Source organism: Pituophis catenifer, unplaced genomic scaffold (genome assembly GCF_029215685.1).
Source record: "Pituophis catenifer annectens isolate HBS135680 unplaced genomic scaffold, rPitCat1.0.hap2 SCAF_3, whole genome shotgun sequence".
Lineage (NCBI taxonomy): Eukaryota > Metazoa > Chordata > Lepidosauria > Squamata > Colubridae > Pituophis > Pituophis catenifer.
The window spans coordinates 107,753,383-107,825,471 of NW_027256883.1; positions in this window are offsets into that span (position 1 = coordinate 107,753,383).

The following is a 72,089-nucleotide window of genomic DNA, read 5'->3' on the forward strand; positions in this document are numbered from 1 at the left end:
TCATAGTAAATTCTGAGTTCAGTACAAACTTGCTGCCAAAAGACAGCCCCTTGAGAGTACCTCCCCCTCAGTAGTGAAGCCAGCAGAAAGTGGCTGTTTGATCAAGGCTTTTGAGAGAAACGTAAATTCATCCATAAAGGTGAATCATGAAAGCAGAAAATCAGATTGTAAGTGTGAGTCATATTCTCCGCTTGCTGTTGGAGCAACTAGAAAAGAAAAAGAATCCCACCCACAAAAAGTTTTGGCAAGTTGGCCAAGAAAGAAAACCCCATCCAGAAAATATCCAAGACGTTTTCCAACTCAAAATGTGGCGTTATTATTCTTTAAGACAAAAGGCAAATTTACAATTCAAATCAAGAATCTAAGGAATTATTGGCAAAAGATTTGAAAAGGAAAGCATTCTAGTTTCAATTTCATTGACAGTTTTGGATTGTATAATCCTTCTTTTGGGGATGTGATTGCTCAGCAGTTAAAGACGCTGAACTTGTCATCTGGAAAGCTGATAGTCCGGGTTCAAGAACTGAACACCATGCAATGGGTTGAGCTCCCATTACATGCCCCACCTTCTGCCCACTTAGCAGTTCAAAAGCATGCAAATGCAAGTAGATATATAGGTACCACTTCAGTGGGAAGGTAAGAGCATTCAGTGCATCTTGGTCAGTGGTGGGTTGCTCCCAGTTCTGTCCGGTTCTTGTGAATCGGTAGTAAAAGCAGTGGGAGGCTCTGCCCACCCGCCCGAATGTCATAAGGTACAATCTGTGCATGCACAGAAGCGTGCATGCTCCTATTGTGAACTGGTAGTAAAGGTAAGTAGAACCCTCCCAACCTTGGTGTATAGTCATGTTGGCCATATAACCATGGAAATATCTTCAGACAACACTGGCTCCTTTGGCTAAGAAACTGAAATAAGCACCACCCTCTAGAGTCGGACTCAACCAGATGGGGGAAACCTTTACCTTTACCTTTAATCCTTGTTTTAATACAAAATACAATTCATATTTGATTATATACATCTGATAAGCACAAACTAGGTTACCAAAGGGAGATCTAGAGCCTGGTTCTCCCGATTAATGTAGTATCTTAACCATTGTTAAGGCTACCATACAGGCTTTGAATATTTATTCCTAAGGTTCAATCATGTATATTGCCCAATACATTTTCATCATGGAAGTAGAATATTTTGCATGCAATGAAGCAGTACAGTACCATTGAGAATAGGTCTCTGTTCCATCTCCATCCATCTCCATGAGATAGTTCACCTTTGCAGCAGGATAGAGTTCCCATTGATAATATGTATAATGACTGGTTTCAGATGAGGGTGATGCTAAACATTTATCACTGAGTTAAATCCTGTCTTCCACCTGCTATAGCCTTGGGTCTTTTGAGTAAATACAAACTATATTTCAATAGATTGTGTTATACAAGATGGCCCCTGCAGCCACTGGAGGAGATACATACATTTCTCTACCTCCTAAATCCCTTTATCCCATCATCATCCAATCATGGCTGGTGGGAGGACTGATTACAAAGATCCAAATTCAGCAACAGATGTGGTTTGGTAGTTGCAAGTGTGCAGAGCTAAAGGAGGAGGCAATTGTTCTGCATTCCATGCATGAATATGACTCCATTTGAAATGGTCAAATGGATCAATCCTTTTCATTAAAGAAAGATAATAAAGGAACTCATTAAAATATAATGTGACATTTTTTCAACATTTCAATGTTCTGACATCTCTGGCAATTGGGTTCTAACTTCAGTGGACAAAAACAGTGGAGATATTCCTAAATGCCAATACTGAGAGACATGGCCTGCTTGGAGTGAAACAGATTGAGAGCTAGACACCCAGCCATCTCTATTGCTAAAGCACTTGTAAAAGATGATTTCAACACTCCTAACAAGGGGCAACAACACTGGATAAAACATTGCCCCCCACAATATCAAAGCTTTCCCTGCATCTTGGAAAAACCACCTGGATTTTACTAGCCCCATGCAATATGAACAACATTGAACCACATTTGCGTTCCTCATGGTAGATGCACAGGTGCCGTCTATAAGTGAGGCAAAATATCATCACCGAATTGTGACTTAGGGGCCGAAAAACAAACTATCCAACACATAGTGACAGAGTGTCAAAACAGAGCCTATCCGTGATGGCGAACCTATGGCACGCGTGCCACAGGTGGCACACGGAGCCATATTGGTGGGCACGCTAGCGTTGCCCTAGCTCAGCTCCAGCACACATGCACGCGCTGGCCAGCTGATTTTTGGGCCTTTTGGGCCCAATGGAAGTCAGCAAATGGGCTGTTTCCGGCCTCCGGAGGACCTCCGGGGAGGTGGGGAAGGCTGTTTTTGCCCTCCCCAGGCTCCTAGAAAGCCTCTGGAGCCTGGGGAGGGCAAAAACAGGCCTACTGGGCCCACCGTGCCATCACATGCCAAAAGTGGGGGGAACATGGTGGGGTCGCGCATGCATGTGTGGGGGGTGCAGGGTGCATAGAATTATGGGTATGGGCGCACACACACACGACCACCCCGCACTCCCCCAGCTTTTGGCATGCGATGGCAAAAAGGTTAGCCATCACTGGAGCCTATAATGGATATTTCACCAATTTCCTGTTTGCAACAAATGAAGTATAAAATTATATTTGCAATTTAGTTATACGTTTGTAATCTTCCTATTAAGATTTCAGATTTTATATTCTATGTTTTGTATTTTACCTTTGTTCCTTTTTACTGAAATATAATGTAAATGTGCCATATGATAAAACAACAAACAAACGGTGGAGATATTTCCAAATGAACTACTTTAGCATGGTAGAGGCTGAGAAATTATTTTTTGCACAGGTTTGTAATTCACTATGGGGATTAGAGGGCTACATGCTTTAGGGCTCTATGAATTAGGGTTAGAGTTACAATTTCATTGTATGACTTTTACCTAACTTAAACAAATTTTATTGCTTTCTACAACATCCAAAATTTCCAGTCAGCAGGGTAGCACCCTTTACCTAGTGCCATGGGGGGATATTGGATTACAAAAGCCATGTTGGATGAAAATTCTGGGAACTGGAGTCTCAACATATCCGGAAAGGAAAGTTGTGTGTTTCCTCTTCCCTATCAAAACTATTTAGGTATATTTGTCCTGGCATTTTGCTGCTGCAATTATTTCTATATGTACTTAAGTGTTATGCAGGATCTTTATTTCCCTTTGTAGAAATTCCATAATAGAAATGATAATGCCTTCTGGGAAATCCATTAGTAATTATAAGCATCTAAAGGGAAACTGCATTAAAAAGGATTACCTGCATCTGCAAGATAGCAGAATTTCAAATATAGCACAGCAGAAAAGAAAAAAAAATGCATATACATTCAGATGGCCTCAAACCTGCTGACCTTTTGGAAGGTCTTAAAACCTGGCTCCTCCCTCAGGCTTTAGGGCCAGGAGATTAGTGGAGCCCAGTTTATGTTTTTGCCCAGTGCTGATTGAGGAGTTGAATATTTTTAGCTTTTATTGTTCTTTCATATGTATGTTTTGTTTTTATGTCTTGTTAATTGCCCTGAGTTATTTGACTAAGTAGAACAGCCATGTAAGTTTTCAGAACAAATAAATGAAATGAGGAGCCTGCCTTTCTGGAGAACTCTCTTATGCTGAGAAAAGTGGAAGAAAAGAGACAATGAGGATGGCCAGCAGCAAGTTGGAGGGACTCAGTTACAGTGGTGATGGGGAACTCTGGAAAGATTAGGTTAGAGACAGATTGTCATAGAGAAAATCTATCTATATGGTTACTAAATATTGAAACCAACTTGATGGCACTCTATCTATCTATCTATCTATCTATCTATCTATCTATCTATCTATCTATCTATCAGAAAGTAGATCAGAAGCATATGCTGAGATTCCATATTATACTACTACTGCTCTGTTTGAAACCTATGGATTATTATTATTATTACATTTTTGTGTGTATAATAATAGCAATAATAACTTGAACACCATTGGCATGGACAAATTCACCATCAGTCAATTGCAAAAGATAGCTTAACTTGGAACAACTTACACCCTGTGATGATACCTCTAACACCATAAAACATCAACATTTGCCTAAACCTGGTCTTTGAGAAGGACTCAATAGGTGGAGAAAAATGCCAAATCCAGTCTGAACATCTGGCTGTGTGATGAACCATAACAATAATCCATAGGGAGCAAATGATGAAATCTCACAATGCAAAAAATGTGTCAAGAATGATTTGGTCCTGCACCTAGTTGCTTCTTCGCTCTCAGCTTGATAACAATTGAGAGAGGGAGTGGATGGAATGTCGGGCTGGGAATGGAATGCCAAGACTCTGTCTGCAGATAATGAGACCACTCCCAAGATCACATTGCACAGGTGTTTGAAGAATCCAAACTGTTCCCATAACAGAAGAAGTGGATGTAATTGGATAACTCAATGAAGTGAGGGGGATGGCCAAAGGGAAAAGGCAAGTTTAACTATGTGGGCTTGTGTGTGGGAAACCCAGAACTGGTTTCACTTCTTCTGTGCCAATGTAATGTATTCAATAAAATTTTACTTTTGGGAAGCACAATGTCCCAGGTGTTGTCTTTTTGGATTCTCTAGCTGGACAGCTGACATTAAACCAGGTCTCCATCTATTACAACCTACCTGAACTCTTCCAGGAGAGCTGCGATATTGAGATGTTGGCAGCCAACAAGAAGATGGATGGGGGGGGGGCAAAGTTGGGAGGAGCCCCCCTCCGGGAGGTGCCAATAGTCCAAGCAGAACTTGGGGGTCAGCCAATTGGTGCATGCCCTAAGCAGGAGGCCAAGAAGTTGGATTAGCCACCCATACATGGACGAGAGGCAATGTCAGAAGCCCCTTGCCCTAGGAAAAAGAGGCAGTGGGTAGGTGGTGTGGAGAAGGCAGCGAAAGCTCTTGAAGTTACTGTGATCTGAGGAAGGAAGTAGAAAGCCAGAAGAGCAGCTGAGTGGGAAGAGCTGATTAAATAGAGGCTTCTGATCGCGACCCGTAGCCCCTTGATGGAACATCTAAGAGAGATGTTTGGTGGGCTGGAAGTCTGGGCTCTACCTCATCAAAGTCAGCAGCGATGGGAGCTGGAATGGGGACTGCCAAGCTACTGGCTACCCTGCCTCCCTCTACTGCAGCCAACTGGAGCAATGGGACTGTGCAGCAAGGGACAGTACCTATCTCCATCCAGCAGGTCTGGGGCAAGCACCACAACTCCCCACAGTGGCGGGAAGCCCTGCATAGCCCCCCCCCCAGGTGGTGAGGTGCCACCAGGTTATGTGCTGATATGGCAGGACCAAGAGCCTCCCCCCCCCCCGAAGGCAACATTTGATGGCCAGCCGAAAAGCTAGCTTATTTCCTGACACAGGTTGAAAGGGAAGGGAAGCGGCCAGTCATGGAATACATCTGAGAATTTCGCAGCTTGGTGGCCTGCCTGAGAGGATGCCCTGAGCCCCTATTGATCTACCAGTTCTGGGATGCCTGAACTGGGAACTGTACCACAACTGCTTACCCCGAGGGGTGCCTAATGACCTTTGGGCATGGTACCAGCTGGCCACTAACATGGAGCAAGACTTGATAGACTTCTGACAGCACACTGTGCATGATGGTTGCCCCAGCCAAACAACCAAGAGACACCCCACAACCTGGGGGAGAAGGGAGGTGCTCCCCTGGTCCCTAATGAGAAGCCCTACTGAATTCTGGGAGTCTGTTTCCAATGCAGGAAGGAAGGCCACTGAGCGGCCAACTACCCTGCCCCGCATCCAGCATCTGCGTCTTGAGCCCTGGCCCAGCCGAAGGCAAAGAAGCCACCAACCTCCAATAAGCCTGTCGTGGTCTTCTATGCAAGCCACAGCGAGGGGGAAGATGACCTGATGGTAAGTGGCACCATCATCCCAATGACTTCTAGAGTAGAGATCCTGGTGCCTTACCAGGAAGAATTTGTTAGAAGAATTGTTGGTCTATATTTCAGGTATAGATTTTAAGATATAGATCATTGGGTCTCATGGTGGGGAGTATATAATACAATTTGCTGTCTGGGTTACCTTTTCACACTTGGCTCTGAGTAATTGACTATAAGAGTCACACAGATGAGATCCTAAAAGCCTGAAGTTTGTCCTTATTTATACTTGCAGTGACTATCACATTAGTATCATCTTAAATATAATGCCATTGTGCAGCATTCTTAAAATTACCACAGTAGAGTTCATTCATTCATTCATTCAATTTATATGCCAACGATCTTGCCTGAAAGCAACTAGTTTAACTCCCATCATCCTTAGTAAAAGCATCATCATAGGCATCCTGGCTGGAAATGATGTGGCTGTAATCCAACACATCCAGAGGACACCAATTTGGGTGGGAAAGGCTACTTTAATTGAATGTATATATCATGCCTATAATCTCTTAGAGCAAAACTTGGGAAAACCCTTCTGATTTGGCTAGCAAAACTGTGGGCTAAGTTTTTTAGATTTGTTATGGCTTCAGCAGTGTCATAACAACAGCATAAGAAAACTTGGTGACTTCTGAAGTCAGTTCCAACTTATTCTATGATTTTAGGGATCCTACTTTGGTCCCCTTAACATCAATTGCCTTCGCTTTTTCAAAGGAAGATTCTGAGAATGCTGAAGGGTTAAGCAGTGTTGATCCTTGTCACATGACTCTGGGAATGTGAGCTGACTAAGAACCTCAGGAGCCAACAGCCGCTGCTGGAGAGGCACATCTTGCCTGCACATGTGGTTCAGACCACAAACACTTCAAAGTGCTTCTCTCAGACTGACAGAACATTCTGACGCCAACTGTAAAGGCCCTTGACTCTCTGAGGGGAAAATATCAAACACTGAAGCAGCCCCCCAAATGTAGCCTGCTTTTCCTGGGGGAAAAAAAAACCCTTTAATGAACCTGTGGTGCGGAAAAGGGAAGAGGTGAGGTGCAGGTCCTGATTGGTCCTTTTGTGTTAACCAGACTGGCAAAGGCCTTTGACCAGCATTTCAGTGCCACTGGAGTTTCTCAAAACCGTAAGAATACTTGGGACATGGGATTCCAAATATTGACATGTTGGGATCGAGTAGCAAACTCTTTCGATTACCTTTTCTGTTTTCTTCCATCTTTTTGTGTATTTGGTGAATTATTTTTTCCTCCTCAGGATGGGTCTTAGTTTTTAAAACGTTGCTGAACTTAGTGATCAAATACCAGGAATCAAATAGCCAGAGATTTTTGATGTGGAATTGAAAAAGGAGAGGGAAGAGAACCTGAGAATATTCCTGCTTTTTAGAAGATTTGATTAGATCAATGCTTTTTAAGCTAAAAATTATCAGGACCTCAAATGAATTTTTATTTATACAGGTTTTATTTATCAATATTTACCATATTGAGAGCTGGTTTGATGTAGTGGTGAAGGTGCTGGCCTAGAAACCAGGAAATTGTGAATTCAAGTCCTGCCTGAGGCATGAAAGCCAGCTGGATGATTTTAGGCCCATCATTCTCTCTCAGCCCAAGCTACATCATAAGGTTGTTGTTTCTCGGAAAATAGGAGGAGGAAGGAGTATTAGGTATTTTACTGGCTTGAGTTACTTATAAAGTAATAAATAACAGAATAAATAAGTAAATAATTTAAAAATTAAAATGGACACATTTGCTACTGCTACCACTTTTATTATTCTTCAATATAGGTTAGCAAATAATTTGGATTTCACAGACCCTTAGTTCTGGGGGAATCCCATGAGTCCTAGGATTACATTTAAAATATATTGGAATAGAGGAATGCCAAATTTGGTAATGAATTCTTTTACAATTTAACTGTAAGAGCATCTGCATCTGTGAAATGAAACATTAGCTTCCCTGTGAAAGGTGGGAAGTAAATAAGTAATTATTGAAGATATGAGGTATGAGAAAGAATCAGCTGTGTCAGAGCTTCATACTTTGCATTGATAAACTGTAACACAAACTTATTTTTAATGGTCCTTATACCTACTTTCCTCAGCACATTTCTCTGTTTGGGTTGCAGCTCTCTTGCTATCCTCTCTTGCAATGTCTTTGATACCAGGAAAGGCTTATACCTATAAAAAGCAGTGGTCCTTTTCTAGTTTGTGCAAATCTGCCCCAGTTCAATTTGGATTCCACAACTGAAGAATGCCTGATTAAATTCAAGTTTGTGACTCAAGATCTACTTGAAGGATTTGAGTAAGGTGACCAGATTTTAACATTGGTAAAGCGGGACACCATTGTGGGCGTGGCTTATTTTGTGGGCACGGCTTGGAGGTCATGTGACTGCGTGGGTGTGGCTAGCTGGTCATGTGACCAGGTGGCCATGGCTATGTGTATAGGGACTACTCAGAGGGCTGAAAAAAGTCATTTCTGACAGGTCCTCGCACTTTTGACTGGTCCTCACACTTATAATCATCCTCACATTTATGCCCGTGCAGCATTCTTAACAACCAAGTCACTCATTTCACAACTGCTTCTCTTCACCATGGTGATAAGATAGGGCAAAAACATAAAATGTGAGGACAGTCGTAAGTTCGAGGACTGGTCAAAAGTGCGAGGACCAGTCAAAAATAACTTTTTCAGCCCTCTGAGTAGTCCATATGCACAAAAGGACTAACCAGAGGGCTGAAAAAAGTCATTTCTGACAGGTCCTCGCACTTTTGACTGGTCCTCACACTTATGACCATCCTCATATTTATGCCTGTGCAGCATGTCACTCATTTCACAACTGCTTCTCTTCACCATGGTGATAAGATAGGGCAAAAACATAAAATGTGAGGACAGTCGTAAGTTCAAGGACTGGTCAAAAGTGCGAGGACCAGTCAAAAATAACTTTTACAGCCCTCTGAGTAGTCCATAGGCATAAAAGGATACAGCAATAGAGAGGGATGAAGGAAGGGAAGGGAAATTAGAGTAGGAGTGAGGGTAAGAGAGGGAGGAAGAGAGGAGGAGAAGGAGAAAGGAAGAGGAAGTAGGGAGGAGAAGAAGAGGGGGGAAAGAGAAAGTAAGAAGAAAAGAAAAGAGAGAGGTGGTAGGTTTGAGGAGAAAGATTGCTGTACAAAAAAAAAGATGAAAGGGAAGAAAACCAACCCCAAACAAATATAAAGATATTAAGATAAAGAATGAATTGTTAAACTTTAAAAAATAAAAGAGAACAAATATGAATAAATAGCAATAATTAGAAACACACATACAAACATACAATGTATTTTCTTTGAACAGAATATTTGGCTGGTTCACAAATTTAAACAGTGTTTAGTCATTTCAATTAAATTTACAATTTCTATATTTCCTTTTTGCCACATTTATTCCTCATCTATTTTTTTAAAAAACCAATATTACCCTTCATCCTCATCTCTAATCTTAATCAAGTTCAATTTTTCCCTTCTATTCTATATTATACCCCTTCCCATTGTCATCTATTTTTATATCCATCCTCACATTGGTTAATTATGTAATTATGTAATACAGTTGTTTAATACAAATTCAACATTTTAATATAAATCAATTATTTATTTTATTTATTTATTTATTTATTAATTAAATTTCTATACCGCCCTTCTCCAAATAGGACTCAGGGCGGTGCACAGCCAAGATAAAAACAAAGCATACAAAATTTAAGAACAGTATTAAAATAATTAAATATTTTGGCCGAAATTAAGATAACCCAATTTAAAATCAATTTAAAATTTAACTCAGGCCAGCCCAGCTTGTTGAAATAAATAGGTTTTCAGGGCCCGACGAAAAATCCGGAGGTCTGTTATTATACGTAACTCTGGGGGAAGGTTGTTCCAGAGGGTGGCGCCGTCACAGAGAAGGCTCTCCCCCTGGGGGTCGCCAGCCGACATTGTCTGGCGGACGGCACCCTGAGGAGGCCCACTCTGTGCGAGCGTACTGGCCGGTGGGAGGCTATTGGTGGCAGAAGGTGGTCTCGTAAATACCCCGGCCCTAAGCCATGGAGCGCTTTAAAGGTGGTCACCAACACCTTGAAGCGCACCCGGAAGACCACTGGGAGCCAGTGCAGCTCGCGCAGGAGAGGTGTCACATGGGAGCGCCTCGTCGCCCCCATAATCCCCCGCGCGGCCGCGTTCTGGACCAGCTGGAGCCTCCGGGTGCACCCCAGGGGGAGCCCCATGTAGAGAGCGTTGCAGTAGTCCAGGCGGGAAATGACTAGTGCCTGAGTGACTGTGCGTAGAGAGTCCCGATCTAGAAAGGGGCGCAGCTGGCGTATCAGGCAAACCTGATAAAAAGCCCCCCTGGCCACGGCCGTCAAATGATCTTCTAGAGACAGCCGTGCGTCCAGGAGGACGCCCAAGTTGCGAGCCCTCTCCGTGGGGGCGAGTGATTCGCCCCCAATAGCCAGCGATGGCGTCAGCTGGCTATATCGGGACGCTGGAAGCCACAGCCACTCGGTCTTGGAGGGGTTGAGTCGGAGCCTGTTTCTCCCCATCCAGGCCCGCACGGCCTCCAGGCACTGGGACATCACTTCAAGGGCATCGTTGGGGTGGCCTGGGGTGGAGATGTACAGCTGGGTGTCATCAGCGTACTGATGGAACTCCACCCCAAAGCCACGGATGATCTCACCCAGCGGCTTTACATAAATGTTGAACAGAAGGGGCGAGAGGACCGACCCTTGTGGCACCCCACAAGCAAGGTGCCTCGGGGTCGACTGCTGCCCCCCCGTCAACACAGATTGCGACCGGTCAGAGAGATAGGAGGAGAACCACCGCAGAACGGTGCCCCCCACCCCCAACCCCAACCCCCAAAGATAGTTATATAACTATCTTTTTTGTATATTAATCAATATGAACATGAATATTCCAATTATTTCCATGCAATCCAATTTCTTACAAATCAATTAATTATATTTACCAATAATAATAAACCAAATAATTTCCCCCATATATTCCTCCAAACCACAACTTAACCATTTCTGCTTTCAACACAATATACAATTAATAGTATCTCAATTATTACAATTCCCTAGTTAAATAGAGCTTTTTTTCTTTTGTGTTTTAAAATCTTGAACTCTCCTCTTTTGCCCTAAATTTCCCATTGTTTGCAGTTTTGCACCTACCTTTTTTGGTGAGGAAAAAGAAAAAGAAATCCCTCTCTGCCTCATTTTGTCACGTTGCAGCAAAGACCCTGCTTTACTTTCGCTTTCGCTTTTTCAGCATAGCTAGGGGGAAAAAAATCTGCTCCAGGAACTCTTTGCAGCTAGCAACAGAACAGAGCCCTGTGCAAAACAGCTGAGAGCAAATCAGCTGAGAGTGGGGAAGCCGAGCTAATCAACTTGTGCTAATTAACCTATGCGGAAGCTGTAAGGGGCTGTTTTTTCTATTTTTGCAGGCATCGGTCTACTCATTTGTTTTCTTTTAACACTGATCAGCTGTTGGGCGGCCCTTTGAAGCCCTGCGGCAAGAGTTTAAACAGTTTTTTTCCCTCTAGCCATCAGCTGGGACTCAGGAGGCAGTCAGGACTCAGGAGGCAGAATGAAAAATTGGGACTTTTTTAAAACGTTGCGGGACGCGGGACAAATTGCTAAAAATCGGGACTGTCCCACCAAAAGCGGGATGTTTGGTCACCTTAGATTTGAGCCACTTCAAGGTTTGATTTAAAAAAAGATTTGCCCATAAGATAGGAGAATTTTGCTTATGTTTAAAATAACCAGCAGAAACCAATTGCTGAATACTGCTTTGAAGTTATTTTGTTGAAGCTGTGAATTCAACCTTTAGGAGAAGATAAATGTTGTAAGCCAGGGGTGTCAAACTGGCGGCCCATAGGCTGGATGCATCACATGTAGGCCAGCACTGTGAATGGGGAAAAGTCACGAAACGTCACATGATGGCAACGTGACTCAGTGAGTTTGACACCCATGTTGTAAGCAAACAAGTATTTTTATCAACTTGGTTATAGACATCATCTTCCTATGCACTTTATTAGGAATAAATAATGGGTCTCAAATGGGAATTAGTTGATTTGTGAAATGAAGGAAAGAACTAACCTCACAATTGGCAATGTATAATTATCACAGATTTGTTCCTTTCTCTAGGAATTGTCCAAACTACAACTTGTTTCCATTCCTGTAGAATTTCTTTTTCGTTATTTTCACCCTGAATTACATTTTTTATGGACCTTATCTGCTTTCAAAATGACTTCTTGACAAATTATTTCTATTGAAGGTTCTCTAAATGGCTTCTAGCTTGTTCTACATGTGCTTCTAATTTAGGTCCAGCTATGTCTGCTAATATTTGCTGATTTGGGATTTCTGCAGGTATAATCAAAATCTTTAAAACATCTGAAGCTGCATCATTTTTTAGCAAATTAGAATGAAAATAGCAGCAAAGATGGAGTGACTGAAAATGTTAGCCTGATACCCATTCATTCACTGCCAGAATAATGTAAGATGTATAATTAAAAACTAAAGCTATCCTTGAGTCCATAATTAAAATGATGAAAACTAAGTTGAGTTCTCATCTACATTGGTAGGATTGAAGTGTAACATACCATTAACACAAGTAAGAGCAGAGTTAGGGCTTTAAAGCTAAAAGCTGAAAAAATGAATGGAGGCCACAATAATGGTATCTTGTTGTCTCTAAAAAAAAACTCTGATAGGCAGACAGTTGACTGAAGTGATAAATCTCCTTGGCTGGCTACTTATGTCCATGTAGAAGGCCCATTACCCTACTTGTTACCCTTATCAGTTTCTGCAAATACAGACTTATTTACAACTCTATACATTATGTTGTTATTAAGAATCAGAAAAGCTAATGAATCACCAATTTACTCTGAAAGGCTTTAAAATGCTTTAGAACTATTTGATCTGATTTAGTGTTTTGAAATTAATTCCCACTTTAATTTGGAAATCAGTTTCAGTAGGTTTACTTCACCAAACTTTTGTTGAATCAATTTTCCCATTTAAAGTTTGACATAATCTTAATGCTTTTAGCCACTTTGTGCACTTTGGAAGAATCATGGAAATATGATCTGTGATGATGCATAAACAAAACATTAAGATTACTTTGTTAAATATGTATTGTGCCTGACGTTTTGCATGAGTCAGTTTGATCTGGTAGTTAAGGCACCATGCTAGAAACCAGGAAACTGAGTTCTAGTTCTGCTGTAGCCAAGATAGCCAGCTGGATGACCTTGGGCCAGTCACTCTTTCTCAGCCCAACTCCCCTCACATGGATGTTGTGGGGGAAATAGGAGGAAAAAGGAGGTAAATTGAGTACTCTCAATTTTTTTCTTATATATTCGTTCCCAACCACATTCAAAGTGTTTTCCTAATTTTCTTTCATCTAAACTGTTTTCTTTTTCACAGACTCATGTATTTGATAGCCAACAATTTGAAGATGAATTCTGAGCTTCTTACTAAGAAAACAATCACAGTGTAAATTCCTAGGAATATTTTCACCCAAACTGACCTCTCCAAGATAGTGACACCTTGCCATCTGGGTTATGGATGCCATAACCTTGAAATTCTTTCCAAGAGAAAGAAGTCAGTTTCAAGAACACATAAGGAAAAATTTGGTTGGTTCCTTGTTCTGCCAATTGAAATCTGAAATACAAACCAGAGGGATGCACATTTCTGCCCTAACTTTGATTTTTTCATGTCTATACTATTTGTACTACAGTAGAAGTCAGAAAGAGAGAGGGAGGGAGGGAGGGAGAGAGGATTTGGGTACACATATCAATGCTTCCATTCAGCCTATACTCCTTTCTAAATATAAACCCGAAGAACAATGGTAAAGTATTTCCTCCTCTTATGCCTGAGGGCTGAATGCTAAGCATTTTAACTCTAGTTAGAACACCTTGCTAAGGATCATCACAAAGAAGAAACTGAACAGAACAAGAAGAAAGTCAGACAACTGTTTCAAAAGCAAAGAGTATTGAAGAGGTGTGGGGTACAAAACAAAACACCAACAAAACTTAGGGGACAGCCCTTTTCTTATTTTTTTTTAATTCTTTTAACAGTTTTATGGCAAGCTGAAAAGGTTCAAGCACAGTATTTCTTATCTCGGGATCTCCATACTAAGGAAAAAAGATATGTCTGTTGAATTTTTATCTGTCATGAAGCTCTAAAGGACCACAATCTTTTCAAATAAAACTGCAGCAAGCAATCCTCTTCTTTAAATTTCCAGGCACTTGTAGTTTCTCTGCCTTATACAGATGTGAATGTGCATAGGCTGGTGACTCAGATGGCTTCAAGAATGTGTGTGTCTGAGCTGCTTCCCTTTAACCATCTGGGGAACATCTCTCCCCCTACCTCCTCTAACTATAACTGTGCTTTCTCAGAGCAAATAATTTTCATTCTGTGATAAAAAGGGAAGGGAGGAAGACATGTGAATATCACACATTTGAGATGAGAGGCCCTTTAGGGTAACTCTCTTCCTTAAAATCTTTGATTACATAGGTTGGAAGACAGCAGAGAATAAAAGCAACAATCTCTTCTGTAAAACGTACTTACTATACTAGTAAGGCTATTTATGCTTACACTTGTTGCTCACAGAGAGAAGAACAAGGATAGAGATAATGGGCTTCTTTTCTCCCCTCACCACAATTTATTTCCTTTTGCCTTTGCTGGGTATTTTAGTAAGATTGGAACTTACTTTGGAAAAGCTATTATTATCATGCTCCATCACTGTTAATTTACATATTGCTAGAAGAATCCACAGTCATTGTGCCAAGCATTGCTGATTAGCTCTTACAAAGATATGTGGTATCTTTGGGCTGCAAGCTTTTGGTGACTATAGGACATAGCCACGTAATCTTCTTGACAAAAATACAGAAGTGGTTTGCCTTCTTCAAGGATATTCTCCCCTGCTCTAATAATAATTGCAACCTAACTGATAGGTATTGTTAGATTGTCCCATTATCTGTCTGCAGTAAAGCAGAGAACCTGCTGTGTTAGGCTACCTTTGTTTTGCATCATCTGTACAGACTGAACTCTAAATCATGCAGGGAATTCATGCATATAGTTTCTTGTTTCAGACTTTTTACCCAATGAATATGGGTAATGGGGTACTGGTAAATATGACCTTACTGTCCTCTTCATGTGGGGTTGAATGCCCAAACAGGAATGTACATCTGTTCTGATATGGTACTGGTCAGTCACTAACAAGGGACAAACTATTCAGATTGCAGAAACTAGAAGTACTTGAAACAATTGCATTCATCTGCAAAATTAGGTTAATCTTGAACAAGTTTAACATGTGAAAATACAGAAGATGGTTTTAATGATTACTCATGTGTATTTCATTTATAGGACATCTTCCTAGTAAAATCAACCTGCAGATGTAGCATGAAACAGGCAACAAATAAATAGTACCAATGAAAACTTTTATTGACAATATTAATATTAATAAGATATTATTGAAGAAAACGTATTGCAACTTTGCTAGTATCTGACATCATTTCATTACCAATGTGTTAATTCTCTTCAATGCATTAGTAGAATATTGCTAAAATTATTTGGCATCTTTCAGTCAAAACTATATTGCTACAGTATATACTTTGGGTCTATAGATGAAATGTGTTCCAGTCTGAAGCTGTTTCCTGAGACATTACTAGTAGTGTTTTTAGAAGGCAATGTATTAAATCCATTTCATAATTGTACACAAAACATATAGAATGTAATTTTTTATTTTGAAGGTATGTTACTCCAAGCTATCACTCTCTCTCCAGTATTGTTTACATGAAATGTATATAAAATCACATTAAATCAATTAATTTCCTAAGTCAATAAAGCACAGAATTATGTATGATTCCCCCTCTTTTGCCACAGTTGTAAAACCTTCACATTGGTTTTATTTTTCCCTCTTTAAAAATGACAGTCAGGAACTGAACAATAAGTGTGAGCTGTTCTTGATTAAAAATTCATTTGCCTTGTCTTTGCTGATGATTGATAATGCAAAGGAGGGATCAAACAAGACAGAGTGCGATACGCTTTGCGGAAGGAAAGAACACACATTACATATATCACTTGTTTCTTAGAGCAATATTAATGCTGGAAGAGATTGAGGTTTTGAGAAATAGGAATCTGAAGCTTAAGTATGCCAGATTTGGGAGGGGTTTTTTTGGTGTGGTTTTTGGTATCGCTGTTATTGGATGCAAATGGGCAAAGAATGTAGTCAGCCATTGGTTTTACTCAGTATTTGATGATGTGTTGAAAGAAATTGGATGTCTATTGAATAATATTGTGCTATCTCATGTTACAAACATTGTTATCTTGCCATTGGAAAAATGTTGACTACTTGGAACAAACAAAGTACAGCATACTTATTAGAAGTGTGATTGATTTAGTGCAATAGAATAGTAAGTATTGTCCTGTACTATTCTTTTTGAAGCTAGAGGTTGCAGGCAGATAGGAATGCTTTCTCATAATTATATATTTCTTAAACTTGGAAAAATATAATTTCAGATTTCATTACAATATGTGCTGAATAGATTTTATGTATGAGGAAAAAAGAGCAAGAGAATACTTTCAGGCATAGGACTGGTAGCCTGCAGTGATACAATTCAGAAAAAACCCTTTTATAGCTAAATTGCTCGTGCCATACTTCTTTTTGACAAATATTTTTATTTAGGAATCTGTAGTTTTAGTGATTTGAGTGGATAGCTCCTCCTTGCAACATGCTGAGAGTTTCTCTCTCTCCCCCCTCTCCCTCTTCCTCCCTCTTTCTCTCTCTCTCTCTCCCCCCCCCTCTTCCATGCATATGCAGCTCTGATGTTTCTGCTTCCAGGTCCTTCTCTATCAATGTTTTGCCTATGTTTGCAGTAGAGGTCCTGCACTCAGCCTTTTGTGATGCCAGCAACTTGTTGGTTTTCTTATACTGAACAGGCCATAGGATATTTCTTATTGCCAGTTCTAAGAGGAGTTGACATTGACAGTTTTTCTTTAGACATAATGAAGGCTAGAACATAATGAGGATAAGGACCAGTATTTTTGGAAAATGACCCCTCTGTTCACATCACACTGGGTCTTTGCTGTGACAATTCTCAAGTTGCTGTCATGGGCCACTGCTCTACAACAATATCGTAAATGACAGTAGAACAATGGAAAAAACTATGGAAGAAAATCAGTAAAATTTACATCCAGATACAATTTAAGAAAAGCTGGTACAGAATGTTCTTCACATGGTATATAATTCTGCAATGATTGCCAAGATGGACAAATCATAACACAATAAATGCTGGAAATGCCACAACAAAGAAGAAACATTTTAGTATATATATGTGGTTGTGCAAAAAAAAACAAAAAAAACCCAACCTCAAATTACTTGAAAAATATGTTCCAAAGCATCTAGAAAATTCTGAAATAAAATTTAAGTTAAAACCACAAATATTTTTAATAGGCATGATCCCAGAGAATATAAATGAAAAGGTGACAATTTATTTGTTGACAGCAGCAAAAATCAATCTGGCACAACTTTGGAAAAGGGAAGTCTGCTGACAATACAAGATTAGGAGACTAAAATTGGAGAATATGCAAAAATGGAAAAATCTGACTATATACAGAGTAGAAGTCTAACCCAAATTAAACAGGAATGGTTCCCTTATATCTAAAATATAATGCCAATATAGTCTAAAAATAATAATAATAGATATGCCTTGTACCCTCAATTCTGCCGTAGTATACAACCAGGAGAATATTTGCTGGTAGATTTTCTCATCAGTAGATGACTCTGTGTGAGAGGTGACAGCAAAGACTCTACTACTGCTTACTCTAATACCATAAATTAAAGCAACTGCCTGGCCTTGAGATGTTGTATGTAGGGCAGAGGTAATATTCAGCAGGTTCTGACCAGTTCTGGAGAACCGGTAGCAGAAATTTTGAGTAGTTTGGAGAACCAGTAAATACCACCTCTGACTGGCCCCACCCCCATATATTCTCTGCCTCCCGAATCCCAGATGATCAGGTGGAAATGGGGATTTTGCAGTATCCTTCCCCTGCCATGCCCACCAAGCCACGCCCACCAAGCTATGCCACACCCACCAAACAACCCCCCCCAACAGAACCAGTAGTAAACTTTTTGAATCCCATCACTGATGTAGGGGAAGTGCAATTTATATTGAAATATTTTACTTCTGACTCAAGAATGAGAGGAAAGTACATTAAAATTCCTGTGAGAAAGAGTCCAATTTGAATTTGTGATAGACTTTCCAGCCTAAGTTTCAGGCAATTTTCCTTGACTAATATTATCCATTTAAGAAAATTCATAACTTCAAAACAGGGTTGTCTTATCCATTTATCACTTAGTGGTTTGGAGCCTGTGGGCACAAATTAAACATACACTTATGCACACATTTTTGTTCTGGACAAGTTTGTTGGTAGTTGACACAGCACCTCACCACTCTATCATTGGGTTCCGCCGCTCCATTGGTACTTGGATGAAAAGCTGAACTAAGACCCTCGGAGGATCCTATTAGCTTTACAAATGCCTGTGCACACCAAAATGGAGCTCAGAAGGGCCACCCCTGCCCCCGTGAAGCTCTGTTTTGCTCTGCAAAGTGCCGGAGGAGGCCTGTGCATGCCAAAACAGAGCTTCGGAGGGGTGCACCCACCACTCTGGAGCTCCACTTCAGGCTGCAAAGTGCCAGACGAGGCCTGCCTACACGAAAACAGAGCTGCAGAGCTCTGTTTTGGACTGCAAAGGTTTTTTTGTAAAGATGGCAAAAAGGCTTTGCAAATGGAGGGAAAGCTTTGATATTTCAGGTCTTCCCTCCATTCGCAAAGTCTTTTGTTGCAGATCTCATCCAGGCCTCCGTTTGCAGAAAATAGAGGCCTAAAGTATCGTGAGACTACGCGGGATCAATAGCATGGGATCTTGTGCTACTGATCTCGCCTAAACTTGCAGTACTTTAGGCTTCCATTCTCTGCATACTCACCGAAGGCCTGAAGCACCAAAACAGGCCAAGAAAGTGAAGGATCTCTAGATCTTTGCAAGATGAGTACAGTATCCACAGGCCTAGTGACTATGAGGACCCGACGCAGAGGGGAGGGGAATAGGCAGGGCGAATGTTGCAGAGTCTCTGTGGTCATTTGTAAGGGTGAACAACCGATGCTCCTGCAACATTTGTAGTTTCAGGACTTGTTCGTAAACACTAGGGGGCGCTCATCGCATACCTTTGAACATTTGCTAAGGAAGCGCCAGGGGTTACCTGTACATCATTTCGGCATGATTAAATGCAAAACAAACTCTAAATATTCCCCACAGTTTCAGTATAATTAAAATAGGAAATAACCCCCTCCCCAAGTGTCATGGGTCACATTGGCCAATTAGATTAACTGGCAGGCTCTTCAGGCACTCCTTCCTGTCTTCATCCATCACCTATGGAGATGACCTTGGTTCTCATGAGAAGGTTCTGTGTTATGTCTAGTAAGGCATTCCAACCTCCTCGCCCCTCCCACACTGTGTGGCGAACAAGGAACAAGAAAATGGCTTCTGCCAGGTTCAGTTCAAAGTTGCAGGCTCTATGTTGGAACTTTGTTTTCTAGTCATACCTGTTGTGGTCCGCCAGCAGCCTGTGGAGTTTACAGTGGAGTCGGACAGCGAGGAGGCTGAGGAAAAACATGGGCCAGTCCTGGAGGCTGGGGAAGGCCCGGATGAGGGCTCTGCATCGGAGGCAGAGATGGGGCCAGGGCAATTGGGGAATGATGTGCAGACTTCGGAGCCTCCAGAGGCTGATAGTAGAGAGGCAGAGGAACAGGAGGAGCCTGTTCCTAGTGCACGTATGAGAAGAGCTGCCAGAAGGCAGGAATAGCTAAAGCAGAGAGGACGACTCAGGAGTAGGGCCAGGAGATGATTGGCCCCTCCCATAAGGCTTAAAAGACCAGCAACGGCTCTTGGTCTCTTTGCCAGAAAACAACCGTTGAGAAAATTGCTTCTTGTTTGGCTGTAGTTATTTCTTCTGTTCCTGTCAAGAAAAGCCTTTGGCAGTCTGCCTAATTATCCCAAGGTCAGAGATAAACTAAATACTGGTGTTTTGAGGACTTTGCTTTCATTTAATTTAGAATACGCTGAGAATGAGTTAATTCTCAGCTGTTTTAATAAAATCTGTTTGTTTTTAGAACTGTTTTACATTTAATATCAACTACGTGGGCTGGGTCACAACAATACCTAATCAAAATATGGCTACTGTCAGGCCTGCCTCTGTTCAGAACCCAAGAAAGAAAACCCCCGACTCCAGGGGTGGGGTCTACTTACCTTTACTACCAGTTCGCATCATGCCAGTGTGCGCTTCTGCACCCACACACGCTTCTGCGCATGCTCAGAAGCTTCTGCGCATGTACAGATCACCTATGATAAAGTCCAGGTCAGTAGGTGGAGTGTCCTGCCGGTTTTACTACCGGTTCTTGCGAACTGGTCCAAACTGGGGGCAACCCACCACTGCCCAACTCCATTGAAGTAGAGAAGAGGTACTTTTAGTGAGTTTGAAATGATAGCGGCGAAAGGAAAGCAAGATCTGAGCCAAAAGGCACAAAAGTTACATATTGAAAGTTTCCCAAACTCCCTCCCCCCCAGGGACCCAGGCTGAATGTCTAATACACGACTTGCATAGTCTCATGTTGAGCACATCTTCAGGTGCTTTCGTCCATCTGGAGTTCTAGGACGGTTGGCCTTGACTGGGTGTAAACAACTCCATTCAGCAGCGCAGTAATCCTTGAGCGCAAACCTCCCTTTTAGTTCACATGGGCCTTCATCACACCAGCTTACTTCCCAAACCCCAATGCCATGCCCTATGCCATGCCCTACTATGGCAGCTGATAGCAAGCATGCATCAAAGGGAAAACCCAGCCTGGAGATCCAGCTGACAGCCACTGTTTTTTTTTATAAATATTTAGTGGCCCATTAAGTAGGTTTTACATGTTTATATTCTGATACTTAAGATATTTTCACACACATTTGATTTTAAGAGTTTTAAGGTTTATAAAGTAAATGAAAATTGTACATCAACCAGAAAATACATTTGTTGCAAACATCTTTTTCATGTTTTCCTTCTCACATTAATAACAATCAATTCATTAATTTCAAGGAGAAATTGAACCGTGATTTTCATCTTATGCATGAAAATTCCATTCTGGCTCAGGCCATCTGGTAGATTCATAATCCATTTAAACTGCTTATCATTGATGAAAGATTAACTTCAGTATTACAGGGTTTATGCCAGATTGCTAGAGATGATTGTCATTATATTTTGCTTTAATTTTCAAGGCTAAGGTTGCTGTAAATAGAATGCTAATAGTTCAGAATGGATACCTGATGTTTTCTTAATGATCTCTCTTGGATGACAGCTGTCCTCCGTCCTCCTCCTCCTCTGAGGAGGATGAAATAAGAACAAGAAAGCACTATAAGTATTGGGATAGTGAGATAGAAACACATGGCAAGAATGTTAAATTGAAGCCTAGAAAGAGTAACAACAACAAAAAATCATTATGAGTTGCCAGGCTGCTTTTCTTTGAAGATTTGATTTAGGGCAGTGGATCTGATGTGTCTATGAGCATAAACTGTTTGCCTTCACCTATTTTCATTTCTTCTTCTTCTGTTGAATCATGTCCGATTCTCAGAGCCTGCTTGGACAAATCCCTGCATATTTCTTGGCAAGATTTTTCAGAAGTGGTTTGCCATTGCCTCCTTCCTAGGGCTGAGAGAAAGTCATTAGCCCAAGGTCATCCAGCTGGCTTCATGCCCAAGGCAAGACTAGAACTAGGATCTCCTGATTTCTAGCCTATTGCCTTAACCACTACACCAAACTTACTCTCTTTATATATTATTTTTGATCATTGCAGTCAGCCAGAGGTTCAGGCTGGGTTTGGCATTTTTGTCTACCTATTGAGTCCTTATCAAGGACCTAGGATAGGCAGATATTGATGTTTGATAGTTTTAGAGATATCATCACAGGATGAAAACTGTTCTCAGTAAAGCCATCTTTTGCAATTGACCGACGGCAAATTTGTCAATGCCAATGGTGTTCAAATGGTGCTCCAGTTGTTTAGGGATTGCACCCAAGGCACCTATTACTATTGGTACTCTACCCTTGCTTGCCTTTGCCACAATCATTCTATTTTTATTTGTAGGTCTTTGTATTTTGTTATCTTCTCCAGTTCTTTCTCTTCTTTTCTGCTGTCTCCAGGCAATGCCACATCCACTATCCAGACTTTTTTGTCTTTCTTATCGACAATTGTTAAGTCCAGGGTGTTATGTGGCAGGTGCCTGTCTGTCTGAATTCTAAAGTCCCAGAGAAATTTAACCCAAAGGTGCTTTTTCAAGAGGCAACTGGACTTTCTGGTTTTTCTTTGAAGACGATTTGCTTCTCATCCAAGAAGCTTCTTCAGCTCTGACTGGATGGTAGGGAAATGGAAGGATTTATACTCTTTGCAGACAGCTAGTCATTTGCATTCTTTTAGCATGTCATTAAGGCCACCTGGAGGTTTAGCTGTGTCATCAGGATCACCTGAGTAGTGCAAATGGGTGTGGAGTCTTCTTGGAACTGTTGCAGACTGGAGGTGGTTAATGTCGTATCCCTCCCCCTCTGTTGAGAGAAGGCTGTTCAATTTTGACATAGATGGCCTCTTTGACCCCCCTTTCAAACCAGCAGTCCTCTCTGTCCAAAATGTGGACTTTGCTGTCTTCAAAAGAGTGGCCTTTGTCTTTTAAATGCAGATGGACTCCTGAATCTTGTCCTGATGGGTTTGTTCCCTATATTGTGCTATGTATTTATGAAGTGGTTGTTTTGTTTCCCCAATGTACAGATCTGCACATGGCTCACTGCATTGTACTGCATATGCCACATTGCTCAGTTTGTGTCTGGGTGTTTTTTCTTTGCGGTGGACAAGCTTCTGCCTTAGTGTATTCTTGCTTGCAGGCAAATGATATTTCTTGCAGATCTTCCAATGTTCCATTGTTGCTACTTTGTCACGCTGCTGCTTGTAGTCAATCTGTGCGATCTTCTTGCAGCAACTTACCAAGTGGTCCACTGTTTCTTCAACTTCTTTGCATAGGCAACACTTACTGTCTGTTGATGACTTCTCAATTCTGGCTTTGTATGCATTTGTCCTTAAGGCTTGGTCTTTTGCAGCCAGAATTAGTTCCTTAGTCTCCTTCTTCAACTTTCCTGCTCTTAGCCATTGCCAGGTCTTGTTATTATAGCCATTGCCAGGTCTTGTTATCTTGTTATAGCTTTCCCTGCTATTTTTGTAATGTACTGACCATGTAGTGGTTTGTCTTCCCATGCCTCCCTTCTGTTCTTCATTTGGTCTTTCTTGTACGCCATTTTGGTCTCTCCAATAGTCAATAAGCCTTCCTGATATACTAACATCAGTACATCTTCATCATTGTCCTTCAGATATTCTTCCACAGCCATTTTTTCTTCTTCAACCATCAGATGTTCTTGAACACTCCATGCTCACCTATTTGCCTTGGTAGGTAGAGTGATATCTTCTTCCTAAAATGAATTGTTGTTCTCTGGATCACATCACTACATGCTTTTCCAACCTAGGATAGAATTCTTACCAGTAGCAGTAAACATATTTTATAAAAGAAAGGCAACTATAAGGCCACTCAACTTGAACTAAGTCCTTCTGGAGGTCTGCCCCAGTCCTGCATAAGGCATTATGTGGAGTCTGTCTGTAATGGAGAACGAAGCAAAAAAGATAATTCCTTAGGGAAAAAGAAAAGAATGAAAGGAAGAGATTGACGAATATTCCACAATTTTCAGGGTCTTGGCAGTTCCACATATGGAATCCAGATGTCAACTCTTCCTTTCTAGCATCTTCTCTTGCAACTAAAGACCAGAGTTTTGACAGAATGATGACTTTGAAAATGGAAAATGCTAGCATGGAACCTGAAAAACACGAATTCACTATCAGTCTAACATTTATAGATAGCAGAGACACCATCATAGTCTCAGTTTTAGTATAATGCATGAATACTGTAAATAGGTCATTATGAATCTCCTCATATTATGAGTAAAAAATCAGGGCTGTGTTTGGGATTAAGAAATGTTTCCCTGAATCAAAACTATATGTGACATAAGAGATTTACAATCAGAATCCCCTATGCTTTAAAATAAATTTTAGGGAAGCCACACGTGGCTATCAATCTATTTGAAGAAGTAGCAATAGGAAACAGAGACTAATTCTTTCCTTATATCTGTAATATCTCTCTCTCTCTCTCTCTCTCTCTCTCACACACACACACACACACACACACACACACACACACACACACCAATTGCCATACTGTAGGATATCTGCCAACATATCAGATTCAAGAATAAAAACATGGTTTATTCCCATTATCTGAAGATTCCAGTCTGGGTATCTACAATTGAAGCTTTTTCTTATCCAGTGGTATTTGAAGGGGAACAAATTGTTAGATATAATGAATTATTGGATGAAAAGGGTGAACTTAAATTGAAACAAAACTTAGAAGATCAGGGAATTAAGATAGATTGGTTTTCATACATGCAAATACTTTCCAGATATCGAGAAGACTTTAAACAAGAAGGTATTTATAGTGTTTCGACTGGTTTAGACAAGATATTCATGGGTTCAGATGACCATATAATTAAAAAGCTATATGGATATTTACTTGAAGCAAAACTGGAAGAATAACAAGTTAAAGAATCAATGATAGCATGGGGAAAAAATTTTGGTTATAGTATTGATTTAGAGAAATGGCAAAAATTGTGGTCACATAATTATAAAATGACAATGTCAACAGCATATAAAGAGAATTTGTATAAGATGTTTTACAGGTGGCATCTACCCCCAACGAGAATAGCCAGGATGTTTAAGAATAAATCGGAGAAATGTTGGAAGTGTCATCAAACTCCAGGATCGTATTACCATATGTGGTGGACATGCGTGGAAGCAAGGAGATTTTGGACTAAAATACATACGTGGTTAGAAAAAATGACAAAGAGACATATTGACTTTAAACCAGAAATATTTTTATTAGGAATCTTACCAGAGACATTTAATAAAGAATTACAATACTTAATTGTGAACATTTTAACAGCGGCCAGAATTGTATTTGCCAAAAACTGGAAAGGAGAGAAGATAATTACCGATGAAGAAATTATTATGAAAATGTTGGACTGTGCTGAAATGAGTAGATTGACATTTGAAATAAGAGAACAGGAAGATAAATAATACTATTTGATATGGGAGAAATTTTATCAATGGTTTGATAAAAAAGTATGGAGATGAGATAGCATATATGAAATGTTTAAATATTTATCTTTAGTTTAAGTAAAGAATAATTGCTATATGAGGAGATTTGGAGAATTGTAAGCACGAAACGATTTTAACCGATTGAGATGCTGTCTATAATTGTTTGTAAGGATGATATTTTTATGTTATTGTTGTGTTATTTTTTTTTATTTTTTTTATTTTTAATCTAAAATAAAACTTTTTCAAAAAAAACATGGTTTATTCAATATGCTGCATGGAACACAGCATGCAATAACCTACTACTGTCTGAATGTACAGTATGTACCTCTCCCCTCTGTCTCACAAACTGCCTCTCAAGCTTTAAAGGCAGTGGCATCCACAGGAATAATAATAATAATAATAATAATAATAATAATAATAATAAGAATAAGAAGAAGAAGAAGAAGAAGAAGAAGAAGAACAACAACAACAACAACAACAACAACAACAACAACAACAAAGTCTTCGATAAAAATGGGGTGGGGCTTTGATACACAGTTGTGATTGTAATCTTAGGGGTTTTTTAAAAAAAAAACACCTCTCCCTGTATGATCTCACTTGAACGGCTAGATCCAAAAGAATAAGACATTTGTAATATGGCTAATTAGTGATTGATACTGTGAGAGTAATCTTCCCGAGTCCAAACAAACTTTTTTTAAAATAGATAAATTTATTTTTAAATAGGGTATTGCAAGTGGCAAACTACACTGCTGTTAAAAAATGTTGAATAATTAATAATAATAAACAATCTAAATAAGCATCTCTTCTTCATAAGAAAAAGAAAAGAGCTTGCTTTCAGTATTTCTAAAGCATTTAAAAAACTGTTCTGAAAAAAATCTTTAAATAGTGTATTTAAGCCTTTGAAGCTAATTTGAACATGAGGTACTGCTCCAGAGAAGAACAGCACTGCACAGAAATAAATATTCTGGCAAAGCAATAGATCATGAACGCCTAACAGGAGTAAAGCCTTGAAAAAAAAATGGGTCAAGCTTAGACCCATGTGGAGTATTGGCAGGTATGACTGCAAAGATAAACTTTAGACAACAGCTTGCCTGCATTTCTATATGTTAGTACTGGTGAACAGAAACAAAAACAGAAACCTGGCCATTGAGGTACTTTGTCCTAATAGCATAATAGTTAATTATACCATTTTTATAATACCATTTTTGGTACCATTTTTGATGTGAATGGCAGGTTGATCCCAGGGCTTCAAGACGGTGCATACCTTACCAGTGAGAAGAAATTAAATTTGTTTTTAGGAAATCAGAAAATGGTAGAAAATGGAACTGGAAAAAGTTGGTTGCTCTAAGGAAAAGAAGAATTAGGGGCGACATGATAACAGTATTCCAGTATTTGAGGGGCTGCCTCAAAGAAGAGGGGGTCAAATTATTCTCCAAAGCACCAGAGGGCAAGAAACAATGGTTGGAAACTAATAAAAAAGAGAAGCGATCTGGAATTAAGGAGAAATTTCCTTACAGTGAGGACAATTAACCAGTGGAACAACTTGCTTTCAGAAATGGTGCTCCATCACTGGGCACTCCATCACTGGAGGTTTTTAAGAAGAGACTGGACAGTCACTTATCTGAAATAGTATAGTATCCAAGGTCCCTTCCAGATCTGTTCTGTTCTGTTCTGTTCTGTTCTGTTCTTTTCCTATTCCTATTCCTATTCCTATTCCTATTCCTATTCCTATTCCTATTCCTATTTCTACATTTCTATTCTATTCTATTCTATTCTATTCTATTCTATTCTATTCTATTCTATTCTATTCTAAACCACATTTTCTGAATAGTTTTTACCCAAGGGCTATAATTGCACTCAACAATGAACTAAAGGGCCACCATCAGTGAGCTGTTGTACAGCATTACTTGGTGTATTGTGTGGATGTTTGGGTGGTTTAGGGTTGGGAAATTTGTGGTGGGTAGGAGTGTGTTTGGAGATTGTTATGTGTGTTGGATCTGGTCTTTGGATGTTAAGTGAATGACAATAAAGTTGTTATTATTATTATTCTATTATATTTTTTCAGTATTATTATTATTATTATTATTATTATTATTACTACTACTACTACTACTACTACTATTACTACTATTATTATTACTATTTTATGTGTACCCTGCCCTTTTTATACAATCAAGGTGGCAAATACTCTTGCCTCCTATTTTTCCCACAACAACCCTGAGAGAAGTGTTGGGTTGACAGAGTATGAGTGCTCAAAGACATGTAGCCAACTTTCATACCCAGAGGGGGCCTAGAATGCATAGTCTCTTGGTTCTAGGCCAACACCTTTACCACTACATCAAATTGGCTGGTATATAATTCATTTATTGGAGGCGTTCATTATTTAGATAGATGATAACTGCAAATTCTAGGAAGATCAAATAGTTGAGCAGGAGAGAGTAGGTACGTCTTAGAGGGGAGAGGTTGTAGGGAGATGAATAATTGAAAAGAAAAAAAGCAATAGGTTGTTTTCCATATTTTGATCTCTTTTCCAGTTTAGTAATATATGATTACTTCACCAGCTTGCCCTCAAATGCACTTGCTAAATTCCAGTTGACTGAGGATAAATGCTGGTAGTTCTCGAGATATGAACCTAATTGACCCTGCCCATTATGGTCACATGTCATGACTATCATTAGGTAAAGCATCTCACCTAATGAACCCACATCCCTCCTCACCCCAATGAATTGTTAAATAAACATGTGGGTCATTAAGCAAAGTCTGGGAAGCCACTGGGTGGGCTCACCTGCTGGGGCCCTGTCAAGGCCTCATCCACAACCCAAAAGAGGTCATCCTCCACCCAGCCTTAGAACTGATTTCCACCCCACCAGACCTAACATGCTCTTCCTCATTTACGCTTAGGCCTTCTAGAGCGATGAAATTAATTGCTTCTTTGCGCAGCTTCGATTTCAGAAATGGCCACCATTTTGTCCTACCCATAAAATGGCAGTCATATTTGGGTTGCTGCCATGAGACCCAGGGACAACTTCTTTCTTCTGCTGCTTTAATGAGGTCTACACAGCACTTGAGGAACTTTCTGCAGCCATCAGCACGGTGCAGACCTTGTTAAGGCAACAAAACAAAGCAGGCAGGACAAAATGGTGGCTGCCTTCAGGTCATCTCCATGCAGCCTAGGAACATATGGCCTGACCTCCTTCCCCAAAATGAGGTCCAGAGAGCTTCAAAAAGTAAATGTGATGGGTGATGGGCATGTGGGAAGCAGGCCCAAAAGCTGCGGGGTCCTGATGGGGAATGATGGTGGTGGGAGAGAGGTGGGCGGGACGCTGCAGCATCCCTGTCATCAGTCATAAGGGCTGGCATAGCCATCATAACTTTAAGATAGGGTTGTACAGGTAGTCCTCAACTTATGACCACAATTGAGTCCCAAATGTATGTTACTAAGTGAGAAATGTGTTAAGTGAGTTTTTGCCCCATTGATTTTGCTTGTAGGAAGGTTGCAAAAGAGGATCACATAACCCCAGGATGCTGCAACCGTCATAAATATAAGCCAGATGTCAAGCATCTAAATGTAAATCACACGACCATGGAGATGTTGCAATGGTCATAAGTGTGAAAAATGGTCATAAGTCACTTTTTCAGTGCCATTGTAAATTCAAATGGTTACTAAATGAACTGTTGTAAGTTGAGGACTATCTGTATACATTGTATTTTTCGGAGTATAAGACACACTTTCCCCCATCCTAAAAGAAGGTAAAAATTTGGGTGTGTCTTATAGACTGAATGTAGCCAAAAACGCGAGGCATGGAAGCAGCAATGGTCTGTGGCAATCCTTACAGCCTGGAACAGCTGATTGGGGGTATTCTGGGAGACCTAACTAGCCACCAATCAGCTGCTCGTGCTGAATCAGGCCGCAATAATGTGCTGAAGCTGACCTGGCTGTTCGCTATTTGCTGCAAGGACGTGTCAGAGTTTGCAGCAGCAATCACATCCAGAAAGCACACACAAGTAACTGATTCAGCAAGATTCAATAACTTCTCTTTATATATAATATAAGGTGACCAGACGTCCCGCTTTTGGCGGGACAGTCCCGCTTTTGAGCAATTTGTCCCGCGTCCCGCGGCGTTTCAAAAAAGTCCCAATTTTTCTTGAGCCCCAGCTGATGGCTAGAAGAAAAAAAAACTGTTTAAACTCTTGCCCGGGGCTTCAAAGGGCCGCCCTACAGGCAATCAGTGTAAAGCAGTTTTTTTTTCCCCTAGCTATGCTTCAGAAACGAAACCGAAACCAGGGTCTTTGGTGCAGCGTGACAAAATGAGGCAGAGAGAGATTTATTTTTATTTTTATTTTTCCTCCCCAAAAAAGGTAGGTGAAAAACTGCAAACAATGGGAAATTTAGGAGGAGAGTTCAAGATTTTAAAACACAAAGGAAAAAAAGCTGTATTTAACTAGGGAATTGTAATAATTGAGATACTATTAATTGTATATTGTGTTGAAAGCAGAAATGGTTAAGTTGTGGTTCGGAGGAATATATGGGAGAAATTATTTGGTTTATTATTATTGGTAAATATAATTAATTGATTTGTAAGAAATTGGATTGCATGGAAATAATTGGAATATTCATGTTCATATTGATTAATATACAAAAAAGATAGTTTTATAACTAATTGATTTATATTAAAATGTTGAATTTGTATTAAACAACTGTATTACATAATTACATAATTAAACAATGTGAGGATGGATATAAAAATAGATGACAATGGGAAGGGGTATAATATAGAATAGAAGGGAAAAATTGAATTTGATTAAGATTAGAGATGAGGATGAAGGGTAATATTGGTTTTTTTAAAAAATAGATGAGGAATAAATATGGCAAAAAGGAAATATAGAAATTGTAAATTTAATTGAAATGACTAAACGCTGTTTAAATTTGTGAACCAGCCAAATATTCTGTTCAAAGAAAATATATTGTATGTTTGTATGTGTGTTTCTAATTATTGCTATTTATTCATATTTGTTCTCTTTTATTCTTTAAAGTTTAACAATTCATTCTTTATCTTAATATCTTTATATTTGCTTGGGGTTGGCTTTCTTCCCTTTCATCTTTTTTATTGTACAGCAATCTTTCTCCTCAAACCTACCACCTCTCTCTTTTCTTTCCTTCTTACTTTCTCTTCCCCCCACCCTCTTTTTCTCCTCCCTACTTCCTCTTTCTTTCTCCTTCTCCTCCTCTCTTCCTCCCTCTCTTACCCTCACTCCTACTCTAATTTCCATTCCTTCATCCCTCTCTATTGCTGTAATCCTTTAATGCATATGGACTACTCAGAGGGCTGAAAAAGTTATTTTTGACTGGTCCTCACACTTTTGACCAGTCCTCGAACTTATGACTGTCCTCACATTTTACATTTTTGCCCTATCTTGTCATCATGGTGAAGAGAAGCAGTTGTGAAATGAGTGACATGGTTGTTAAGAATGCTGCATGGGCATAAATGTGAGGATGGTCATAAGTGTGAGGACCAGTCAAAAGTGCGAGGACCTGTCAGAAATGACTTTTTTCAGCTCTCTGGTTAGTCCTTTTGTGCATATGGACTACTCAGAGGGCTGAAAAAGTTATTTTTGACTGGTCCTCACACTTTTGACCAGTCCTCGAACTTACGACTGTCCTCACATTTTACATTTTTGCCCTATCTTGTCACCATGTTGAAGAGAAGCAGTTGTGAAATGAGTGACATGGTTGTTAAGAATGCTGCACGGGCATAAATGTGAGGATGGTCATAAGTGTGAGGACCAGTCAAAAGTGCGAGGACCTGTCAGAAATGACTTTTTTCAGCTTTCTGGTTAGTCCTTTTGTGCATATGGACTACTCAGAGGGCTGAAAAAGTTATTTTTGACTGGTCCTCACACTTTTGACCAGTCCTCGAACTTACGACTGTCCTCACATTTTACATTTTTGCCCTATCTTGTCACCTTGTTGAAGAGAAGCAGTTGTGAAATGAGTGACATGGTTGTTAAGAATGCTGCACGGGCATAAATGTGAGGATGGTCATAAGTGTGAGGACCAGTCAAAAGTGCGAGGACCTGTCAGAAATGACTTTTTTCAGCTCTCTGGTTAGTCCTTTTGTGCATATGGACTACTCAGAGGGCTGAAAAAGTTATTTTTGACTGGTCCTCACACTTTTGACCAGTCCTCGAACTTACGACTGTCCTCACATTTTACATTTTTGCCCTATCTTGTCACCATGTTGAAGAGAAGCAGTTGTGAAATGAGTGACATGGTTGTTAAGAATGCTGCACGGGCATAAATGTGAGGATGGTCATAAGTGTGAGGACCAGTCAAAAGTGCGAGGACCTGTCAGAAATGACTTTTTTCAGCCCTCTGGTTAGTCCTTTTGTGCATATGGACTACTCAGAGGGCTGAAAAAGTTATTTTTGACTGGTCCTCGCACTTTTGACCAGTCATCGAACTTACGACTGTCCTCACATTTTACATTTTTGCCCTATCTTGTCACCTTGTTGAAGAGAAGCAGTTGTGAAATGAGTGACATGGTTGTTAAGAATGCTGCACGGGCATAAATGTGAGGATGGTCATAAGTGTGAGGACCAGTCAAAAGTGTGAGGACCTGTCAGAAATGACTTTTCAGCCCTCTGAGTAGTCCCTATACACATAGCCATGGCCACCCGGTCACATGACCAGGTAGCCACGCCCACCCAGTCACATGGCCTCCAAGCCATGCCCACACAATAAGCCACGCCCACAATGGTGTCCTTCTTACCAATGTTAAAATCTGTTCACCTTACCCTATAGACATAGCCATGGCCACCCGGTCACATGACCAGCTAGCCACGCCCACCCAGTCACATGACCAGCTAGCCACGCCCACAAAATAAGCCACGCCCACACTGTCCCTCTTTACCAATGTTAAAATCTGGTCACCTTAATATAATATAACACATGAAGTAAATATACAATACCAAAAGCAGGTTTCCCACTGTGGTAGTAAATACAAGCAAAACACAAACAGAAGAGAGGAGTTTCAGTTTCAGTTTTAGTTTCAGAGATCAGCACAGCATGCAGCTTAAGAACAATTGAGCTAAGCCATGCCCAGGCTCCTTGCTGTCCCCTTCCTTGTTGCTCACACAGCAAATACTGTTTCAGTTTTCAAACAGCCCTAAACTCTCACACACACTAACAGGACACTAGCCAGATGAATACAGATGGATGCTGGTAGGCAGAGGCATATTTTTTTCTTATTTTTCTCCCCAAAAACTAAGGTACATCTTATACTTTGGAGCATCTTATACTCCGAAAAATATGGTAATTTTGGAATGTCTGTCATAACTTTGAACATTTATTAAGAGACCTATCATATCTTGAGTACTACCTTACATTAGTTTGTTTCTGGATGTGGATGGATGCATAAGCTGAAAGCCTGGCCAGAGGCAATTTTGCTGTTGAAGGATTCTTTATCTCTGTCCTCTTAATTGCTAATTTACAGTATTTATGTTAGGCACTAGGGACAAATTGGAAAACATGCTGATATACTATCCATTCTGTTGTCCAGCAATTTTCTCTGTTGACTTACTCTTGTCTAAATTAACAAACACAATGTCAGACTCAGAACATTTCCATACCACTGTTTTCACACTCTACCTCCATAGAAGTTTAAACCCAACCTGTTGCCACGTATTGGACAACATGACCATATTCCCAGCAGTACTGATTTCCAATCCAGTTGGAATCCAATTGTATTCCCAGTTCAGATGATCAATATTAAAGTTTCAAAGTTCTCTCTCCATATAATGTTATTTAGTGTTCAATCATGGAACCAACCTTTCTCTGTGTAGTCTTACCAAATACAAAGCTTATTTGTATCATTCAATTGCCAGATTGACTGGGCAAGCAACCATTTGGCAGAAATTGATAATATTACCCTCTATTAATGTGCCCCCTGCAGTGTCAAAGCAATCTCAAAGTAGATTTTCTGCTCTACTTCTGAAGAGTATTCATGTTACCTCAAATATCCTTACCCATTTGACATGTCACACTTCAATTTGTTGCAGGCTAATTTCAGCAGTTTATTGGCTACTCTGTGGGGAAGAAGTGCAATGGCTTCATGTTTACTACCCACTCTATTGACTTCTATTCCAGTCTTTATCAGCAGTGGTGAAATAACACAGCAATATTATCTCTATCAGTTATATAACATATCGCCAGTTGCAAGCCTAGGAGACAGGAGGGGAATATCCCTTTTTATCCTGAGTTAGTTGTTGTTTTTCTTTCGGGACTTTTTTTTAAAGTATAATTTTGGATTAGCATTACTTTCCTTAAACAGAAGTAGGAGAATTGTCAAGTGGGAAGATATGGGAGGCTGCCGTCTGAGCTGAATATTTTATAAGCAATTGCCAAAATGTCCATGCAGACAGGCTTTTCTTAAGCCATTTAGAAACAAGCCACTATGAACACAGGAAGGAGCAATTTAAATGGTAAATATGGCAATGCCCAAAAATAGAATGTAGTTTTCTTGATCAGAATAAAGGCTGCAGCCTTTAAAGGATGGAATGGCCAGTCTAAGCGCAGTTTGGACATGATGCAGCTTGACTAACTGAGACAAAGTGAGCTTTATGATAGACCAATTATGTTCTAATTTTGTTTGTGTCTTCTTGCTTTCTTCTTGAGAGGGGCTGAACTTTGACTTGCCTCTTTTCACTGATCCAAAATTCTTGGATCTAGATGCAAAACATTTGTGTTATTAAATAGTAAAACATTGCCAGTATACATTTTCAGATCAAATAGTTTTGCCATTTTGTACTAGTTAGGCATTCAAGCAGTTCAACATTTCCATCCGATTTGAGATGAAAATTAATTCCCCCAATACTGGAATTTTCCCCACAGGATGAAAATATTTTCCCACCAGCCATGACTCTGGCCTTTAGCACTGTTCCACATCCTTACATCCATGATTCACTTTGTAAATAGATGACTCATGGCTGTTAGAGCCATGGGTCTCTGCTGCCAGTTTTGCAGAACAATAGCCAGTGAGCTGGTCTGAAATGGAAATGTTTGGTAGACAGTATATGAAAAGTAATGGAATGCCAAACAAATGCAGGAATTGTGTAGTTTCTACTGCCTTGTTCTGCTGGCTTTGTCCTTTTCTTTGTTTTTATTTGCTTCTATATACTATATATATACCCAAAGGAACAACATGACATTTTAACAGAAATTCTGTTTTTAATTATTCATATATTATAACCATTGTAAACTGTACGAAACCTAGAATTCAATTATTCATAAGCCATTTTATTTTTCTTCTAATTGAATCATTTCTGCTCTTCTATAAGTAGGTGTTGTTTATTTGTGCCAAATCCCTAAGATTTATTACTAGAGTATTTATTCCTAACACTTAGTTTAAATTTTCTAAACTTGTGACAAGAATAATGCGTTATTTTACTCTGGAGCCTCAGGTTCTGGCCATATTATTTAGCAGGACGGCCGAAAGCAGCGCTGCCAGGAGGGCAAAGAGCCTCCCCGAAGCCAGAGCAGCACCATCAGCTGTTCGGCGGCCAGCCAGCAGCAGGGCCAGCAAGCAGGGCAGGCGGAGGCCAGGGTGCGCGGAGAACTTGGGTCATTGCGGCTGCAGGCAAGCTGGTGGTGGGACGGAGAAAGTGGGGCCAGTGGGCTTGCTGCCTCCTGTACATGTAAAAAAATATGACCTCCCCAAAAATAAGCTCAAGTGTTTATTTTGGGGCTTAAAAGAAAGTAAGACCTGGTCTTATTTTCGGGGAAACACGGTACATTGTCCTCTGCATAGGATGGCCCTTGGAGATGATCTGGAAGCTCTAAGATATTCAGAATGCAGTGGCTGATTGTGCAATCCCACCACTGTTGAATAACACTAATATTAAGATCACAGTCCTAATATTCCATTTGCTTCTTGGCCCAATTGGAAGTGTTAGCTCTTTGCTGGATTATATCAGGTACTTCCTTGTCACAACATTTCTTGAAGCAGTGTCATTTTATGGGCCCTAGGAAGTGTGCCTTTGTTACGATATTTTCAGGATCAGACTCAATAAATAAGTTGAGAATTAGATGTTCAAATAAAGCACTGTTTATTTACAGAAGGCATTCTATATTCACTGAATAATCACAGATAGAAGCACAGAAAGAATGCATACAGCTCCTTATATATACAAGGGGTGGAGCTAGATATGGGAGTGGTGAAATATGAATATATTAAGTAGTGAAGAATAAGTTAACCCCTGATACCCTGGTCATGTACTATTTACATAATGAAGAATAAGGCATTTACTTGTGACAGCCTTTTATATGCAGCATCTGTCTTCTGAAAAGATCTTCCCTGCCCCAACAACATACATTTGGACAGAACTCTACTAGTTTTTGGAAAGGCATTTAAAACTTGGTTCTAAAACATGCCTCAGAGCAGTTAAGAAATATAGTAAGTATTTATTTGTTCATATAATGGAGCATTTGGATTGGAGCATATTCTTTTTTTTGTAAACTGTGATTTTGCTAAGAAATTATGGCACAAGGCCCCTTGACAAATACCATATTTTTCAGAGTATAAGATGCTCCAGAGTATAAGACGCACATTAGTTTTTGGGGAGGAAAACAAGAAAAAAAAAATCTGCCTCTGTCTACCAGCATCCATCAGTATTCATTTGGCTAGCATCCTTGCAACAAACAGCAAACAGCTTGGTAAGCTTCAGCACACTATCGCAGCCTGATTTAGCACAAACAGATGGTTGGCGGTTGGATCGGCCTCCCGGAATACTGCCAATCAGCTGTTCCAAGCTGCGACAATCATCAGAGCCCATCGCCACCTCCACGTGTCACGTTTTGGCCTCCGCGCATCGTGGTTTTGGCCTTTGCACGCTCCATTTTAGACCTGTTTCAGGCTGCAGGGATCACCACAGCACATCGCCGGCAATCACCAACTCCGTGCATCATGTTTTCAGCCTCTGTGCGTCACATTTTCAGCCTCCGCATGCCCTGTTTTTGGACTCTGTGCATCGCATTTTCGGCCGGTTCCAAGCGGTGGCAATTGCCACCGCCACCAATCACCGCTGCCTGGAACCGGCAAAAAATGCAATGCACGGGGGCCAAAAACAGGACGTGTGGAGGCAGAAAACATGACACGCAGAGACTAAAACGTGATGCGCAGAGGTGGTGATGTGCTATGGCTATCCCTGCAGCCTAGAATGGGTCTAAAATGGGGCATGCGGGGGCCGAAAACACGACACGAGGTCAAAAATGGGGGCCGGCATTCAGCAACATTCGGCATATAAAATGCACCACAATTTTTACCCACTTTGGGGTGGGAGTGCGTCTTATACTCCAAAAAGTACGGTAGGTTAATTTGTCAAACTTGGAGTATATGTGACCAGAAAGGGGATCATAAGGGGTTTGATCCCTTATCAAAGGCAGACTCAGATTGGAGAATTCTGTAAAATGATTGTAAATCCTCTCATGATCCATATCTATATGTCTTTGTAATATGATAAGTGTAGTCATAAATTTGAACTACCATGGACAGTGTAAACTGCTGCTGCTGCTTTTGTGTCAGAAGCACCAAGGTGCTTCTGGGTTGAGAGGATTAGCCGGTGACATTACTGTTGCCCAGGGAGACGCCCAGTTGGGGATTCCTTACATGTCTCTGCGAATGAGCCCACCAAAGTGGTACCTATTTATCTACTCGCATTTGCATGCTTACAAACTGCTAGGTGGGCAGGAGCTGGAGTGAATGATAGGAGCTCACCCCATCACACAGCAGCACTCAGATCTCAAACACAGGCTTGCTGATTATCAATCCAGCTTCTAATCATGTGAGCCATTGTGCTCCCCATTGTAAATTAATAACAACTGTTCAGATACTTATAGTGTTTTTAAGTTTCAATGATAATAAAATATAATCATCATGACAAATCATTTGTTTTTATGCTTTTAATATTTTATTGTACACAGCTCACAGTTTCTGAGTTTCTCAGTATTAAACATAATACACACACACACACACACACACACATAACTTGCTCTCTAAGAAGACAGTATTGGGCAGTGCTGCCTTTTTATTATAACAACTCTAGTTAAATAGTGATTTTATAAGTCAATTTATTTTCAACAGCTTTGTTATTTTATTCAAGATGATGAGATTCAGAGTATGGTCTCCATGTCCTCCAGATGGACATGGAGGCCTCATGCAAATTAATAAATCTTACACATGTATTCTCAGGAAAAACAGGGAACTGCACTGAGCACTGTAAGTGCTACGGCTGGTCTGCAAGGTGGTTTAATTTTAACCTGTAATAAGGATCTTCAAACATGTATCTATGGCTACAGCAATTGTGCCCAAATTCAATTTTATTGTAGAATATGACATTATGACCTTCCATGAAACATGGAGAAGAACTCTTTAGGAGTAGTGAGCACATTCAGAATTTTAATTGTTCTGGAAAAAGGCTTTTACCCCTTTTCAAGCTTTCTATATAGGTCTTCAGAAATATAGTGGACAACCATTTGTCTGAAATGATATAGGGTTTCCTGCTTAAGCAAAGTTGGACTAGAAGACCTCCAAGGTCCCTTCCAACTCTGTTATTCTGTTATCTTTGCCTTGAATGTTATTAGAACTTCAAGTGACTCCTACTGATAAAGAAGCTGTGTGAGAATAAATAGCACTGGAGTTTTATTGGGTTTTTTAATGAATCACTCTTGAAAGATCTGTTCAGAAGGAGGCAAGAGCCTTGGCATAAAATGGCCACGGAGAGCAATGATCTGTGACTAGAGAGAAGAGATCTCTCCACTGGAGCAGTCACAATGCTACTATCTCAGTAGAGACACCCAGCGGAGAAAGCTAGCTGGGTGGAAACTTAAGTAATGCCTAAATGAGACAGAGCAAGGTTGGCCCCTTTGCTAGACTTACTGGGAGCATGCTGTTTATTTATTCAGTTTATTAGCTGTTCAAATTGTCAAAGTAATTCTAAGTGACATACATAATATAAACAAATACCACCAGCAACTACAATAAGAAAAAAAAATAGAGAATCCTATGTGAAGACAGAAACAATATCATATAATATTCACCAAGTAAAGTTATAAATCACCCTGCACTAAGACCTGCTGGGAAGAGCCAGGCTTTCACATAGCTGCCCTACAGGCCAGCAGGCTGGGCCATGCAGATTTTAGATGAATGCTATTCCAATGGCAGAGGGAGCAACAGAGAAGATGCGTCTTTAGGATCTTTCATGGTAGCATTGCTTTGCTGAAGGAACCTGGAATATATCTGTTAGATGCTTATCCTACGGTTGGGTAGATAATATATAGAAAACTATGTTCTGTAACTTTAACTGCTACAAGATGACTAATTGGCTGTGCTAAGCAGACATAAAAGAAGGCAGGAAGTTCATTCACTTCTGCTCCTGCTATTAGAAGGTTGAACTGCTGAAAGGAACTGTGTCTGTGTTACTGAAGAGAACTGGAATTGTAAGCAAACTATGTTTTTGTGTTGAACCGTGATTATTTGAAGAAGTGTTATCTTTGTTTAGAGAAGCCAAGTTTGTTTTTCTTACTACAAGTAAAGACTGTTTATTTTTCTTTAAACGTTCAGAGTCTGTGAGTATCTGTGTGTTTTGCTAAGCAACGTATCTATTCGCTGTCTGGTCCGTTGCACCACTTTGCAGAGGGCAGTTTTACCCTCAATAATATCAACCTGTTTGACCTTTCTAGATGGGCAGAAACAGGTGAAAAGAGTTGGAATTATAGATGCCAAGCCACAAACTGGCCATTTGTTGATTTCACAGGAGACAACAATGCTTCAACAACTTAAGAAGTCTCTGAGCATTTGTGGCTGAGGGTTTGTAGGCTGAAAGGGATCCCTTCCCTGCAACAAAATTAGGAACAAAGAATGTGAGGATAAAGAGGGGGGGGAACCCCTTGGAGAACTTCACCACTCATTTAAAGAAAGCAAAAGCAACTTTCTTGTAGGAATCAACCCTTCCTCCCAACATCAAGTTTGGTGTTGAAGCAAAGTGTTCCTTACATACTTTATTCCCTATCCCTTACAAAAGAACAACCTCAATGCAGATCCCTTTGCAGCATAGATTTCCCACTTAGAAATCAAATTATAGGCTCAGGAACCCTTAGAAGCCAGCAATCTGATTAGCAGATTCCCTCTTGGGGCTTCATAGTCAAACAGTACTTTACCAAGATGGCATCAAAGTGAAAAGTTTGCTAAGTAAGTCCTGCAGTGCATAATATTGAAATAACAGATGGAAATATCTCAAAATTGAAACATTCTTTTATGGTGAGGCCCCTTTGAAGTGTGCACTAAACTGAGCCAAGAATGAGGGGAAATGGACAATGTCAGCACAGCAGAGTATTAGCTCTTCACTGAAAATATATATCCCAACATGCACTGCTAGTAACCACGGGATTTTGTTGTTTTCCCTGGGGTTCACATTCTGGCCCATGCTGCAACTGAGTATATACCTAACGAGATTGCTCAAAAGGAATGTTGCAGTGACCACATTCATAATTTGGATTGGCTGGAGTTCTATCATTGGAACATGGTTTTCAATGCACCATTACTTTTTGTTTTTAGCAAGCCGCGTTTGGCACTCTTTTTGCCTCAGGAGATGTAAAACTGAAGAAATTAATATTTACTCAGCTTCAATTCAATCTACCATTCTAGCAATTTGCCTTTTCTGAGAAATGAGAGCAAGGCACTCCAGAGTTGTTGAAGTGATACAATGAAAGGAAAGAAACCATAACATAATATGGACATTAGGTAATTAAAATATAAGCATTTTCAGTTAGTCTCAATTGATTTAAATCAGAACATTTTCATCTTTGTTTTTGTATATTAATATTTCTAGATTTAAAAGTGCTAAATGTTGACTAATCTCAAAGCTTTCTGAATATAAAGGCCACTGCAAGCAATAGTTTCTTGATAGTTCACATTCTTAATATCTCAGGGTAGACAGAATTGCTTTTATGAATTACTGAAATACCTTAGGAGAGGCTTAATCTCCCATGATGAATGTAAGTATTACTTTTCACTTGTTGTTACCTTGCTGTGATCAAAAGGGTTTTCTAAAAGTACACTTGGTATAGGTTAGAATGTACACAATGAAAATAATGATCATTATCCTGCTTTGATCTTACTTTCTGGCAAAAACATTGTCCCTTTTTTTGTCATTAGCCTAAAATTAAATTGCTTTCTTTGCAATTTAAAACCTTTGCGAAATCTTTTAGTTTGAAATTGAGGTACACTAACAAAATCTGATTTGTATATGAATGGAATATATCTATTGAGGATAATATTTCATTTCTTTGAGAGCCTCCCAGTATTTGTACTCTGTTAGGATGGGAGGTTCACTCTACCAGGATCTAAGTTATATGAGATGTTGAGATTGATCAGATTTCCAGATATTTTTAAGCACTTAATTTTGATTGGGGGTAAAATTTACATGTTCTACAGTTTCCAATCTAAAATTCAACTGCTGAAGTTGTTGATAGCACTATAATAGAAAGAAAATACAATGATATTTTAAATTAAGAAGTGTTCCAGATGAAGATTCTGTTCTGAGAATGAAACCATATGAGTCCCTATCATATGGAGCCTAATCAAAGGCCTGAAAATAAGAGCAATTTGATACCATGTATTAGTAGCATTGTATCCATGAATGCTATTGCAGCTGCTAAAATGAATACCCTACCTAGACTTAATTTCCTTTTCCAAATGATCCCCATACATACTGAAAATAATTTATTAACTGATTGGCATAAACAAGTAATCCAAATATAGTCCAATAAAAGACCAATGATTAAATTAAATGATTAGATTATAAAGGATTTGAAAGACTGAGGCGGATAGGTGCTTCCAGACTAAATTGCTTAACATAGATTATACTGGACTGTATCTTTTTATGATCCAACTATCTCTACTGAAGGTACGGAACTTTCCAGTGATCTGTATAAATATCTCTGGTTTAATACAAATAGAAACAAACTATTTATAAGACATCATGCAATAATAGGTAACATACTGAATAATTGGCATAAATATAGGGAAATAATAAGCCTAGATTTCCCCCTTCCCCTTTATTATTAGATGATCTGTTTTTATGAAGAAGAAAACACAAATATTTCATTTAAATTGTAAGGTCTGATTACAACAGGTCTGCTGAGCCCTGGTAGCACAGCAGACTAAAGCACTGTTATTAACATCAGCTGCCTGCAATTACTGCAAGTTCAAATCTCATCAGGCTCAAGGTTGACTCAGCCTTCCATCCTTTCTAAGGTAGGTAAAATGAGGACCCAGATTGTGGGGGCAATAAGCTGACTTTGTATAAAATATACAAAAGTATGAAGGCTATTGCTTAACGCTTTGTAAGCCACCCTGAGTCTCCGGAGAAGGGCGGCATATAAATCAAATTTAAAAAAAAATTAATAACACAAAAATTAATAACACAAATTATTGAGAGTTTTAAATTGTCTCGGGCAAAAATTATTTAATTAGGTTTTAATCATGTTTTAACTTTCGTATTTATGTGTTCTATTTCGTGCCTGTTCACCGCCCTGAGTCCTTCGGGAGTAGGGCGGTATACAAATTTAATAAAATGAAAAATGAAAAAAAAAAATGAAAGAGAAAATATTTTGAGACTTTTCACAATGCACCTATTCATCTAATTTGCTTCTGTGTTTTCAAATAAGTAGCATAGTATTAAAAGATTAAAAGATTTTCAATTTCCTTGAAAGAATGGAATGCTGAGTCAATGAGCTGGTAGGATTGAACTCCTTGCTGTGGGCAGAGTTAGTCTGCAATACTGCATTCTAACCACTGCACCACCACAGCTCTATTATATTGATATACTCTGCAGTGGTGGGTTTCAAAAATTTTTACTACGGGTTCTGTGGGTATGGCTTGGTAGGCGTGGCTTGGTGGGTGTGGCAGGGGAAGGAAACTGTAAAATCTCCATTGCCACCCACTCCGGGGAAAGGATACTGCAAAATCCCCATTTCCTCCCAATCAGCTGGGACTTGGGAGGCAGAGAATAGATGGGGGCAGGACCAGTCAGAATTTTTACTACCGGTTCTCCGAACTACTCAAAATTTCCACTACCGGTTCTCCAGAACTGGTCAGAACCTGCTGAAACCCACTTCTGATACTTTCATTTGTGTCAGGCAATAATATACATTTCTTAAATTAAAAAAAAAAAAAACCAACTAAAGTTCACATGTCCAGTTTGGCTATCTCAAGAAGGCTTTTTGAGAGTTTCTTCTCCTTGCAAGGTTTATGGGAATTGAATGAGGTGGTAGACATTATTTACCTGATACTGAGACCTGAAAGATGCAAGATTAAAAGATTTTCAATTTTCTTGGATGGATGGAAGGATGAGTCAGTGAGCTGCTCAGGAAAGTCTTTGTCCGAGGGAGACCACTGTTCCTCAGATAGCCGGATGAGAGTCCCTTTTTGTGAAGTGGGGCCATGGGTGCAGATGGGTTTGCTGACTACGTACCTGGCTCCCTGCCACCTAGCAGCGACCCTGCCCGAGCTACTTGACGTCATTGCCGGGGTGGCGGTTGATACCCCCAGACTTATTGTCATGGGGATTTCAACCTTCCATCCGCGGGTGAGGCATCGACCATGGTATCATGCTGCAGTGGTTGAGAGGGTTAGGAATAGGGGGCACCGTTCTGCGGTGGTTCTCCTCCTTCCTCTCTGACCGCTCGCAGCGTGTTGGCAGGGGGGCAGAGGTCGACCTCGAGGCGTCTCACATGGGGAGTGCCACAAGGGTCGGTCCTCTTGCCTCTTCTGTTCAACATTTATGTGAAGCCGCTGGGTGAGATCATCCGTGGTTTTGGGGTGAAGTGTCATCTGTACGCTGATGATACTCAGCTGTACATCTCCACCCCAGACCACCCCAACGATGCCCTTGATGTGATGTCTCGCTGCCTGGAGGCCGTGCGGGTCTGGATGGGGAGGAACAGGCTCAGACTCAACCCGTCCAAGACCGAGTGGCTGTGGCTGCTGGCGTCCCGATATAGTCAACAGGTGCCATTGCTGACTATTGGGGGTGAATCTTTGCCCCCCACAGAGAGGGCTCACAATCTGGGTGTCCTCCTGGACGCACGGCTGTCTTTAGAAGAGCATATGACGGCCGTGGCCAGGGGGGCCTTTTATCAGGTTCGCCTGATCCGCCAGTTGCAGCCCTTTCTGGACCGGGACGCCTTGCGCACGGTCACTCATGCCCTTGTCACCTCCCGGCTGGACTATTGTAATGCTCTCTACATGGGGCTCCCCTTGAAGAGCACTCGGAGGCTCCAACTGGTCCAGAATGCGGCCACGCGGGTGGTTATGGGCGCAACTCGTTGTGCCCACGTGACACCCCTCCTGCGTGAGCTGCACTGGCTCCCAGTGGTCTTCCGGGTGCGATTCAAGGTGTTGGTTACCACCTTCAAAGCGCTCCATGGCATAGGACCCGGGTACCTTCGAGACCGTCTTCTGCCACCAATAGCCTCCCACCGACCAGTCCGTTCCCACAGAGAGGGTTTCCTCAGGGTGCCATCAGCCAAGTTATGTCGGCTGGCGACACCCAGGGGGAGGGCCTTCTCTGTGGGAGCCCCAGCCCTGTGGAATGAACTGCCCCCGGAAATACGTGAGATCTCCAACCTCCGGGTGTTTCACTGTGCACTGAAGACCCTGTTGTTCCGCCAGGCAGGGCTATCAACATAATAATTTTAAATTGGGGTATTTTAAATTTTTGGGGTTTTAAATCGGCCAAATCTATTTAATTATTTTAATTTTTAATCATTGTTGTGTCCTGTGTTTTTAAATTGGCTGTACACCACCCTGAGTCCTTTGGGAGAAGGGCGGTATAGAAATAAAATTAAACAAACAAACAAACAAACTCCTGGCTATGGGCAGACTAACCCTAACCCTAACCATCATGGCACCCAAGAAGAAAATGGCAAGCTACTTGTGAAAAACCTTTCCAAGAAAACTGCAGTCCAGGCAGTTTCTAGAGTCAGAACTGACTTGAAGGCACACACACATCTATGCAGAAAGTATGGAGAGAATCAAGAAAATATGAAGCAGCCATTAGGAAAACATGAACTTATCCCAGGAAAACAGGAAGGTATGAGAAAGAAACTCATGATTGCCTCACCTTGATACTCATTGGTGTGAAAGGGAGAGAAGAAGAAACATGGTTCAAGTTTCTGTTATTAACCTACATCAAGAATTGCAGTACTTCTTGTGGTGCTTGTTTCTACTAGTCCACTAGGTTATGGCTGACAAACCAGACATTTTAAAAGTTAAATACCTAGTTCAACCTGCATTATTTTTATTCAGCATGTTCATAGCATCCTTATCAATTAAGGATAATATTTATAGGTCAGGGTTGAACTGAGAAGTCCTTGGTGCTCTTTGAGCTTGCTTGTTTTCTTGCAGAAGTTTCATTAACCTAAGTAAGTAACATCATCAGTGCTAGTCTAGCACTGATGTTGTTACCTAATTGGGGTAATCAAACATCTGCAAGAAAACAAGCATGCTCAGAGAGCACCAAGGACTTCTCATAGCATCCTTATGTTTAAATGGGACTGAAAATAAGCAGGAGAGCCTGACTCTATCTTGGGTATATTTTAAAATAGATTCAAAAAGGTAAGAATGTAAAAAGACAATTGAGAAGTATCTTAGGGAAAATGTGTGCTTGGGCCTGGCACATTCAGGGCCCCTGTTTCTTTGCTGGATTAATGTTCATGGAAATAGTTTTACTTGGCAACCATATATATTTGTTTTGTATTGTTTTAATTCTTTGTTTTTATGATGTACATAAAAACATAGAAAGAATTAAAACAATACAAAACAAATATATATAGCCAGTCACTTGTTGAGATAGGTACTACAGAAGTCAAATAAAAATAAATAAAATAAATAAAATAAATAATAAACTCCATGAAAACTTGTTGTTTGTGGCAGCTACGGAAGACAAAGGGGAGGCTCTGAGCACCGTTGCTCTTATAAGGCTTATCTATATCATAATATGGGAGATCAGCTTTCTAGATTTTTAGAATTATTTGTACTATTTGTTAAAAGTAACTTTGGATGACCATTTCACTGAGGCAGGGGTACGGTTTGTACCTTATACTGTTCACCTCATTTAAATCCCACCCCAAATCTGACTGCTTATGAACTCTAGAGAGAGGAAAAAACAGGCCTTGAACTATTACTGTTTTTCCCTCTTTCTATGGCTAATTCTCACTTCGGGTTGGAGGGATATAACTTACGGGATGGGGAGACTAACTCTCTCTTTCTTACTGCCATAGCTCTGATCCAGATCCTGACAATAAGGCAGCTTTTAGGGAAGGGGGAGGGAACCAACAGGAGACCATAGTTCTCCAACTTATGAGTTCTTCCAGATGGAGTACTTACTTTGGGACAGACGTGCTTCTTTCATATACTTTTAACTGGCCATCTACATGATGTCAACACAAAGGTCTAATCCTATTTTCTTTTGCATTGTTTCTGATTGGGTGGCTTGGGTTTTTGTTTTTTTTAAGTCAAAACCCTCAGATTTGTCTTCTTTGACCTTCAACTGCATTCTAAGCAGAACCTTCTCCAGAGCAGCACCGCATCTTACTGTTGCCTTCATCCTTTTGCTTTGTGATTAATACACAGGATTGTTTGTTTGTTTGTTTGTTTGTTTGTTTGTTTGCTCTATGGCTGCCCATCTCAGTCAATGACTCTGGGCAGCTTACAGTTCAAAAGGAATGATGTCCTTTTTGTGTTGGGAACCATATTGTGATTGTAAAATTGGAAAGCTCTTTTTGTATTAGTTAGGCTTCAATCCCAAAACAAATTTCCTTACCAAGAAAGTCTTACTTGTGAGTATATACACTGTATCACATTATTAATATTTTTAAATGTTTATGTACGAAGATGTTTTTATTAACCATTGTTTGCCTTTGGACTATAGGGTAAGTTGTATTTCAACAGAAGCAGAGAATACATTTAAAGAAATACAACAATTTATGTTGTAAGATAACAATTTGACATGAAGAGTTGGGAAGAGTAGGTCTGCTGAGAAACTATTAATCTAATTGTGACAAAATTTTACTTACGCAAAATGACCACATATAATCGAGCCTTCATATCAGGATGTTGACTCTACCATGGAGTAGCATGGTGTTTTCAGCAAGAAACCTTTTGGCTACATGTTATGAAAGCTACAATTGGCTATGGAGGCCTTGGAAGCAGCAGCTCTTTTATATTATTTATTTATTAGATATTTATCCTGCCTTTATCATTTTTAAAGTAACTCAAAGTGGTGAACATACATAATACTCTTTTTTCCTCCTATTTTCCCCTCAACAACCACCCTGTGAGATGGATTGAGCTGAGAGAGAGTGACTGGCCCAAAGTCATCCAATTGGCTTACATATCTAAGTTGTGATCTCCTGGTTTCTAGGGAAGCGATTGTGACAGCGGTCAGGAGAGGGTTAACCACCCTAATCTGGCACAGATCGAGTCAGGAAGTTAACTCCTCCTCTTGCTGCTCCTCCAGCTTTCTGACTCGATCTGTGCAGGATCGGACGCCTTAGCCACTTCTCCTGACCGTTGGTCTGTGTTTGTGATTGGAAATAATAATTTGAGGTGCAGACAGCGGAGAGAAATTCAGCTCTCTCCACTGGGACCGCTTGCGGTCATGTGGGATTGAGGCTTTTCGTTGCGCCTCTCCCATTGCCGGCGAGCACGGCTCACGCCCAAATCCGCCGAGGGGAACCTCCTCTCTGAGTTGCAGGTCCCTAACTGCTTGGCGGCAGCAGATCTATCGGCAGCTTGATTCCGGCGAGCGGGGCTTTTCCCCGCTTTCCGAAGGCACCTCGCGGCACCGTAATTCCTCTGCCGCTTTTCTCAGCCGCTCATTCAATCAGCCGCTTCGTTCCTCGTTGAAGCCTCGCCGCTCTTGGAGACCCATTCGCGCTTGGCGCGGGGGCGATTGCCAATTCCAGGTTGGACTGATCCCTGGAGCGAAGATTACGGTATAGTACTTGGGCGGTATTGTACCGGGGCTGAGTGGCTTACTCAGAACTGAACGTGGGAGGGGTCTTTCCCTCCACTTATTTGAAGGCTATTTGGTGAGACTTTGCAGCCGCCATTTGAGCGCCCTCTGAAGCCATTATTAGAAGGCTATTGGTGTGACTTTGCAGCCGCCATTTGAGCGCCCTCCGGCGCCATTTTGTCATAGCCTCGTGGCCGTTTGAGGCCTAATTTCCAACATGGCCTCTCGCGCTCCTAAAGCCTCCAAACGCCAGGCCTCCGATGATCCTGAGGCCGGGCCTTCTTCGGCTGGGCCTTCCAAGAAGCCCAAAAAGACTCGTTCCTCTAGAGAGGATAAGAAGGCTGCAGACAAAGCCAAGGAAGAACTGCGTTTGCACCAGGCAATCGAGCGTTCTATCCAGAAGGCCATGAGGGAGGCCTCAATCAGAGATGCCCCGGCCCTGCCTGGGCCTATACCCGTTCAATCTCCCTTGGCTCCCCAACCCTCCCCTCCTGCGCCAGCTGGGGAACATCTTCAGGCCTCGCAGCCCTTGTCACCTGATGGCAACCACTCCCTTCCTCCGTTGCAAGGGGATATTTGTGAGGCCCTCTTTGGGCCCCAATCTGACGTAACCCCCGCTCAAGAACAGGCTGCTGCCTCTTCTACCCCTAGGAACGATCCAAAACCCGGGGGTGGGAACGTTCCAGCAAACTTCACCATGGCTCCAGAATTCCTTAGTTTCATGCAGGCTGCTATACAAAAGGGGGTACAGGCCGAATTACAACGCGGAACCTCATCCTGGGTGGCAGGCTCAGACTGCTCCAGGGCTGACCTAGAAGGTTCTCTTTTGGAGGAGGGCCAAACTGCAGCGGGGGGACATGCTCCATCTATGGCTTCTTCCGAGCACCCGTCCGTTACTGAGGAGGATGGTAGAGGCAGGGATCTGTCAGAAGATGAGGACCTAGCACCTGATCAACCGTCCTTCATTGGACTATTTAAGCCCCAACTTTTTAGGTCATTATTGCATAAGGCTAAATTGACCACCCGCCTGGGGAATTCCCCTGCCCCTTCCTCTTCAGGGGGCGACACAGGGACCCCCTTGCCACTATTTGAGGTTCCAGAAATTGAAACTGAAGAAATACCAGGGCCCAGATTATTTAAAGACGTACTGAAGAAGCAATGGTCGGCTCCTTCATCGGGGCCTAACCCTAATCAACTAGACCGGCGCTTCTACAACCTGGCCCCTGAATTATCATCACTTCTGCAGGTCCCCACAGTTGACCCTCCAGTAGCGGCTCTTACGGCCCAAGCTAATGTTACTGGTCCCCCTGAGGACAACCTCCGTCCGGAGGATAAACGGCTAGAGCAGTCTCTGGTGAAATCCCATCTAGCCTCGGCCTGGGCAGCTAAATCTGCCATGGCTTCATCCTTTTTTAATAGGGCATCTATTCTATGGATCCGACAATTACAGGATAGGCTTCCAGTGTCGGACACCAGGACCCATCAAGATCTGAACAAAATCTTGGCCGCTTTGGAATTCTCCGCGGACGCGACGCTCAACGCGTCTCGCTTTGCGGCTAAATCTATTGGTGCCTCGGTTACTGGCCGGCGCCTTTTCTGGCTCCGCAATTGGCAAGCGGACGCCAGATCGAAGTGGCGACTCGCCTCGTCCCCCTTTGAGGGCCCCTCCCTCTTCGGGGCCCCGTTGGAACCCCTCTTGATAGAAACAAGGGACAAGAAACGTATCCTTCCTAGTGTTTCTAGAAGATCAGAGTACCGGCGTTCCTTTCGCCCATTTGACAATCCCTTCCCAGGGGGGCGGTCTCCTACGGCATTCCCACCGCGATCCCGGCCTCCTGATCGCCAAGGATTCCAGCCCCAGAGGGGATTCTCCAGACGCCATTCCCGCGGGGGCCGCGGACGGCCCTTCCGCAGGTCCCGTTAGCTGCATGTCCAATCCTCCCATTGGGGGCCGCCTGGCTCTCTTTGCCAGCCAATGGGAGGTTTCGTCTGCGGACGCTTGGGTCCGGGAGACGGTTAGGTGGGGCCTCTCCCTCGAATTTCTCTCCACTCCCCCCGACAGGTTTCTCCGATGCCCCTCTTCCCGGGATCGGCGGAAACGGCTCCTTCTGGCATCGGCCGTCAAACACCTTCTTGATATCCAGGCCATCGAGCCGGTGCCACAGGAGCAGCACGGACAAGGTTTTTACTCTCGCCTGTTCGTCGTTCAGAAATCCTCGGGAGGCTGGAGAGCCATTCTGGACCTCAAGTCCTTGAACCGCTGGGTCATCTACCGGCGGTTCAAGATGCAGTCCTTCTCTTCCATCCTGGAAGGCATTAGAGTTGGGGACTTCCTCACGTCAGTCGATCTGACGGAGGCCTATCTCCATGTTCCCATTCATCCGGCGTACGTCAAATTTCTCCGGTTTTGTCATGCGGGTCGGCATTACCAGTACCGTGCCCTTCCATTTGGCCTATCATCGGCCCCTCGGGTCTTTACTAAAATAATGGCCGCTCTTGCGGCGCACCTTCGAGCTCGACCAATTCGGATCCAGTGTTATCTAGACGATCTTCTCATCCTCTCGAACTCGGAGATGCTGGCACGTCAGGATCTGGACGCCACCCTCCAGGTCCTGGAGACTCACGGTTTCTCTATTAATCGGGCCAAGAGTCACCTGGTACCTATGACCCGCATACAACACCTTGGGACTATCATCGATACGGTCGAGAGCAGGGTCTACCTTTCCGAGGAGCGGCTGTCCAGCTTGCGGTCTCTGGTCAGCTCGGTTGCCCAGGGGACTCCGGTCTCCCTGGCAACCCTCTCTCAACTCCTGGGTAAGATGGTTTCATGCATTGGCATCGTTCCGTGGGCCCGTCTCCACTGCAGGGCCCTGCAGTGGTTTCTTCTCCCGTACCAGAAGTCCCGGAATTCGGCTTCCAATATGATTGTTCGCCTTAACTCTCCTGTCATTCAGTCCCTCCGCTGGTGGTCTTCAGGGGCCCTGTCCAAGGGGAGGGAGTTCAGGGAGCCCAACCCGGTCATTCTAACTACGGATGCCAGCCTCTCTGGCTGGGGGGCCCATATCCAGGGCCACCTAGCACAAGGGCTTTGGTCTCCAAGGGACAAAAGCCACAACATAAACTGGCTAGAGCTCCGGGCCATCCACCTGGCCCTCCGGGTATTCAAGGAAATGGTAAGGGACAGACATGTCATTGTCCGAACGGACAACGTGGCCGCCAAGGCCCACGTCAACCGCCTGGGGGGAACACGGTCTCACTCCCTGATGGAGGAGGCGAATGGCAGCTCGACCCGGCCCTATTCCGGAGAATCACTCAACGGTTCGGGGTTCCTGTGGTGGACTTGTTTGCGACGAGGACCAACCGTCAGACGGACCGCTTCTTCTCCAGGTTTCCGGACCCGATGGCGGACTCCACGGACGCTCTCCTGAGCAGGTGGCCCAAAGGCCTTCTCTATGCCTTTCCTCCCCTTCCCCTTCTATCCAGGGTTATCCGGAAACTCCTGGAAGAGCAGGCGGACCTGATCCTCGTCGCTCCACATTGGCCCCGCCGGCCCTGGTTTGCCGACCTCCAGGCTCTGTCGGTCCATCCTCCTTGGCGTCTTCCCCCGGCCGACGTCATCCTCCGGCAGGGCGCACTTCACCATCCGGACGCGGCCTGGCTTCAGCTAACCGCTTGGCGGTTGAACGCCAGCTCCTGACGGACCGTCATCTCCCCGCCGACGTGGTCGACACCATTCTGACGGCTCGTCGCCCGGCCACGATCCGTATCTACGGGGCTACTTGGCGTTCCTTCGCTGGGTGGTGTACCTCAAAAGGGCTGGATCCGAAACTGGCCTCTACGGAACAGGTACTCATTTTTCTTCAAAGAGGGTTGGACGCGGGTCTCTCCCCCAACACTTTACGCAGGCAAGTAGCTGCTTTATCCTCTATACTCTGTTTGGGTGCCCGACACTCCCTGGCTCATCGTCCTTTGATAAGGCTGTTCCTCAGGGGTGCTTCCAATTCCCGTCCTCCACCCGTACATCGTTACCCCACCTGGGACCTCCCTAAGGTGTTAGACGCTCTCACCCGGGCCCCCTTTGAGCCTCTCCGTACCGTGGGGCTGCGGTTCCTATCCTATAAGGTGTCCTTCTTGGTTGCCATTACGTCCGCTAGGCGGATCTCGGAACTGGCAGCCCTTTCCACTAGAGCTGACCTTTGCGTTTTCCACTCCGACAGGGTGGTCCTTCGTTTGGACCCCACCTTTCTCCCTAAGGTTAACTCCCTATTCCATCGGTCCCAGGAACTGGTTCTCCCAGACTTTTGTCCTCACCCGTCTCATCCACGGGAAAGGGTTTGGCACTCACTGGATGTTCGTCGAGCCCTACGCATTTATATCCGCCGAACGTCCTCTTTCCGCAGGTCGGAGGCTCTTTTTGTCTCCTTTCAACCTTCCACCCTGGGTCTAAAGGTATCCTCTCACACTGTAGGTCGTTGGCTTCGCGCCACTATTGCTTCTTCCTACGAGACTCTGTCTCTTCCTATTCCTCGTCGCATCACTGCTCATTCCACACGCAGTGCGGCTACCTCGGCAGCGTGGGCCACCCAGGCCTCTCTGCTGGAGGTATGCCGGGCCGCAACTTGGGCGTCTCCCACGCCTTTCATCCGCCATTATCGGATAGATAGTTTTGCATCGGCGGAGGCTGCCTTTGGGCGCCGGGTTCTTCAACAGGTCTGTGCGGACCAGGCCTCCACGTCCCGGGCGGATCCCTCCCAGTAGGTCACGGGCTTTGGCACGTCCCTCTCCTGACCGCTGTCACAATCGCTTCCCTAGAAAGGGCGTTGTCTTACCTGAACGCCCGTTCTGGGGACCGATGTGACAGCGGTCAGCCCCACCCTTCCTTCCGCCGGTCCGTCTCGGCTGGGAGCACTCCTGTTGTGTATTTGTTTCTTTCAGGTGGCTAATGCGTCGTCAGGACATCACTTCACATTCCTCGTCTGAAAGCTGGAGGAGCAGCAAGAGGAGGAGTTAACTTCCTGACTCGATCTGTGCCAGATTAGGGTGGTTAACCCTCTCCTGACCGCTGTCACATCGGTCCCCAGAACGGGCGTTCAGGTAAGACAACGCCCTTTCTAGGCCAGCATCTCAATCACCACAGCAAACTGGTTCTACTTAGAACCAGTTCTTAGGTTTAGATTTATACTTGTATAGAAATATTTAATTATTTAATTGCTAATAGAAAAATAAATCCTTTTAAAATGCACTCCTGAGAAAGTGCCTCTTAAAAAATATTGACCAAAGAGTTACTTTCTAACTACAAAAAAAGTACAGATGGCCTGCATCTTCTTTAAAAAGGCCATTTTTCTGATAAACGAAATGTGTATTCCATACTGGGGTGAACAACTGCTAGAAAAAAAATCATTTAAAAGCAAGGGAAACATATTCTGCTATCAGAACTATTGTTTTTAAACCTATGTGAGATTAGTCATTGTCTTGTGTTAAGAATTTATCTAAGCATTTAAATGATTAACTTCAAATAAACTAAGATTTTTTTTCTGTTTCTTTCTAGAAAATCCACAGTCCATAGTAAATACTTGTTTGTTTAGAATGTGCAGTGTAATCATAGATTACTTTTCAGAAGTCAGAGTCACTGCTTTCAGTTCATATTATTCTCAGAACAATGTGGTCTCAATCTCATATAGCACTCACAATCACAGCACCCATAATTGCAATAGACTGAGAATAAAAAGTGTTCTGAGTTTGCAAGTTGGTCAAAATGAACATACTTTGCTTCTTTAAACTGTAATGTCTCATCTTCAATTTTCATAAGTTGTGCTACTTAAGTTGAAAGACAAAAGATCACCAATAGTAATAATACACCACCGAATGTTTCAGTGACCTAAAACAGAAAATGCTGAAAGGCAGAGATGATTCATCTTTCATTCTCCTTAAGCAAGGAAGAGGATACCCGGCCTAAATCTTTATATTGGAGAAAGACAGGCTGAGTGAATTGGGCTAAATCTGAAAGGGAGGCAGAGATCTGTCTTTCTTTTCTGCAGCAGATTGTGTAATGCTATGGATTTTCCTAGAAATGTGACAGTTGCATTAAGTATTTATTGTTTAACCTTCATCTTATGGTCAGACTGTGTAAAATAAATTTGAGGTGGAAAAATGCTACAGGTTAAATTTGGGAATGTTCTGCCTTTAAACTATGTACTTTACCATTAAACTTGTAAATGTTTTTCATTATTCTTTTGGCTTTTGGACAAAGCAGCCCCTGAAATATGGTCTCTGCATTATGCTCCATTTTATGTTCAAAATTTCTCAACATATGATGGATGGAATAACCTTTTTTATGATTTGCAACTTCCTTACTAAGATAGAATCCAATCATATACATTCAAGCAGAAGAACTGCTATGAATTCTAACTTTGAACTTTTGAACATGGACAGCACCAACACTCATCATGAAATCTGTAGTGACTGTAGTCATTAGACAGTCTATTTAGTGTTTACATTATCTAGCTCTGACTCAGCTTTCCTCAAAACAGGACTACAATCCCATTTCTAATATGTTAATATGATAGCTTTTTGTCATGAGTAAAACAAGTAATCACATTTTTAATAGTAGAAAGGAGTCCCTGCATCTTGTTAGCATCTGGAGTTCAATCACATTTCTGGCTTAAAAGCTGCAGAATGCCTCAGCAGGACATAAATCTCACACTTGCTGAAGTTGCCATACATGGGATCCAGATGGGAAGGGGAGAATTAACATTCACTTGTAACACATATGGGTGTCAGCAGCATAGAGTGAACCCTAATATAAAACTTGCTGAACAAATGCTGCAAAATCACCCCACCAAACTCTGCCCCCATTCAATGCATTGACAAAAAGCAGGAAGTGTTTTTGGGTTTTCTTCATAAATCTTGTCCCATGGTGCTGCTTATGCATCACTAGCCTGTCCTTGACTGAGTTTTAAGAGCAGAAGCTCTTAAGTGAAATTTTCAGCTTTTTGTACAGGTTGAGTGACAAGAAAGAATCTAAATTATCTGTTTATTGGTTTTCCACATCTCTTATAAAATGATTATCCTATTTAGATAATTGCCCAGTGGGACAGCAATATCCTTTTGCTCAGTGTTTTGTGTCTTGGTATGTCTAGAATCCTTCAATCTTCTGTTCCTAAATATCATCCACCATAGTTCATTCCATGCTTCCCAAGGGCTCCTAATTTCCAGCTTTCTCTGTGATCCCATTGTTCTGCATGATGTGACCCTTAATTTTCATATCTAAGAATTTAAGGACAGTAGTTTGTAATACACAATATGACATTCTTTCCCCATAAATACTATATAAACTGTGATGGCATAAGTGAAATGGTTATCATTTATGTGGTACACATATAAACATTTATGTGGAGTTCTGATATGGACACACACATATGTATCCATATCAGAACTCCAAGTTTGTCAGCCACTTCTATATTACCGAGACTTGACTTTCAGCCTTACCTTGAAGAGTTCAACTTAATTTTTAAAAAAACATTTTTTTAAAGAAAGCATTTTTGAAAAGCATATTAACCATGACAAATGAAAAACATAAAACAATAATAAAATAGCAAATTATAGTGAGTATAATATAAATTAGTAAAGATGAGGTCTAAAATATTGGAGGTTATAGATTTTCAATGTTTCCCGGTCACCTAGAAAATTATCACATTCTGTATGTCATATCACTTTTTAGAACCAAGTCTAAAAGTCAGTATTCAGCTTTTAAACTAAAAATACCTAGTTAATAGTATCTACCAGTATAGCTCATTAACTGGAATTATGGACAATGATAAATTAGCTCAACACTAGGAATATAAATTCTTATACAGTTGAAATAGGAAGTCTAAAGGTAAACATCCCCTCCCCCCACCATTTGGGATATGGTACAAATCCTTGTAATACATTACAGTTCAAGAATAGGTTCCAGTTAGAATTGAATTCGATGTAACATTTACTTTTCAAATGGGAAATTATTTTAGAAACCAAAGCATAGTCCCGTAACTTGATTCTTCATTCTTCCAAGGAATGAACTGAATTTACAACAAGAAGCATAAAACATCTTTGCTGCAGTTGACATATATGAACTAGCTCAGTATACTTGGTAGAAATATATGGTTTAATAAAACACTTAAAATATATATTTGGTTGCAAATGGAATTCAGTTTTCACAACTCACTTCATTCTGATATGAATAATTTTCCAAAAATTGTTTACATTGTCACCAAATGTGAAAAAAATGATTCCATTTGCTCACTGCACTTCCAATACTTTTTAGAAAAAGAATCAAACATTTTAGCAACCAAGACTGCAGTAATGTACCAATGATATAACATATTGTATCAATTTTCTGTGAGTATAATATTCAGAGTAAATTCTTTCATTGAAAATCTCATTGTTGTATCACTGTTACTATATAAAATTCTGCATCCATTTAATCATGCAATTTTTGGCCACTTCCAACTAAGTCATATTTCACTAACAGTTTATAAATTAAACCCAATAAAATGACACGTTATAAGATTTTCTAATGCTGTCAAATCTATAAATGTTTTTACAATTGTTTTTGTGCTGTACTACCAGACTTATTTGAAATGAATGAAATCAGTCAGGTAGACTAGACCATTGTGCAGTTAGAATATCAGAAGACTTTATCTTCTGATATTAAGACCATAAGGAAATATAATTCATTCTGAGTGCCATATTAAACTGTACTACTAGGATGATAGTAGAGTTTAAAATTTGGAGCTGCTAGTCCTTGCTTCTGAATCCTGCAAAATTTTGAATTTAATCCTTTTTTATTCTGGAATTATTTGAAAAAGAAAGTTGAATCTTGATAGAATGCTCAAGAGTCTAGCTTTATCACAAGATCTGATATGAACATTGGTACCATTAAAACCATGCTCAACTCCACACTCATAACTAGTTGAAGCAGATGCCAAAAATATCAATCTGGAATGAATTTACCTTAATCCAGCAGCCCATATTTCTAGACCAAATGTAGCTTAGCTCAACTTGAAGTTGAGCTTCCAGATTTACACTGGAATTTTTTTAGAATATCTCAAGTAGAGATATTAGGTGAGAATTTGCTAGCTGCTCTTTCCACATGTAAATAGGGTATTTTTGATGCCCAAAAGGTGCATGAATGAAAGAAGATGAGTCTATTTCTCACACGTGATTTCTCCTCACTCACACAAAACAACTGTCATGCTTCCAGATGCCCCTCCTGTTGTTTGATTTTCTTATAGCATAGCACCAGGTCTATGTGGGAGAAGCTCTGAAGAATAAAAGGCTCTTCTCCACTCCAACAATTGACTTTTTTCTATTCTTTTCTACTCAACAAAATGTGAGAAAGGAATTATGTCAAAGGCTAAGATTGGAACTCTGTCTCTCTGCTCAAAAATTCTTCAACAATCAAACAGAAAGGGACCAAGTTGGGAATATGGAGGACTAGCTGACAAAATAGAGATCAAGTGTGGAAAACAGATTAAATCAGAGAAAACTTGTTTTAAAAATTCCCAAATGCACCTATTTAGAGATGGATAGGCCCTGACTTGGAACATTGGCAACTGTTCTGTTCTAAGTCCCCTCCCTCCCAGAAGGGAGTATATGCAATTGTGTCTCCTAGTGCACATACAAGTACAATAGACAAGAAGAACAGAAGTAAATCCAAGTATGTGTATGTGTATACATACAAGTATTTTTTATAAAGAAGAAAAATATAGATATAGATTTCTCTTATGGCCCAGCTAGAAAAGGGATATAAAGAGTTCTATCCTTACTATGTTTATATACAGAAAAGATTCTCTCATTCCATCTCATACTTAGTATTTAAATGGGATAGAATATTGTTGCCCTGAGAGCTGCATGCTGGCTTTTTTCCTAGCTGGTTATTCTCCATCTTACCATTTGTTATTTTTCCAACCAAGAATGCCAGTGGAAAGGGAATAAAAAAAATCTCTTCTTAATTGGAAACAGCAAGCTTATATATTTTTTCACTTGTCTATTTTTGGTACTTGTAAAATTACAGTTAAATAGCTGTAATGTAGCAATTTCCAAATTCCCACAGCTATATCCATTAGAAAGGGAATATATATATCCCAGATTGAGAGGGAGGGCACATTTAATTATTAATATATCAAAATTTACAACAAAGTATTTTCAACTTTATAGGACACGCCTAGCAAGGACCGCTGCCTGTGTCTAATCAGCAAAATTCTCACAATAGCTTCCCCCCCCCCAAACTTCTGAGTTGACTTGGAGGATTTATTCCTTTTCAAATGTTGAGTTGGAATTTGGAAGGTGCTGGTAGAAAAATAAAATTTGAATCCAACAATTTCATCATAGAATATCACAGAAATTATGGAATGGAAGAGAATCTTACATCTTGTCCAATCATCTGCTTTGGTCAACGTGTCTAAAAGTACAGATGTTCTTGAGGTCAGCTTGATTCCCAGTGACCATATCCATACAATTTACTTGGTAGTAGCATAGATGTGGTTTGCCTGGAAGTACTTTCTTCCAGGATGGTTTTTCAGCCTCCCAGTCTAGCCCACAGCCTTGGAATTCCAAGATGCTTTCCTCCTGACCTGCTACATCCCAGTATTAGCCAGCAATGATCTTGCTTAACTTTTGAGCTCAATCAGAGTTGAGTAGGTGCTGCCACCTGCTGAGGGCAGTAGAACATACATCAAGTATTGCTTGTAAGCCAATATGATATAGTGGCTAAATTTTGGAGTGACCTGGACAGATCTAAGTTCAATGTACCTTCGACCACAGAAGCCCATTGAGTTACTTTGGAACAGCCATTTGCTCTCTGACCCACCTACCTCATTGATAGTTGTGGCAAAAAGTGGAGAAGGAAGGAGTAAATATGTCACCTTGATCTCCTGGAGAAAAGGCAGAATATAATGTAACAAATAAAATAACCAATGACTTTTTTTCCACCAAGAAATTAATTTTTTTTACTAAAGAAACAAGTACCAGGGCCTTGAAACTCAAAGATATCTATTAATGGTATAATCATCTTTTCCTGTACCAGCTAATGAGCTGTCAGTTGACAGATTGAATGATCTGAAAATACTGTAAGATGGCTGAGCTCTTGTCCCCAATAGATGTTTGATCTCTTAGAGTCCTTTGGCATTCTCTGCATCACACCCTACATAATTTCTCTACCTGAGCCTGTTGTTTGAAATTAAACATATCCTGTAGGGTACCCATCGATACCATATCTCTCACCATATTACAGATATCTGATATTACAGATCTCTCTCTCTCTCTGTGTGTACATATATATGTATACATATACATGTGTGTGTGTGTGTGGCATATGACAATAATGCAAACACACATGTACTTATAGTATAATGTTCTTTAAAATGGCTAAATTCTTGAAAATCTTGTGAAATATTGAGCAGGATCTGCAGAGCCTCATTTGATCTCAGGGCTTCAGTTGATCAAATCTGACAATCAATTTTATGATATTTCAGCTATTTTCATTTCCTCCTCTTCTCCTCTTTATTTGTATCATTGTATAAGTTTGTATAATGGCACTTGGAAGTTTGTTGATCCATGCAAACTAGTGAAAAAATTGTTTTGCAGATCATATCATTGTAGTACTAATGATAGTCAATCCAAAAGTATCTCATTTCAACTTCACACCAACCTCTTTATATTGGAAGGGAACATAAGACCACAACTTAGAGTGACAGACATCTTGTGCCCCTTTGGTAAAATATAGAATCTTGATTCTAAGGCAATCCTGATGATTGCCCCCAAGTTCAGACAATTGTATATTTAATTTTTAAAAATGTAAGCATACCTGTTCTGAAGAAACTTGGGACATGGGATAGTTATGGCTAATTGTTTAGAAACTAAAAGAAGTCTAGGAAAAAGTTGATGTTCACAAAATAAAAATTGCGTACAATTTTGTTTCCTCTCTGATCCTTAGCACATGTCACTCCTTCTCTTAGCCCTTTCTCTTCAGTCAGTAAAAGAAATTTACAGTAAAAGAAAGCCCAGAGGTCCAAAGCAAACAGGACAGCCATGCTTCGGACGAAAATCAGAACACTGCTTACCACAGTATTTCCTTTGTGAGACTGTCCTTCCAGAGCCTGCCTTTTAAGAATGTAGATTTTAATGAATTGCTGCACATATTTTCAGAGACAGTTCCAAGCAATGAATATGCTTGCTCAAAAAATGAATTACTTTATAGAACCTCCCCCTCTTCCTCTACTTTCTCTCAGCCACCCAGATGTGATTACCCTGTAGCCAAGAAAGTCTGCTCTTTATTTCTTAGCACAGCTAGATCTTATCAGTTTTTTTTTATCTCTCATTCCAGATTGGATCTCCGCATAAAGGCAAGCCACGTGGCAGTAATTGTGCTAAGAAAACAAACTAATCTCTTTAGAGAGAGAGAAAGCTCCTTAACAGGCAATTGTTGAGCAATTGGCACTGAGGAAGCAAATCTATATAGGTGCAGGAAAAGGAAATGGAAAGACTGCATCACAATTGAAAGATACTAATTTTTAAAGTATGAAAATATAACTCAAGAAGTTATACAACAAGAAGAATAAAGTCGTGAATGTAATTCTGTGAATTTTGCAGCCAACTGCAATGGATAATTCACTGATATGGAATATAAATTTGCCAGAAACATAGCACTCAACTGTATTTCCCCCTAGATTATGATTCCTTAGTGTGATGTTAAATGAGATTTAGAATATGTTTGATGAGGGATGGTGGGGGGGAACCATCTGTTGTACCAGTAATAATGTCACATCATCATACTGTGCCATTCTCACCTCTTTGGGCCATTCAGAACACGTTATAAACTCACAATCTGATTGGTTTTGCTTACTACAGAGGCTTGATTTATTTAAATTTTTCAAAGATAAAAACAGAAATGGAATGATGGCCCACCAATTTAGGAGAAAAGCTGCCATGTTTGCAAGATCTTGTGGAACCCTTTTTCTTTGCTGGAAATAAAGTAATAGTAGTACCCTGGTGAATAATAGTATTCTGGTGAAGTCTGGAAGGATACATAAACACAACCTTTTTCTTCAGCCATGATTGCTAGGAATTTGTTTTGGTTTCCACTGGGATAGCCAAGATTTTTCAACAGCTAGTGCTGGCACCAAAAGAACTGATTTCCATGTATGCCTGTAGAATTGCACGCATAAAATTTCCAGCAGCTTTTTAACTTTAAGGCTTACACTATTATATGAAACCTAGGGACAATCATATATATTTACAGAAGAAAAATGTCTGCTGTGATTATTAACAAATGCAGACCTATTTGGAAAGAGCTGTTAGAGAAGAAAAAAACTGTTGATACTTTCATCTTTTTTTCTGAATAATATACACTGATTCTATATTCTTCCATCTCTGAAGTATGAACTTCAAATCCAGTATTGTTGGATTAGATCCAAATAAAATATCACCACTGCTTGAATGATGATTACATTAAGCTCCTCCGTTCATTTTCAAGAAGTGAATTGAATAATGCCAGTGAACTACACCAGAAATTCTTTTTCTTCTGCCTGCTGTTTATATTTTCCTAGAACTTCTGGAAAACTCCTTTTGAAACGGGTATTGTGAAACACTTTTAAAAATAATTAATTGCAGTTTCCTTATAGTTAATTAACAGATCTATTTCATAACAACAAGCACCTAACTATGCTGTGTGTTATAACAAGTATGCTGTTTGTTGTTATAATGAATTTTATAAAACTCTTTCTACTATAATGGTGACTTTTATAAGCGCATAACTTGAAAACTTCAGTTTTCAGGCATGGCCTCTACTCAGTGTTTATTAAGGAAAAAAAGTCTGACTCCTTCAGTCCCTTTCGAGTTATGAGAAAATAAAGAGACAAAAGAAATTCTTCTGCATAACGATACCACAAGCACTCAAAATTTAGAAGCAAAGTTTCCTGTCTTTGCTAGTCAGAAACATAATCCAGCTGTAGTCTTTAGGGACCCTACCCCTAGGGCTAGCTCTATTTATCACTTGTCTTGCACATTATGATAATTGTTTGCACTGAGTTTAGGTAAACCTTTTATTCTTCTCATTTTAGTATGACTGGCTGGAGGTCACATATAACCCACAGCAGGCATGGGAAGTTTTCCAAACTGAGTCCAGTTCAGATCTCAGTGGTACTATGTTAGAAATGTGCAAGTTAATGTTTGTGATATTCTCAGGCTCGTAGTTAGTCATTTGTCCAGTCACTCAGAATTTTTATTAAATGACCAAGCAAGACAGGATACTACAACCTTGAACTTTGTGGTTAATGTAGTTAGTTTAGCATCAAATTTTGGAGTTTGGCCATAATTCACCCCAACTTTTTCTTTCAGCAAGCTTCAGTACAATGAATAGGATTTCCTGTAAAGTCCATCTCTTATATTCTCTCATCTCGCATCTCTCATTTCACTGGAGTTTTTTTGCCCCCTGTAGTAAAAATTTAAATTTCAAAAATTCAATTAAATTTTGCAAAATACTGAATTTCAACTCCATCTAACCAAGGACATAAAGCTGGAGCAGGCTGCCTTAAAAGTCCAGTTAAAAACTACTGTAGAAAGTTAGTACCAACCCCTCTCCTAGAAGAATGAAATATTTTAGGAAATATTAAAAAGGCAGAATATTATATTTCCCTGGATGAGAAAAGGACAAAGCAGTTCCCTGCAGCTCCCTGCCCTGCCCCCCCCCCCCCCCCCGGTCAGATCCAGGGTGATGGGATTAAGACATGGCCTCAGGACATGATAAGATTAGCCCTCTACCCATCTACCAACAGAACTCACCATATAGCACCTGGGGAGATTCCATCACTCAGCAAGATTCAACCAAGCAGACAACCTACAAAGTTATCCCTGCATGGCCCCATGGGAGTCTGACAACCAATCAGAATACATTTCTTACACAGGAATAGGAAGCTCCAATGCAGGGCCCAAGAGATGGTATAAATCTCTCTCTCTCTCTCACCCATGTGCTCATTTCTGCCCAGGACCTCAAACCACATGGGCCTGTTCACCATTAAAACCACCCTTCCAAGCAGTCTCCATGTTTCCAGTGTCTTTCTCCCCACTTGGAATTGAACCCAAATGGACATTTCTTCCAACACTACCATCAAAGTTTTGATGTGCTGTTGAGTGCTTATCTTTCAAAGAAGTTGTTGCAATGGATTTATTGCATTAAGAAACTTTGCTTGTATTATCTTAAGATCCCTTCCAACTCAAAGTTTCAAACTTTCAAGGTATGCCAAATCAGGAAACAAGACATTGCAAGGATTACAGGAATCCTTCTTTACTGTCATAGGACATAGGACATCTTGAAAACCTGCTAGAATTTCCATCTGCCCCCTCTTATACCGCACAGAATCAAAGTAAGATTATTTTGAATTTTTCACGCTCCCTTTTTTCCTAGGTCTAAATTATCATTTTGTGTGTGTGCACCTATGAATTAATTTTTCAGTCCTGGTGACTGGACAAATCCCTGTAGTTCTTTTGGGAAGATTTTTCCCAAAAAAGTAGGGTTTTTTGCCCCTTCTTAGAGTTGAGACAATATGACTGGCCCAAGGTCACCCAGCAGGCTTTAAGTCTCAGATGGGACTAGAATTCACTGTCTCCAAACTTCTAGTCTGATGCCTTAATCACTACTACTCCAGACTAACACTTTTTATCATTTAGTTCATATTTTATCATCTTAAAATATTCTGATGATAGTTTTTACATCTTTGACAATATTGTTCTACACAGATTAATCTGTTATCCTCAGATTCAAATTTTTCAACCGGCTGGGTTAAACTAAAACACACATGTAATGAAATTTTATATTGCAGAATATAGGGGTAAACATAGATGATATCTGGCTATAAGACTGTGGTGCGGAAGAGAGAAGGTCCCTGATTCAAAGGAACACAAATATAGAAAAAGTTTTATCCCCATGTTTTTCTTCATATACATGTACATTTGTGGGATCACAGCAGCATTTTGGAAATAAGGAGGAATTTCCTGACACTACAAAGATTAATCAATGGAATAGTTTGCCTCCCAGAATTGTGGGTACTCCATTGCTGGAGGTTTTCAAGAACAGATTGGACAATCATTTGTCTGGGATGATATAAGGACACCTGCCTTAGACAGGGGGTTGCAATAGACCTCCAAAGTCCCTTCCAGCCCTATGATTCTACTTAAGGACCATACACAGGTTTGCATGATACATCAAGGGCTGCACTCAGAAGCTAGCGGGGCCAGTTAGGAATTAGTTAAAGGGTGACAAGGGTGCTTTAAAGCTCTGAAGCTATTTGAGGTATCCATTTGGTCCCTAAAGCCTTCACATAAATCCCATAATGCAGTGATGGGATTCAACCCATTCAACAACCCGTTTGCTGAAAATGTGAGTGCAAGCGCATGCGTGGCTTCCGCCACATGGCGAGGGTCAACTGAGCAGCCTTTCGGGGCCTGCTCAGCTCCATCTCTGCTCTCCGGGGCAGCAACTGCTTCTCTCCGCTAGTGCTCTTGCTAGGAGAGAGAGCGTCTCTTGTGCAATTTAGCAGCTATGAGCTGCCGCTTTCCTCTAAGTCCCATCTGGAAAGCGCTGTGGCACAGAGAAACAGCATTTAACATGGCTGCTGCTTCTCTGTGGTGCACAAGAGACTCTCTTTCCCAGCAAGAGCAGCAGCAGAGAGAAGCAGCTGCTGACCTGGAGAACACATGGAGCGCCTTCGCAAGTGACTGAGCCTTGGCAAGGAACAGCTGCAAGATCTCTGCTTCAGCCAGCTAAGAAGAATCGTTCGGTAGTTTGAGGCCAGGTGGGAGGGGGGCGGCATGCGGGCGAAGACCTGGGGCAAGGCTGGAGCCAGGGAATGGCGCGTTCCCCAACCCGGCCAAGGCGGGTAGTGAGGGGCAGCGGCTCCATGGCAAGGCCAGAGCCAGGGAATGGCATGTCCCTGGGCACCAACCTGAGGCGAAGGGTGAGTGGGCAGCATGCTTACCTTTGGTGAGCAGAGTGGGCAAGGCGCAGAGATGAGGCATGGAAATTAACTGGACCGCATGGCAAGGGAAAGATAATATATAGGGTGGGCGGGTGGGTCCAGCTGGTGGTTGATTATACTGGTTCTCCGAACTGCGCAAAATCTTAACAACTGGTTCGCCTGAATTGGTCCGAACCAGCTGAATCCCACCCCTGCCATAATGCATTTCACAAGAAGTTATAGGGGATACTAAAAAAGACACTGGAAAAATGCATGAATTCCTTGAGCCACAATTTTGCATCCTGGCTCTGCAGCAACAGTAATTATTTGCAATCCATTTCAGTTTGGGGGCCAATGGATGTAGACCACATGAAATGCTAAGACAGTAGTTAAATTCAGGTCTTGAATTACCATCCGTAGCCAATGCTACCTGATTGAAGTTTTTGGATGTGATTCAAAGACAACAGTTTACAGTGTTCCAATGCATCATTCATGTGCTTGAAGCTACATCATTCTCAAATGACTGAATTTTAAGTCAGCCATTCCCTTCCCTTCCATTTGGGTCAGGTCTCTCAAATTGTTGCTCATGGCCAAGAAGCTTTGAGAAGGGCTTGAAAAAGGCAACGCAGAATCAATGTCAGAATTTGTTCTGGTTCTGCCAGGAGAAGCAGATTGAAACTGGATTTCTGTCACAAAACACACCTGCTCTGGGCAAGCCAGCTTGAGTGAGTTCTGACAAGACTCTAGCTTTGTGTGTACAAAGTTAATGACTTCCTGAAACAATCCTGCTCTGTTTAGACAAATGATAGCTTATTTGACCAAACAAAACGTTATGGCTTATGTATCCTAAACTCATTCTCTGACAGAATGCACTCCTGCTCTGTTGGGCAAGCTGACAGCAAAGTCAAAATTTTCTACAAAGCAATGAAAAATAAATGTGGAATAAATGCCGCAAATACCCTCCAAAAGCCAGATTTTATGAATTATGCAGATCCCATTAAAAGATGGTTTTAAACATGATGTTTTATTTATTTCCAATGAAAAAGTTTTATTTTGTAAAGTTGCAAGTTTCTAAAATTTTTCTAGTATCATAAAATGCAAGGATCTATCATATACAGATTAAAATATAATTTTAAAAAAGTAATATAGTATATTTATATCTTGTACACTCATATTTCCAATAAAATAATTAATTTTTTGGGGGGGACACACCAATATATATATTCTTTAAGGAGATCACAGCACTTCAGAACTGAGGACTCTTGGGTTAGGAGTACATTCACTGTCAGTGACATTGCTGTTCCTCCTTATCTGGTCTCTTTGGGAACACTTTACAGACCAGTTTTTCACTATTCTCAAAAATTTGCCATAATCCACAATTCTTGCCATTTTGATGTTTAGCCTGTGGTTTCTATTATCAACGAGTTAAACCCCGTCAAGCCCACTACTCTCCTTCTAATTTTCTTCTGCTGTGAAAACAGTCAACTGTCTTTTTAAAAACACTTCATTTTGGTTAAATTTATTCAAGTCTTTGATAAAAAATGCTATAAAATGCTCTTAACATGTCCCGATATATAATGCCTGGTGAATTGCTCCTATCCACATGCTTCTTAACTTTGTCCTGGATATTCAAAAACTATTTTCTCTCTCTTTTTCTTTCTGCTGATTAATGACTGCAATAAAGTTAACAAAAAATATTCCATAATGCTTTGCACTAATTTGCCTGGAGCAGATCTTGAATTAACTCTTCTTGCTTTTGTTTTCCTAGATGTCTTTCTCAAGATTAATATTGCTATTGCTTTCCCCATCACTTATATAATAGGCTTCATTCCAATTGCCTAGTAGGGGAAGAAATTATAGGGGGCCACATTTTACATGTTTTCATTAAAAGATGAGGAAATTTCACATTAAAAAAATTTGTCAGATGGATTTGTTAGTTTTCAATTTGTCATAAAATGCCGGAACTTCATCTTGTCTCTGATAGTTCTTCAATTGCTCTTTCTTAAAGTTTCAGTTGTGGTGTAGTTTTAACAAAGATCAAGGAATGGTAACTTCCTTTACCTGTGCTTTCTATAATTTATCCTTTATCCTTTTCATTTCTATGTTGTTGAAAACCCCAGTAATCTAAAAGCTAGTTTGCAGCTTCATTTTAAAAATGTTCTTAGGACTATATTATGAAAAACCCTGTGTGTGTTTCTGAGTATATGTGTATCTGCTGTATATACATATACATACATAAACATACAAACATACACATATATACATATGCATATTCTATTATGCATGCTATTAATTGAAGTAGCAAATACACATATACATACACACTATATGTATATGTTCTTTTGCAGTAGTGTGTGATCTTTTCTTTTAAAATGTGGGTAAACATCTATTGTTTGAAGGAAGCCTGCTTACTTTTTATTGCTTCTTTGGTGGTTGCTAATATCTTATACATTTTATTTAAACTTCTGTTACTGTAATTTTAAATAACTTCAAAGCAGAGTATTAAGAAAAATGACAGAAACTTCAATTTGTTTCTGCTACAGTATAGGGTTTGTTTCCTATTTGTTATATAATGCAGTCTGCCAATGTAACATTTCCAGAGAAATTATTACTCAAAAATGGTGGATCTGGATTAGACTGCCTTCATTCAGACTAGATAAGTAAAAATAAAATGAAAAATTACTCCTAAATATAGAGTTCAAGCAACTGCATTTGAGCACAAAATTTAAACCTATGGTTACAATATTAAGGATATGTACTACATATTCTGATGTATCCTATTGTAGGTTAGTATTCATTTCTGGATTACAGTTAAAGCTTGTGTTTTCTATCAAACAGAGAACAAAATAAGGGTTGCTTATGAGGTTAAAAAAATGTTAGAAGAAATTCTTGGTCACTTTGTAAAAATTAGAACTACAATTTGCCATCTACCCACCTCCCCTGAATTTTTTCCCCAAAGAAAAACCAACTTGAGTTAGATCTTGTCCCAACTGGTTACATTCTTGCTTTTGGGGATCCTTCGCAGAACCATCCAGATTTGTTTCTATCAGTAATTGTGTGGGAATTATTTCTAATTGCTAAGCTCTCATCTTTTGTTTTAAGTGTGAAGTTTCAAGAAAAGTTACAAATGCCATGAGTAAATACCCTCAGTTTGTTGACTACATCCAATTTGTTGTTTTCTAATAATTTTTGTTTATATTATTATAACATTTAAAAATGTATCACAAATATGTTGTTGTTGCTATTATTATTGTTGTTGCTGTTGCTTTATTTTATCTGTTGAGAATTGTTCTGATGAAGGATCATTTATACTTGATGGAAATAATGATTCAAATGATCAATCATAATTCATCATTTGAAAGTTGTTTTGACAGAATGCACTCCTGTTCTGTTGGGCAAACTGACAGCATGTGTGTTGTCAAAATGTGTGTTGCTAAATTGTCAGTTTGAGGGCTTTTTCTTTTAATTAAAAGTCCTGTCTTGCCATTTTTCTTGAAAAAATGGTTGAGGGGCTATCTCTTTAATGTTTTCTTTCTAATCCCACTTTGACTCCCCTTTGCACAGTCTTTCTAAATTATCTTAAAAAGTTCTGGCATTAAACTAGAATGAGAAAATAAGCAACAACCGAACCAAAGAAATCAAGGACATTTATGTTAGGAGTTCTTAATTTTGTGGTCTTCTTTTGAGAAGAAAAACAGAGGCCTGGCATCGGGCACCTACTTCTTTTCCTTTTCAGATGCATTTTCCCAACTGTACATTCTCTGCACAAGCTCCTTTTGTTCACAGCCGTGAGCTGAATCTCCATGTTACAGCAGTTGCCCAGATGTTCCCTATCAAACTCAAATTCATGCCAGCAAACTTTGGCACACATGAAAGTACACTGAGTAATGGGCCTCCGCAAATACTGTTTTCCTCCTCTGATTTCTGCAAGCATTTTAAAATGCTAATGAGTTCCACTCAGCTGCAATCTGAAAGAGACTGCAGAGCAGGGCTATGAGAGTGTCCAGCAAATTAACAGTTAAGGTCTAGGAGGCGCCTTGATGCTGTGGTGCCCTGAGGGTCTTGTCTGGAGTTTTCTAACCTTGAACCACTGTCACTAGCTTTCCTGCTAATAGCTTTCCAGCAATTGAGCTAAAGCTGGAGAATTTTGCTTTCCAGAGTGAAACTGTAGTCGCTCTGTAGTTAAAACTTCATTTTCCCTCTCTTAGACTGCAAAGGTTGATATTGACAGGGCTCATGGCAAAATATTCCTAAGCAGGGCCACAATTATGTAATGGAACATGCATATTCTGAAATTAAAGGACAACATTGGTTGGGAGTCAATTTAAGAGAATACCCCTTGCTCGTGAATGGCCTGTCAGAATAATTCTAAAGAGTCTACCATATTAGCCTAATTAAACTTTTATAGGTAAGTTTATTTATTTTATTTATTTATTTTATTTTTTAAATTTTTATACTGCCCCCTCTCCCGAAGGACTCGGGGCGGTGAACAGCCAAAATTAAAAAACATACAATATAAACATTAAAATACTATAAAACAAAATTAAATTTATCTTTGGCTTCCCCCAAATTTAAAAACCCCTTACCCATAAAATTCATCAATTAAAAGATTTTTAACCCAGCCCGGCTTGCTGAAATAAAAAAGTCTTCAGAGCCCAGTGGAAGGTCCGGAGGTCCGGGATCAGTCGTATCCCTGGGGGTAGCTCATTCCAGAGGGTGGGTGCCCCCACAGAGAAGGCTCTTTCCCGGGGGGTAGCCAGCCGACATTGCCTGACTGACGGCACCCTGAGGAGGCCCTCTCTGTGGGAGCGTATTGGCCGGTGGGAGGTTATTTATTTATTTATTTATTTATTTATTTATTTATTTATTTAAATTTCTATACCGCCCTTCTCCAGAATAGGACTCAGGGCGGTGAACAGCCAGAGTAAAAACAATACATACAAAATTTAAAAACAATTTAAAATAATTAAATATTATTGGCCGTAAATTAAAATAACCCAATTTAAAATCAATTTAAAATTAACTCAGGCCAGCCCCGCTAGTTGAAATAAATGGGTTTTCAGGGCCCGACGAAAAATCCGGAGGTCTGTTATTGTACGTATCTCTGGGGGGAGGTTGTTCCAGAGGGTGGGCGCCGCCACAGAGAAGGCTCTCCCCCTGGGGGTCGTCAGCCGACATTGTCTGGCGGACGGCACCCTGAGGAGGCCCACTCTGTGTGAGCGTACTGGCCGGTGGGAGGCTATTGGTGGCAGAAGGCGGTCTCGTAAGTACCCCGGCCCTAAGCCATGGAGCGCTTTAAAGGTGGTCACCAACACCTTGAAGCGCACCCAGAAGACCACCGGGAGCCAGTGCAGCTCGCGCAGGAGAGGTGTTACGTGGGAGTGCCTCGTCGCCCCCATAATCCCCCGCGCGGCCGCGTTCTGGACCAGCTGGAGCCTCCGGGTGCACCCCAGGGGGAGCCCCATGTAGAGAGCGTTGCAGTAGTCCAGGCGGGAAGTGACGAGTGCCTGAGTGACTGTGCGTAGGGAGTCCCGATCTAGAAAGGGGCGCAACTGGCGTATCAGGCGGACCTGATAAAAAGCTCCCCTGGCCACGTCAAATGATCTTCTAACGACAGCCGTGCAACCAGGAGGACGCCCAAGTTACGAGCCCTCTCCGTGGGGGCGAGTGATTCGCCCCCAATAGCCAGCGATGGCGTCAGCTGGCTATATCGGGACGCCGGAAGCCACAGCCACTCGGTCTTGGAGGGGTTGAGTCGGAGCCTGTTTCTCCCCATCCAGGCCCGCACGGCCTCCAGGCACTGGGACATCACTTCAAGGGCATCGTTGGGGTGCCCTGGGGTGGAGATGTACAGCTGGGTGTCATCAGCGTACTGATGGAACTCCACCCCGAAGCCACGGATGATCTCACCCAGCGGCTTTACATAAATGTTGAACAGAAGGGGCGAGAGGACCGACCCTTGTGGCACCCCACAAACAAGGTGCCTCGGGGTCGACCGCTGCCCCCCTGTCAACACAGATTGCGACCGGTCAGAGAGGTAGGAGGAGAACCACCGCAGAACGGTGCCCCCCACCCCCAACCCCGCCAACCGGTGCAACATGATACCATGGTCGATGGTATCAAAAGCCGCTGAGAGGTCTAACAGGACCAGGATAGAGGAGCAACCCCTATCCCGAGCCCTCCAGAGATCATCCACCAACGCGACCAATGCCGTTTCCGTGCTGTGCCCAGGCCGGAAGCCGGACTGGAGCGGGTCTAGATAGACAGCTTCATCCAGGTACCGGGGAAGCTGTTGCGCCACCACACTCTCAACAACCTTCGCAACAAAGCGAAGGTTGGAGACTGGACGATAGTTAGCCAAAACAGCCGGATCCAGAGAGGGCTTCTTGAGGAGGGGCCTCACAACCGCTTCTTTCAAAGCGGCCGGCAGGACCCCCTCACTCAAAGAAGCGTTAACAATCTTCTGGAGCCAGCCTCGTGTCACCTCCCGGGAAGCCAGTACCAACCAGGAGGGGCACGGGTCCAATAAACATGTGGTTGCGTTCAGCCGTCCCAGGACCCTGTCCATGTCCTCGGGAGCCACAGGATCGAACTCCCCCCAGATAACACTCTCAAGACCTGTCTCAGTCATCCCGTCTGGACATACCCAGTCAGAGGCCAGCCCTTCCCGAATCTGAGCGATTTTGTCATACAGATACTGCACAAAGTCCTCAGCTCGGCCCTGCAAGGGGTCATCCCGCACTTCCAGATGGAGGAGGGAGCGGGTCACCCTAAACAGGGCGGCCAGGCGATTATCTGATGACGCGATAAGAGCGGCAAAATAGCTAGATTTCGCCGCTTTTATCGCCACTAGGTAGGTCTTAATATGAGACCTCACCAGTGTTCGGTCGGATTCGGAGCGGCTGGTCCTCCAACTACTTTCCAGGCATCTTTTCCGGCGCTTCATCTCCCTAAGCTCCTCGGAGAACCAAGGAGCTAAGTGAGTTCGGTGCCGGGTCAGAGGCCGCAAGGCATGACTCGGTCCAAGGCCCCGGTAGCCGCACTATCCCAGGCGGCCACCAGGTCTTCAGCCGAGTCATGAGCCAGAGTCTCAGGAAATGGCCCAAGCTCCATCTGGAACCTATCAGGGTCCATCAGGTGCCTGGGGCGGAACCACCTGGTCGGTTCCGCCTCCCTGCGGCGGGGTGCAGCGGTTAGAAAGTCCAGTCGAAGGAGCGAGTGGTCAGACCATGACAAGGGTTCGATGGCTATATCCCCTATATCAAGGCCACTCAACCACTGACCAGAGACAAAAACTAAGTCCAGAGTGTGTCCCCCTGTGTGAGTGGCAGAAGGTGGTCTCATAAATAACTGGGCCCTAAGCCATGGAGTGCTTTGAAGATGAGAACCTATACCTTGAAGCGCACCCGGGAGACCACTGGAAGCCAATGCAACTCGCGCAGGAGAGGTGTCACGTGGGAGCGCCATGTCGCCCCCATAAGTACCCGCGCGGCTGCATTCTGCACCAGTTGGAGCCTCCAAGTGCTCCTCAAGGGGAGCCCCATGTAGAGAGCGTTGCAGTAGTCCAGGCGGGAAGTGACGAGGGCATGAGTGACCGTGCATAAGGAGTCCCGATCCAGAAAGGGGCGCAACTGGCATATCAGGCGAACCTGATAGAAAGCCCCCCCTGGCCACGGCCGTCATATGCTCTTCTAAAGACAGCCGTGCATCCAGGAGGACACCCAAGTTACGCGCCCTCTCCGTGGGGGACGTCTCGCCCCCAATAGTCAGCGATGGCACCAGCTGACTATATCGGGATGCCGGCAACCACAGCCACTCAGTCTTGGAGGGGTTGAGTTGCCT